The sequence below is a fragment of the Sinohyriopsis cumingii genome, chromosome 12, assembly GCF_028554795.1.
Source record: "Sinohyriopsis cumingii isolate HCF-2022 chromosome 12, ASM2855479v2, whole genome shotgun sequence".
Classification (NCBI taxonomy): domain Eukaryota; kingdom Metazoa; phylum Mollusca; class Bivalvia; order Unionida; family Unionidae; genus Sinohyriopsis; species Sinohyriopsis cumingii.
This window is the reverse complement of record NC_142972.1, coordinates 108,276,849-108,348,937: the sequence shown is the minus strand read 5'-3', so window position 1 is coordinate 108,348,937 and position 72,089 is coordinate 108,276,849. Positions and strand designations below refer to the sequence as shown.

Here is a 72,089-nt window from a genome sequence, read left to right as displayed (position 1 = left end):
TTGCTTCTTTCTGTCTAATAACCTAGATATTAGTGTCAGAACATCCGGGTCTTCTGAAGGATAATGTTAATCTTCAGATCTTTGATTCAGAAACAAATTTGACAAAAATGAAACGATTTCTATTTCTGGGTAAATATCTGATATAATTTATCTTGTAATACAAAAATTGACATTTTATGTCGTGGTTTTGCCACCTACTTCACGTTTTATTTTTTGTACTACATAATGAAATATATCTGGTATTAATGTAGAAAAAGAAAATGCCTTCTGAAATACTGTTAGTAATGTAATGAGCTTAAGAAAGTTGAAAATTAACTGACGAATGGTTGACAGTCCATGATATTTTAAAGACGCAATTATTACAAAATAAAATAGGCAAAAAAAGTTTCAAGAGAGAGAGAGAGAGAGAGAGAGAGAGAAAGAGAGAGAGAAAGAGAGGGAGTTTTATTTGACAATTAGAAGACAAACAAGACAAAGCAATATCCGTATTACCACAAAAAGATAATAATTGTCAAATATGTTATTCGTACAAATAAATTATAATAGGCTGCCAGAGATAATGGTAGGATAAATAGATTAATTTGGACTGCCTGATGATATACTAGTACAAATATATGATAACAAATGGCCAGAGATAATACTAGTGCAAGAAAAAGATTATAATAGATTGCTAGATATACTGCTAGTACAAGAATATGTTATATTAGATTGCCAGATATACTGCTAGTACAAGAATATATTATATTAGATTGCCAGATATACTGCTAGTACAAGAATATGTTATATTAGATTGCCAGATATACTGCTAGTACAAGAATATATTATATTCGATTGCTGGATACACTGCTAGTACAAGAATATATTATATTCGATTGCCAGATATACTGCTAGTACAAGAATATATTATATTCGATTACCAGATATAATACTAGTACAAGAATTGATTATACAAGATATAATACTGGTGCAAATAGATTATTTCTTATTGCTAGTGATGTTACTAATACAACTGTAGATTATATTAGATTGTTAGAAATAATATACGAGAATATTTGACAAAGGAAGGAAATCAATTCCTGATCTTACAATTTCTCGTTCCCCTGCAATGACGATACTAAGATATAAAGAGATAAACAGCAGAAACCAAAGAAAACACACCGCCGCCACATATATGAATGTAAACTAAAGAAAACACACCGCCGCCACATATATGAATGTAAACTAAAGAAAACACACCGCCGCCACATATATGAATGTAAGCTAAAGAAAACACGCCGCCGTCACATATATGAATGTAATCTGAAGAAAACACACAAGGTCATGTGATAATGCATGCCCAGAAAGCAACCGAATTACAAGAAGAAAAAAATAACCCCACATACAACAATGTATCACGGAAGCAAAGGAATCACAAGAAAAAAATAACCCCACATACAACAATGTATCCACGGAAGCAAAGGAAACACAATAAAAAAGTAACCCCACATACAACAATGTATCCACGGAAGCAAAGGAATCACAAGAAAAAAATAACCCCACATACGACAATGTATCACGGAAGCAAAGGAATCACAAGAAAAAAATAACCCCACATACAACAATGTATCCACGGAAGCAAAGGAAACACAAGAAACAAATAACCCCACATACAACAATGTATCCACGGAAGCAAAGGAATCACAAGAAAAAGATAACCCCACATACAACAATGTATCACGGAAGCAAAGGAAACACAAGAAGAAAACAACCCCACATGAAATAATGTATCGACGGAATCGACCGAACCACAATAAAAACAATAGCCCCACATGAAACAGTGTATCCAGGGAAGCAACCGAACCACAAGAAAAAATTAACCCCACATAAAACAATGTATCCATGGAAGCAACCGAACCACAAGAAAAAAATAACCCCACATAAAACAATGTATCCATGGAAGCAACCGAACCACAAGAAAAAAAATAACCCCACATGAAATAATGTATCCACGGAAGCAACCGAACCACAAGAAAAGAAATAACCCCATATGAAACAATGTATTAACGGAAGCAAAGGAGCCCAATATAAAAATAACCCTACATGAAACAATGTATCCACGGAAGCAACCGAACCACAAGAAAAATAATTAACCCCACATGAAACAATGTATCCACGGAAGCAACCGAACCACAAGAAAAAATAACCCCACATGAAACGATGTATCTACAGAAGCAACCGAACCACAAGAAAAAATAATCCCACATGAAACAATGTATCCACGGAAGCAACCGAACCACAAGAAAAGATAACCCAACATGAAATAATTTATCCACGGAAGCAACCGAACCACAAATCAAAAATAAACCCACATGAAACAATGTATCAACGGAAGCAAACGAACCACAAGAAAAAAATTACTCCACATGAAACAATGTATCAACGGATGCAAACAAACCACAAGAAAAAAATAACCCCACATGAAACAATGTATCAACGGAAGCAACCGAACCACAAGAAAAAAAATAACCACACGTAAAACAATTTCACCACGGAAGCAACCGAAGTACAAGAAAAGATAACCCTACATGAAATAATTTATCCACGGAAGCAACCGAACCACAAGAAAAAAATAAACCCACATGAAACAATGTATCCACGGAAGCAACCGAACCACAAGAAAAAAATAAACCGACATAAAACAATGTATCTACAGAAGCAACCGAACCACAAGAACAAATAATCCCACAGGAAACAATGTATCCACGGAAGCAACCGAACCACAAGTAAAGATAACCCCACATGAAATAATTTATCCATGGAAGCAACCGAACCACAAGAAAAAAATAACCACACGTAAAACAATTTATCCACGGTAGCAACCGAAGTACAAGAAAAAATAACCCCACATGAAACAATGTATCCACGGAAGCAATGAACCACAAGAAAAAATAACCCCACATGAAACAATGTATAAAAGGAAGCAAAGGAACCACAATAAAAAATAACCTAACATGAAACAATGTATCCACGAAAGCTACCGAACCATAAGAAAAAAATAACCCCACATGAAACAATGTATCCACGGAAGCAACCGAACCACAAGAAAAAAAAAAATAAACCAACATAAAACAATGTATCTACAGAAGCAACAGAACCACAAGTAAAAATAATCCCACATAAAACAATGTATCAAAGGAAGCAAAGGAACCACAATAAAAAATAACCCCACACGAAACAATGTATCCACGGAAGCAACCGAACCACAAGAAGAAAAAAATAACCCCACATAAAACAATGTATCAACGGAAGCAAAGGAACCACAAGAAAAAAATAACCCCACATGAAACAATGTATCCACGGAAGCAACCGAACCACAATAAAAACATAACCACACATAAAACAATTTATCCACGGAAGCAATCGAACTACAAGAAAAAGACAACCCCACATAAAACAATGTATCAACGGAAGGAAAGGAACCACAATAACGAGAAGAGTTAGAAGTAGAACATCATAACAGCTAGTATCTTGGAACTGATTTCCCAAGATCACACAAACTAACTCCAAAATGATATTGGCAAATTATATATTGATCCCAAAGATGTTAATAAATTAAAAGGTAGATGCTTAACGTGATAATGAACGAGTGTAGTCTCGTAATATAAATTAAGAGAGTATATAGAAGTTAATCTCTGGAAATCTTAAGTAAGGTTACCGTGTTAATGAGATATCCTCATAACGAAAGATAAACAAATACAAGAGAGTAAGTAGTTTTAATACAAAATTAGCACGGCGATTACATTTGTTATGTGTAAGCAAACAAAATGATAAATATATTGATAGTGAATGTAGATATACATATTAAATTGCATAATGATAAAATGGTTTATAAAACTCAATAAGAAACAATATTTGAAAAGGTACATATAGGCATCAATTGTCTAATGATATTTGAAACTAGTTTATTATCTCTGATAGTGTTAATGCGAAGGATGGCACATCACATAATTTTACCACACAGAGTTCCTGACCATCTGTTTAACAACCAATATCAATTATCTATCCGCAGCTCAGAAGAAAGCTTGACGTTATTAGCTTAATAGCACATGGGTGAATACTAATAAAGTCAGATATTATGATGGTTAGGAATGGGATATTTTTATGATGGTTAGGAATGGGGTATTTTTATGATGGTTAGGAATGGGGTATTTTTATGATGGTTAGGAATGGGATATTTTTATGATGGTTAGGAATGGGATATTTTTATGATGGCTATGAATGGGGTATTTTTATGATAGTTAGGAATGGGATATTTTTATGATGGTTAGGAATGGGGTATTTTTATGATGGTTAGGAATGGAATATTTTTATGATGGTTAGGAATGGAGTATTTTTATGATGCTTAGGAATGGAATATTTTTATGATGGTTAGGAATGGGGTATTTTTATGATGCTTAGGAATGGGATATTTTTATGATGGCTAGGAATAGGGTATTTTTATGATGGTTAGGAATGGGATATTTTTATGATGGTTAGGAATGGGATATTTTTATGATGGTTAGGAATGGGGTATTTTTATGATGGCTAGGAATGGGGTATTTTTATGATGGTTAGGAATGGGATATTTTTATGATGGTTAGGAATGGGATATTTTTATGATGGTTAGGAATGGGGTATTTTTATGATGCTTAGGAATGGGATATTTTTATGATGGCTAGGAATAGGGTATTTTTATGATGGTTAGGAATGGGATATTTTTATGATGGTTAGGAATGGGATATTTTTATGATGGTTAGGAATGGGGTATTTTTATGATGGCTAGGAATGGGGTATTTTTATGATGGTTAGGAATGGGATATTTTTATGATGGTTAGGAATGGGGTATTTTTTATGATGGTTAGGAATGGGGTATTTTTATGATGGTTAGGAATGGGGTATTTTTTATGATGGTTAGGAATGGGGTATTTTTATGATGGTTAGGAATGGGGTATATGAATTATACCTAGACCTTCATGTAATGTGGTACATAAATAATATAAATATAAATTCCTTTAACAAGGCAGATAGATTAAGATGTTATTCATTAACAACATCACATTAATAATGAATAATGAAAAAGTAAGATGTTATCTAATAATAAAAAGCCAATATTATATAATAAATAAAGGAAACAAAAAATAATGATAAAATATTAATAAACATGCAATAAAATAAAAAAACTATTTACGGTCGCTCCATGTCTGAAAAATGTGTATGATGCATGATTTTGTTTAAGCGGAACAAAGATATTAGCAACAAAATTACCAACAATAAGTGAAGACATGTTTAAACCATTGTCATAAAAGATTGTATGTATGAAAGTAAAAGGTGTACAAACTCAAGTAGAGACACTGAAAAATTAGTAGCGAATATATAATCAAAAGATGCTGAAAGCACTATCGTCTGTTATGAAGATGATTTCAAAGACCAAATAATATACAGAGTAGCTATTTAAAATGTCACGGAATCTACCGGCAAAACTGGGACAAGCTAAAATACCCCCTTGTGCATATATTTGTTAGAAATGTTTTTTTTTAAAAAAATAATATTTAAACTGTTTCGATATCGACCACAGAGATTCATTACAGTGGTTCTTAGACTGTTCACATATCTTCAATCTATTTATCCCTCAGTGTGATGTGGCCCCTCATAACACAGAAATTGTCTTTGATAATTAAACGGCTCTTAGGATGGTAAACAATCATCGTCTACTCAATTAACTATCATGTCATCTAACGAATTAGAAAGTAAATACCTTTTAATTAAGATAGATGATGTGGACGATGTTTGTTTGCCTGTGGCACGCGTCGGCTCCAATAATCGCCCAGTCCTGCATAAAAGACGGAATCTTCATATACACAGGCCATTCATATGTGGCACGTATCGAATTAGTGGTATTGTTCTGTGTGTCGATAAAATGGTGTTGAATTCATTCGTGCGCGAAATGAAATAGTTAATTATATATATATATATATATATATATATATATATATATATATATATATATATATATATATATATATATATATATATTTCTTGACGTTCCTATTAATACCCATTTAGCTAACTACGCTGATGTCAATTGTGATTCTAAGGTAAGTAAACGGTAGCGCTCTAAAGATTTTTATATCTGTACTAGTCATTTGCCTTCAAATTATAACATATAACGGAGCATTAGATATAGGCGATGGCTGCCATAGTTATGTCGATGTATTTTCAACTCTTGATTGATATGTTGTTGTTGTTGTTGTGCTGTGGGGTTTAACGCCATTTTTCAGCACACGATAGGCTATACATGGCGGCCAGTATTAATGGTGGAGGAAGAACCCGGTAAATCCCCGGAAAGAACTACCGAAACTCGAGAAGCTACTGGCAAGCTTTCTCACACACCCACATTGGCTGAATCTTAGACTCGAACGCCGCAGACAGAGGTGAGATGGCAGTGATCCGTAACGAAGAGCGCTTTAGACCACTCGGCTACTCGGGGCCCCCTTGATTGATATAAAATGAACCAGAGGTTGCAAGTGCTTCTTTCCTTCTGCATGAACGAATGTTTTTATCGTGTAACCTTGTATCATGCAATTGGCTACTGCTATCTGCTGTTTACCGTAATGACCAATGGTACATCATTTATTAAAAGTTTGTGTATTCTATTAATACTCGATGTCTCATAAATTATCCCAACTGTCGATTTCATTCTCTTTTGTAGAGAATGTAAATTCAAAGTTTTATCTTAGTCAATGTTTTACAACAGAAAACAATCTGCTTTACGACAGATAACAATCTGCTTTACGACAGATCGCAATTTCTAAATTATGATTAAGATTTGGTAACACACATTGTGTAATTGAACGCCACGCAAGTTCACATAAAATAATGCCTCATTATAACGACTGATGGCGCTGTGACACGGAAAATTCCTACTAAACCCAGGAACGAGAGGTTAATCAACACCTGGACTAGATGACAAATAGGTAGGTCATTCCTGTCGGGTTACGATCAATCAACCATGCCAACCAAGCAAGCCACATGAAGCAAAGGTGCAAAGAGCGCACGATAGGTATATGCACTTGGTCTACACTTTTCATTGTGTATTTCATTTCGTATTTTGCATTGAGTAATTTAAAATGTTGTCTATATCTTTCCAATTCATACTATTTGCTTGCATTTTGTATATTTTTTTGTAGCAAGTAGTTAAATTTAGATTAGATGCGAAATATGTTTGCACCTGACCTCTTGATTTTTGTTTTTGCAAAGTTTCGTTTGGACCTAGTAGAGTGCGATCTAGTGAGTGAAGCTCACTGTAATATATAAATGAGCTCTACTCGCACCAGTCCAAGACTTAAACTGACAATACCTATACATAGGAAAAGTAACACAACTACAATGTACAAGGGGGGGGGGCAAAATTAGATAATTATTTCGCAGTTAGGGTATAGAAAGAGATAGGAAAAGAGTACATAATAGCGGAACACCATTTAGGGTGTCAATTGTTAGACTTCGGGGCAGTGAATGATTGCCCTCGACAGTCGGACATTCTAACCACCATAAATTTAAAGGGAATATAGATTGAGAAACTAGACTGCATACAGAACGCTGGTAAGAACAAATATGTGATCTATCCAAAAGAATACGACACTCCAGTACTAGGATTTGATGAGATAAAGGTCAAAGGCCTAATGGCTACTATAGCAAATGCCCCATCAATTGTAAGGGAGGTAGAGCCCAAAGTGAGAGAAATTTTCATCCGGGCTTCCTCTAGAAATTGACAATGAGATTCTGATTAAGAAGATACAGCATAAATTCAAAACACCAGTCAAATCTGAAAAAGTAGCAACGGTTTGGGGATTCCAAACGGTGAAAACAGGAGTAAGGATTCTCATGATACCCGAAGAAGCTACAGTGAATATATCAACCTTCTTTTACGTATTAGGCTTCCTTCTCAAAACATGGTATCGAGGGTGTAAACTAGAAATGGCATGCCTTCGATGCACAATAAACAGGACTTGCACCAAGAGATTGCAAGGCACCATTTGTCCCAGGTACGGACATTGCAAGGCACCATTTGTCACAGGTACGTACGCTGCAGCACAATTAGGACCCACTCAAACAGAAATTGGTTCGGCTTTAATCAAGCAAGGTAGCCCAATAGAGGCTACAAATGTCAAACAAGCCCAAATGTGGAAAAAAACAAATGAGATACCTGAAGCTCAAAACGAGGTAGGAATTGGACATTCACACAATATTGATATCACTTATCAAATAACAATTCCGTCAAACCTCGGGTAAGCTAATGCGAATAGCATAGAGACTCAAGGTGATACAACGGGAGCACTGGGAACAAAAGACATTGAATGGGAGGACTATGGTACCTCCAGAAAAACATGTAAGTCGGTATCACTGAAAAGGAACAATATAGTCCAGCAACAAATCCCTACTGCCTCTTAAATGTTGAAGAAAATGACGAAACCCAAGATACAGAACTAAAACATATATCAAAAGGGCTGGTTGATTTGATAGGGCTAAAACCCCTCACATCCACACCAGCCTCAAAAAAGAGAAAACTGACCATTTTGTCCCAGAGCCCCACCCTTAATGTGGAAGAGTACGGGAACGAATTGGTCATAAACAAAACACAGCAGACTATTATCCCACCAGTTAAGACAAAAATCTTAATTGGAAACGCAAGAAAAAAACTAAACAATTAAGTGAAACGGACAATGACAAGGACATGGAAGACGAAGATGACTTGGAAATAGAAACGGACAACGAAACGGATTTGGAAACTGACGAAACAAATACAGAAAATAATTGCAGTTCAGAAATCAAAGAAATCACAAAAGAGGAAGTACATAAATCAAAAGAGGCACTGAAACAATTCCAGAGCCCCTCAAAATAATAAATTATTATAACTTTTACAGAATCTGCATAAACCTAAAATACATAATTCTTAAATAAAATACAATCGCAGTGATGCGGCACCTGGTATAGTGTAGCAAAAATGGAGGGAATAAACTTCCGAATTGCATCTGTCAACAGTAATGGGAGAAACAAAGAAAAAGCAGAAAAACTGGCCAAAGAAACGAACTTTGATGCGATTTTATTACAGGAAACACATAACGGAATTACGCCGGAAATAAATAACTTCTTAGCAGATAAACTAAATTCAGTGGTTATATGTAATGATTGTACAAATAATGACAACAAAATAAAAAACAAACAGCGTCTACGCTGGGAGCAAATGGAGGTAGGAGAAATTTTTAGAAACGATTGATATAAAGATACACAACTGGCACATAAAAAATGTATAATTCGCAGCGAATAGGGGGCAATAAACAAGTTATTATAGAAAATTTATCTACTTAGTAAACCATTCAATGGACAATTTGATTGGGGGGGGGGAACTTTAACTGGATATGCCATGAAGTAGATAGGAAAGCTGACCTAACATCAAACGATAAGCTTTTTAGAAATAAAATGTTAAATTTAATCAACAAACATAAATTAAAGATACAAATATCGGAAACTAACTCTGGTTAGACGTGAATATATATACATGAATACAAACAAGGACAGGCAAACAGACTAGACCGGTTTTATGGAACTAATTTCAATCTTGTGACTTGTATAAATGCAAAAATAACTGACTCAAATTATCAGATCACAATTTGGTTCATACTGAATTAAAAATTATAATCGGTGCAAGTGGGGCCCCAGGTCGGTGGAAAATAAATAATAAAATTTTAAATAACTTATAATTTGTTGATATAATAAAAAATGAAATTGAAAACTTTAAAAATGAGAGAACCATCGACACAATAAAAGATTGGGACGTTTTAAGAGACAAAGTGAAAAGAAAAGCAATTCAGTACTATAATACAAGGGCGGAAAAAATAAAAAAGAAGAGGAACAATTAAAGATAACCCTAGGGATAAGAATAAATGAAGAAAGAAAACATATTTTTAAACAAAATTGAAGAAGAAGAAGAATCTAAAGGATATATAATTAAAGCAGGGAAATTTAAGGAGATATCCAAGAAAGCAAAAAATTATATAAAAGAGAAAAATTAAGAAAGGAGGGCGACAAAATACCACAAAAAATTAAAAGTAAAAGATTGAATGTACACAGAAAAAAAACGACATTTTAAACAACATTTATATATACTAAAAGGATCTTTATATGACATAATATATAGATCCTGAGATAATTAATAAATACCTGGAAGAGGTAAAAATGTAAGATGATATCAGAACGCAAAGACATGCCTGATGATTTCATCTCCGATGAGGAAATAACGAAAACCATAGCTGCACTTACAAAACGTAAATCACTAGAGAAATACGGACTCACCGTGGAATTCTACCAAAAATTCCAGGGTTGAGTTAACGCCGATCCTAAATGCATTGTATAACAATATTTTTTTTTAAGTAAAAGGAAACAAATGTCAAAATGGATTCGGGAGGGAATCATAACTATTATTTACAAAGGGAAGGTAGATATGGAGGATATTAAAAACTTGAGACTAATTTCACTGCTGAACACTCGACTGTAAAATTTTAAGTTGTTGTTGTGGGGGTTTAACGCCATTTCTCAGCACACGATAGGCTAAGCATGACGGCCAGTATTAATGGTGGACGAAGAACCCGGGAAAACCCCGGAAAGTTTAGACCACTCCGCCACTCGGGGCCCCAAAATTTTAAGTAGAATACTGAGTAAAAACCGGGATAGGAAAATTAGTAAACGTAAATAAAAAAGGCGGGGGGGGGGGAGATGAAGAGACGTACAAAATAACATCCTAAATATTAAAACAATTATTGATTACATAAATTAAACATGATCGAAGGGTGCCTTGGTACTTTACGATGAAGAAAAAGCTTTTGATTGGTTGGGACATAAGAATATACAAAAATACTGATAAAATTCGGTTTCGGAACAAATTTCCATAAATAGACTGAAATCCTATACAATGGAATAACCTCAAGTGTACAGGTAAATGGAAAATGCACGAGAGAATCTGACATACAAAGACTGGCGAGGCAAGGATGTCCACTGTCGATGCTATTATACGTAATAGCAATTGAAATTCTGTCACAAAATTCGAAACAACTCACATATACAAGGTATTCAAATTCCAAATCTCAAAGAGGAATGTAAAACGCTCCAACATGCCGATGATTGAACCAACTTCATAAGAGATGCTAAATTTTATAAATATTTACTTGAAGAATTAAAAAAAATTGGTAAAGCATACGGATAAAAATTAAATCGTGACAAAACCGAAATATTAAAAATAGGAAGCTGGCGCGTTAACCATCCTGGGCTGCCTCCGCACCTCCTGAGAGACAAAGTGAAAACTCTTGGAGTGCTTTTTTTTTTTTTTTTGTAAAAATAATGAACAAGAAAATTATAAGCATCTAATCAGGAAAATTACAGAAAATGAAAAGTGGGCACTAAAGCCGCTATGCATCATGGAGCGTGCACACTTTGCAAAAACGTAAAAACATACCTATATTCGAATATAAACTATACCGTTAAATCCATTGATGTGTGAAAGAAAAATCTGAATAAAATTGATAAGGATATAATAAACCACATATGAAACTATATAAATAGAGGGGGTCTGGGGATTTCCATCCCTCTACTTCTGAAAACTTCAAACATAAGCAATAGATTTTTTTAAAAAACAGAACCTGAACCCAAAACAGACTGGGATGCTTTATATATTTACTGGTTTGGTTTCTCTTTAAGACACAGACCGGAAATATACCGAAATAATAATCTCAAAAGAAAACTAACAGTCCCAAAATATTTTAGTTATTTAAAAGACATTTTAATAAAAGAGACATAAAAGAACTATGACTAATGGAGACAAAACTCACTTACGACTGGATTAGGGAAGATACAACAAAACAACAAAAAAATGAAATGCAGGGTAGAAAGGGCAAACTGGGGAATCAACTGGACTCAAACTTGGTCAAATTGGACAAAAATAAGGTCACCAAAAATTGAAGTTAAATCTTCAAATACTTACACGACGCCTGGCTTACTGGTGAAGCTATTAAACGTCGCATGATAACTTTTATACCAAAATTTCCGCTATGCAGAATAGCAAATTTCACCAAACTCCATGCGATGACTGAATGTGATAAAACAAAAATTAATAGGCAAACACTAATTATGGAAATAAGCAAAATATGTAAATACCACATAAATACTATTTTATATTTGGATGTAAAGTTTGACAATAAAACAATTGCACAAATAATAAACTACATAATTACGACATTGTCATTCTCTGGCCAAGTGATACAAATAAAAAAGGGCTAAGTCACAAGGCGCCACGCGAAGTGGAAAGGCATGCGGAAGAGCGACGGAAACAAAACAACAGGGCGGAAGTGGACAAGCAAAACAAGTACACGGGGACTAACACATATAATGAATAACAATGATCGCTAATAACCAAAAGGGACTAATCTCAATTTCAAATATTCTTTCGAAATTTCTGAACTTCCCAATAAGAAAGGAGAAGACGTAGGTCCACAGATAAAGGAAGCGTATACAAATAAATAAAATAAGGCTCCTTACTCGGACTATGTCAACTCCAATAGTAAAGATTAGCGAGAAAATGACACACCATGATCACCCATATGAGACATTAGCTTTAGTGTTTTTAATTAATATAAAAAAATTTAATGCACCGTTTTCTGGGCAAAATTTATTTTAAAAAAATAAGGAGAGGAGGGGGATGAGAGAGGAATTCGGTAAGACACCCAATAAAAGTATGTCACCGCTAATACAGGCTGCAACCCTCCTCTCATCCCCCAACTCTGACCAAATTTTTTGTCTCCAAAATACAGATCTTAAAAACTTAAAGTAAAAATACTGGAAAAAAAACTACATGGGAAATCTGATACACGTCCACCCTAACACAAACGCTATAGCAAAACTTGCAATATAGCAAAACACATGTAGTATACACAGGATATAGGCGACCTCTGGCAAATGTCACTGAGAAAAAGAAGAGAAAAAGGGGGGAATGGAGATTCCGACTAGGAACAAAACCTATGTCGGAGGAACCACCCCTTAGATAACATTAGAGAAAAAAAATACCCCACTCAAAATTTCTATATAAACAAATTTTGAACTAAATTATTTTTATAATAGATAACAAACTTACATACCGCTCCGGTGGCCTAGTGGTTAGAGCGTCCGCCTCGGATGCGGGAGGTCGTGGGTTCGATCCCCGGCCGAGTCATACCAGAGACTTAAAAAATAGTACTAACAGCTGCCTCGCTTGGCGTTCAGCATTAAGAGGTTAATGTTAGGACTGGTCGGCCTGGTGTCAGGATAATGTGACTGGGTGGGACATCATGCTACATGTCTGCGGCATGATGCCCCAGTGCTAGACATCACTATAAACTGCCACATTGCAGACATCGTAGCGATATGACTGAAAAATTGTTAAAGCTACGTTAAAAATCAAAATCACATCACATCACAAACTTACATACCTGCGGGGGATACAAATACATATAAATAAAAATGGTTACTATCAATAAATAAATGTGATTCAAATGTCCACTCTCACTTTGTCTTCTCACCCTTAATAAAGGAGTGTAATTAGAGAGGATTAGTGCCAACTGTTTATGTAGTACCTGTATTGTTCTGTGCACCCAGTGTCAACCTATTGAGTAGATAATTGGATTTCCTGCTCAAACCACCTCTAATAAAAAGCCACGACACTTCATTATAGATACTCATTCTTGATTTTGCAAAGTTAACGGCGTACAGCACTTTCTTCAGACATTACCGATATTACATATTAATTTGAACCTGCAAAATGGCGTACCAGCTGGAGGATCAAACAAGGTAAACGTTTTATTTTATTTTGGGATCTTTTAGTCTTAAATAGTAATGCCTATTTTAGTTTTCGTCTTGCCCGATTCCATTTGTTTGTGGATTCATATATTTCTTAATTGTCCTTTTTATTGTTTTCGTGTTTCTATCGTTCGTTTTATTTGTTTATTTAGTTAGTCAATATCCCCTATTACTTCGTTTATTTGTTTGTATATTCCTTTTAAAATCCATATTAAGCTAAAGAATTACGTGAAACACGTTAATCGTAAACAAAATAAATATTTTTGTCGCAAAGAATAAATCGCTTGATGAAATAAGTAATCGAGAACGTTAAGAGTAACACGGAGCGTTTTGAGAGCTTATTTAAGGAGACTCATTTAGCTTTAACTATTCTCTGTGATAATTCATGGTCATTTTCTAGTGAACTGTGCCTTCAAAACTATCCAGTCGATTGAAAAATATTGTTATCCATTGCGTGATTTACGATAAGATTTATGACGTGATCTCCCACTTTGGTATACAGTCGACCTGTCGTAACGACCATCCCTTATACAATGGACTTCTTGTTGTTAATGGAAACCATTACAAAACACTATTCCAAAATTTTCCTGGCTATTTGACCTGTATGAAAATAGGAAACCAGGCCAGACATTTCTTTTTTAGCATATTCAGTGACCTTGTTAGAAGAGAGATCATTAGTAACAAGCGTTTTGATCATAAATGTGTAAATGGTATTTGATTTTGGTCACCTTATTGAATAAAATCTGTTTTCTAGTGATGAAATCAATTATGAAGCAAAACAGACGAGCTATACAGACGCAATTACTTGTGAAATGTCACCGCTCTTCTCCCTTGTCACGTTCTCAGTAAGCTGACGCTGTGATTTCTTGATAGCATCTTCTTACCATTATAATATTCCGTCTTTATATGTTTTCTCTTTATAGCAATACTCCTACATTTGATCTTGGAATAGCTAGTGGACTAGATGGACTGGCTAATCTAGACGAACTCATTGCTCAAGGCAACTGGTACCAGAGTTATGAATATGAAGATAAGGATTATTTCTGTGAGGAGTTCAGCATAATTCATGAAGATGATCTTTGGAGGGACATCGGAGAAGAAGTGATGAACGGTATTTGCCTTTTACTTCATTCATCTTTCACTACTTTTAATTTTATTAATTGCCATGTAGGACTTTATTTATTGATTTTGTTAGTTTGTTAGATACACTTCTCTCATGCTGGGCCCTGAGTGGCCGAGCGGTCTAAATGCTCACCGTTACGGATCACTGCCATCTCGCCACTGTCTGCATGGGTTTGAGGCACGTGCTCGTTAAATGTAGGTACGTGAGAAAGCTTGCCAGTAGCTTCTCGTGGGTCGGTGATTCTTTCTGGGGATTTCCATAGTTCTTCCTCCACCATTTATACTGGCCATGTATAGCCTATATTGCGCTGATAAAAAGCGTTAAACCTATAGCGACTTCTTTTGTAATCTCTTTCCGGAAAAAGCGGAAAAGAGGTTGAGGCGGCGGTAGCACGGGATGTATATGTAAAGTATTATTCAGTGCCCTATTTTTTTTTGTGCCACGTTGTACATATTATTTGTATTATACAAAAGTCACCATTATTTTGCAATTACTTACTAAATCTACACAATATATTGTCAAGAAAAATACCTACTGATGCTAACACCACTTTTCTAAACACGTTCGGATAGCAGTCCGAGTTTCCAATGAAATGTATGCTGTCTTATATGGATTTTCAAACAACTGATTTTTGGTTCGTGTATTCTGTTGTATGTTGAGTTCTTGATAAAAGCGCCGTTACTATGAATGATTTCTATTTTGTATTTATACACACACTATATAAATTCTATTAGTGCAATGTCTTTGATTCATTTATAGGCCGTACATATTGAAATTTTGTTCTTTCAACCAATGAAAATTTTGTTTTTTCCTGCATAAATCTCCGGATTTTCTGCCAAAAATACTAAGGTTTATGTTTGTGTTTGTAATCATATCATTATATGTTTTGTATCTTATAGGTGTTGTCTAATGTTGTAAAGCGCTTAGAGCTTCCAAAGATTAGGCGCTATACAATGTCCTCATTATTATTATCATTTTTATTATTATTATTATTATTATTATTATTATTATTATGTGTAAAACGTCTCAGGTTTCAGCCAGCCAGACGTCATGCTGTCACTTATGACGTCATTAGATGTTATTATGCGTGTTACACGGGGAACGAATCCAAAGATCGTTTATTATTATATGCTCATTTTTTTCCTGTTAACTTTACATTGCCAGAATCGTTCAATATTCCCCGATACTGAACGCGCGCGACTATACACATATAGCATTCACGTGAACAAAGGAACTACTTTCTATTGTAAACAAACAATGACGCAGACACCAGCACTTTTGATTTGTAAACGAATCATATACACTCGCGTAAGAGGCTCTTTACGTTGTGGTTATTTAAATTTGTTTCTGAATGAACTAAAACATGTTTCGTGGACTGCAAAAAAAAAAAACAACCTAGCTGTTTAGGCACATTCCACGTTGACACAATGTTACGGATTTAGGCTAGCTACATTATATAAGAGACGGACGATTATGTCCTTACAACTAACATACAAGTGACAAGGCATATACTGTCTTCTTTATCTGGTGATAAGAATGGCGAAATAAAATATATTTACAGTTGTACATCCTGAATACCTCAAAATGTTCTTTCTTAATTCTGTAAATCCGAATTACATGAGCCATGTCATAGGTTTTCAATCTGGATTACACATTTCGAAATTGTGCTGTAATTTCGATAAGTGCAATTGCATCCTCCTTACTGCACTCAAAATGAAATACACATTAAATTTCATAGCGTCTTTTAACAATTGCAATTGAAAGACTTCATATTTTTCCCACGTTATTATTTCAAACATTCAATGACAGAAACAGAAATACATTTGCAAACGTAAACACGCTTCTCCCGCTCCACTTCAGTCCGATGTATTTCAGGTATAATTTGCACAGGTGAATCCAGTCCAAAATCACAAACTTTCATCGAATCGAAACAAAATACCAAAATATATCCATTCCAGATCTAATGGAAAAGTTGTTGCAATGCTCATTCATTCACAATATGACTGCAAATTTCAATTTTAACTAGACACGCCATTTTCTTTCGAAAGTTATGTCCAGCGCGTGACTAAGTTCAAATTTATATGGGCGAAGTTATGTGCGCATTAATAATGATGTTATTGTGTCATGACAAATCTGCGCTTGTATATTTAGTTTGGAATACGGTATTCAGTCATTTACGTTGTTTCTTGTAGTGTATTTTGTTTATATAATTAAACCTTAGGCAGAATTAAAAAAATGAGCATATAATAAAAAAGTTACTGCATTTGTATGGGAAAATATGAAATCGTTTTGTCTGAAGTATATACTGCACTCACATGTTCGTGCAGTATTTCATCCAAAACTCGTTCATATTTTTCCCATACAAATGCAGTAATGTTTAACATATTATGGGTGCATAGAATTTAAACGGCTTTTGTGCTGATTAAGGTTGACCGTACTTTAATAGCATTCCCTGAACTTACAAGCATATTTGATGTATATTTCAACAATTGCAAGGGATTTGATATATTTTTTTAATTCCTCTGATTGCTTTATCGGTAATTTCATAAACAAATAATTTGTTTCCATTTAGACCTAAAATACTACGCATTAGCGAGCAGGAAGGATGGGTCTTTCCACGAAAAAGAATGGGAAGAAGGCAAGGGCAAGAATGGAAAGCTTGTGAGCTTGTCAGATGATGTCAGTTCGAAACAACCGTCGACGAAGCAGGTAGCAGGTGATGCTACAGACGATTCGACCACTAATTCAAAACTTTCAAAAAACCTACATACAACCAAACAATGCATGAGAGTTCAAGTACTTAGAGGTTTGATTGTAAAGAAGGCCAAGAAATGCTGGATAAAGAAGGGAAAGATATATTCAAGAAAGGGAAGAGGTTTATGTTGTACCAAAAATTGTTGGATGGGATGGGAACATGTGGACCTAAGAAGAATTCTGCTCGATTGGTCACCATGGTAGACCGACTGGCATTTTCTTTTGATCTTGTTAATTTTGTTTTGATATGAAATTTCAAAACAAAGAAGTAGTATGCATCTTTTTTTATAATTAGTTAACTTACTGGATTGTTTCTAAAAAAGAAAATTGTCATTTTCGTTATCCACAAAAATTATCTTACAACTATATCTCAGCATTATCGATTGTAAGTGTATCGATACCTAAGTCCAAGTGTATCGATAGTAAATGTGTGGTAGTAAGTATATAGATAGTAAATGTGTGGTCATAAGTGTCTCGATATCGTATCAAGAAGAAAAAATTGAAAAGACTAAATATACCAATATATCCTTTTAAATTTACTCTAAGTTACTGTAGAGGTAATATAATGGAAATCTAAACCATGATATTTATTGTAACACCAATTAAGTTACTTTTTATTACGTTTGAGCAATTCATTGTGCAATGTACACAGGAACTGCGACCATCACTAATGACGTGACACGAAAAATGTTAATTATTTGTCTTTATAAAATATAGTGATTATAGGTCTTTTCACATTATAATGATCATTTGTTTTTATAAAATATGGTGATTGTGTGTCTGTAATATATAGTGATTATTTGTCTTAAATGAAAAGTAGTTGACTAGATATGTGTACTGCATATTAGATTCGGTATAAAAAAGGAAAATCAAAATATATGTACATTTTTAAAATTCATTTTCATATAAATAGCCGTATGAATGAAACTATTTTACATTAATTTATCATTATTTATATATTTATATACTTCAGACTGAAATATATAAATATATTGCTGAAATAATTCTTATATGGGTACAAGTGAAAAAGTTTCTTGCCGTACAACGCTTAATTGAGTGTGCCTATGTACGTTATATTTACACTAATAAAAGAAGCATTTTGGTGGTTCTTAGACTGTTCAAATATCTTCTGTCTGTTCTATTGTATTATCTGAATGTAATACGTGTAATATGTTAAAAAGATTTGATAATCTATTGGTCTTTCGGTGTGATGTATTCCCGCATAATGCACCAGTTGTCATTGATCATTGCACGGCTCTTTGGCAGGTAAACAATCATCGTCTACTCAATTAACAATCATATCATCAACATAATTAGAAATTAAATACACTTTAATTAACATGGATGACGTGGACGATGCTTGTTTATAACTGGCACGCGTCGGCTCCAATAATCACACAGTCTTGTATAAAATACAGAATCTTCTACAGCTCCAGGTTAATCAGAGCTGATTACGTTTTTATCTTAGCCAATGCATTTTAACTGATCACAATGTGCTTTATGACCAATCCCACTTTCTTTTAATGGGGCGCTCGTCAGTTTTTATGTACCTTTTAGAGAATGACTCGTATACGGTTAAGTTGTTTACATTTAAAACATACACATTGGAGATAATGTAGGCATACCTCTATGATACTTTGATGTAATCTGGCTGACATTTCCTTGGATATTGTACATATGGAAATTGTACATGATCTAAACATACTGCTAACTAAAATGACTGTTCCCTTGGGCTAAAACATCACCCTGAACTAGTCTAATGTATACTATCTGTAGCACCTATTAAAGTAGGGAAAATGAATTTTGCCCAACTAAAGAATACCAGCTTCTGAAAGTGCAACGGATAAATTATCAAATATATCAAATGTAAATCAAGTTATCGGCTCTTTTTTCCAATTTAGCTCTCAAGTCCGGAAAGTGAAAATGACCAAGTAGAGCTCTATACTCTATAACCCATATTACACTCATCAATCATATACAAAAATAAAGGGGATTAAAGGTTCTTTGAACAATACCTAAGATTTACAATGTATTTTTTAAATAGCTAGTATAGCCAGAGTGGACATTCTTTAAAAACAAAATTCTAACCTTATGCAAAATACGACACTATAGAGCGACACTATACGAGATTGGATTCTGCTGCACGACAGATCTCAGTGTGCTTTACGACAGATCGTAATTTCTTTATTACGATTAGGATTTAGTATCATTTTGTAACTAAATACCACGGACATTAACATAAAATAATGCTTCATTAAGTCTTATTCTGTTTACATATATTCATTCACAATGGTGTACATCAATATTTTGTTTTTAATACGTTGCAATTCCTGCATTTGTATCAGTATAGGCCCAGTGTTGACAGCTATTCAGTCGATGCTCAAACTGTTTAAACTCCATATAATTGCTCTTCAAGGCTATACTTTCTCTTCTTTTTATACTCAGTGAAGACAGTGAGATTGTTTGGTATCACTACAGAACATTAAACAATAATTTCATTTGATATCAATAAAAAAACAACTTCAACGAATGATTTCATTTGATATCAATACAGGATATCGACCGAAGATTTGATTTGGTAACAATATAGAAGTTAAATCGATGATTTCATATGATATCAACGCAGCATATCAACCAATGATTTCATTTTATATCAATATAGACTTCAACCAATTATTTTGTTTGATTTAAATACAAACTTCACAGGTACGTATCTCAATGAATATATAGAACTGAAAAATAAAATTTGATTAATTACAGACAGTCCAAACACAAACACGAGTATTGCAATATCACAACAATATCGCATATACACATATGGCACACATCGGACATACCTAGATGCTAAGCAAGAATCACTGATGGGAAACATGGCAATGAAGCCAGCCAAAGGGGTAATTCCTTAAGGAAAGTAGTACAAGCCATTACTTTTAGACCAGGAGCCAAAAGGATTCGAAACTAAGAAGGAACCAGATCAAACGCGCTTCCATCAAAACGAAAAGAATGAACCCTAATCCGAATTATATAAAATGTTACCAAAATTCTATGATTAGTTAAGGAATATTTACATGGGTTTACATTGTTGCAAAGATCTGCACACCCATCATCATCTAATGCCTGGCTTAAATTGCACAGGGTAGGTTAGATTTGTTTTGTCTAAGCCGAAGTTGAGCAAATCTGATTAAATGTCCAAAGCGTCTTAGAAGATATTATTTATACCCAAGTTTATAGATGAGTGATCTCCTATGCAGTTTCGAGATAGATTATAATCTCAGCCAATTAGATGGGGTATTAACATAATGAAGTCATTATTTTCCTGCACATTGTCAAAATTAGTATGTCAAATAGAATAGATATTGATCAGTACCAACTGGTGTTGGTCAGTCGAAATACGTGTGCGTCAGTCACAAAACGTATTGGTCACCCAATATAACTTATTCGAATTATAATCGGAATTATTGTTGGTCAGTTATACTAGATTCTGGCCAGGTCCACTTCGTGATGGTCAGTCAAAATGGGTGATGGGACGTCAGACATGCATGAGTAAATAATCAGTAAATGCTGGACAGTATAAATGGTGTTAGTAAGCCACAAAAGGTGTTTGTCGCACTCAGTATGTATTGGTCAGTTACATTACATGTTTTTAAAAAATGTTATTGAACTTAAGTTGTCAACGTTTTACACGTTTCCCTGCATCATCTGACACGATGTATGGGACATTATCTTAAATTGTTTTGTGTCGTTTACTTAAACACCACACAAACATGCGTTGAGACACGTGTGTTCAGAAATATTGTACACAAAGACACTCGCATACGAATCCCAATGTGTTATTTAATTGCTTGCTTGATTTTCGTTTCTTTTCATATATAATGCCTTCTTTGCTACCAACACATAAACCCCCCCCCCGCCAAAAAAAATGGGACGAACATGTAAATCAGCTAAAATATAAAAAGTACGTGCCAAAAGACGACAGCAGGGTACACTTTCTCTTAATCTAACCAGTTCTATTATTGAACTTTTGTGCTGATGTTTCCAATGTTTTAGTTGATAAAAGACAATTATTTTTATTTCATCTGTGATCTGGGATTCCTTTTATGCACAACATGATCTGTACATTATGCTCATTATTATTATTATTATTATTATTATTAAAGACACAGATATCAAGATATATTGCTTGGGTCGGTGGTTCTTTCCGGGGTTTTCCCGGGTTCTTCCTCCACCAATAATACTGGCCGCCATGTATAGCCTATCGTGTGGTGAAAAATGGCGTTAAACCCTACAACAACAACAAGATATATTGCACAGAACCAATGATATATAGTCTCAAAATTTAACACATTTCAGATCATTTTCCAAAACGTTCCACTCAGTCCTTTTGAAATTTGTATGCAAGTCTATCAATAGCAGAAGACTAGAGTCATTTATTGGTATTGAGATATTGCATAGAGTCATACAGCATTGTTGTAATTTAACTGCCTTTAATAAAGCTCGTTTGCTTGTCATTGATCATAACGGGGGGGGGGGGCATTCTTGTCCACATTAGCGATATATAGAAGCAATGTTGTAACAGTTACTTAAAAATAAGTAGCATGTCTTTGAATTCCTTTGGAATACATGGGATGATTCACAAAGACTGAAATTCTGAAAAGATTTGCAAATCGTTTCAAGCGTTATATTTGTTGTTGTTGTTGTGGGGTTTAACGCCATTTTTCAGCACACGATAGGCTATGCATGGCGGCCAGTATTAATGGTGGAGGAAGAACCCTGGAAAACCCCGAGAAGAACAACTGACCCACGAGAAGCTACTGGCGAGCTTTCTCACATACCCACGTTAGCCGAATCCTAGACTCGAACCCACGAAGACAGAGGTGAGATGGCAGTGATCCATAACGGACAGCGCTTTAGACCACTCGGCCACTCGGGGCCCCAAGCGTTTAGATACCTAAAAAAGAGATCCCCAGAGATCTTTCCCAAAGAATTAGTAGAGTTAAACTGTAAATCTGTCAGGACAAGTACTAGGCTCATTTTTCAGTGCTTTTTTGTTAAATTACTAGTCCGCATTCCTCAAATGTTAATGTACCTTCACACGAGCTTCATTCAAGAGCTGATTGTAATGATGGTTGCAAAATTTGATATAGGTTTGCAAATTATTGTTTTTGCTATTGCATAATTTTTCAGAAAATCTTACTGTTGATTTAATATTTCCTTTTGACTTTTTAAATTTGTTCCAGCTTTCGTGATTAAATATATTGTTTTATTTGTGTAATTTCTCTTTCGAAAGTTAAGAAATATTTTGAATTTTTATTTTTACTAGACTTTACCACCCTGCTTTTGACTCTAGCAAATTCCACCTCTGTATTTCATTTCTTCTAAATATTAAATGTTTTGCTGAGTTCTTCCATAATAGCTAGGTTATCAATCTGATTCTTTAGAGTATGTGAAGTATGTATTTCAGCTTTAATTTTTAAGAAATTTTGTTTCATATTTTGGGCCACTCACTATAGGTATACGTCAATTTTATTAAGTGATGGTCGGTCATAATTGGCATTCGTCAGTCAGAATGTGGTTTTGACAGTCACAATGGGTATTGGTCAGTCAGGGTGAGTACTTGAATGTGTCATACATGATGTTAAATTCCAATATTGGGTATAAACTACTAATATTATTTTTCGATAAGTGAGCTATGAACCGATTTATTTTAAATCCCAATAGGAAGGCTGTTAAAGTGTAATTCTAAATACTTGCCGGGGGGGGGGGGGGGAATCTACAAACCGCTGATTGGATATTTCTGTTGGATACTATTATGACTCAGTGATGCTGATTGTCAAACATTCCCACATTGCCCCATTAAATTCCCACATTGCCCCATTAAATTCCCACATTGCCCCATTAAATTCCCACATTGCCCCATTAAATTCCCACACATCTATATAGTGTCCCACATTATTAAAATCCTTTAGCCATCATAGAAGACCAAATTTCAGTAATGTAAGTTAATTTCCATATATATCGTGAGCCGCGGTGGCATAGTGGTTTGCGTGTTGGACTCGCGACCGAAAGGCTGCGTGTTAGAATTTTATCATCGAACCATGACGAGGTGTATCGTTGCGCAAGACAGTTTACTCCAATTACCTCGACACTAAATAAACTAATTGTGTTACTGAGTCGTTAAGCACGAAGCCACATAACGTATGCAGTATTTAACACCTAAATAAACTAATTATGTTACTGAGTCGTAAAGCACGAAGCCACATAACGTATGCAGTATTTAACACCTAAATAAACTAATTGTGTTACTGAGCCGTAAAGCACGAAGCCACATAACGTATGCAGTATTTAACACCTAAATAAACTAATTATGTTACTGAGCCGTAAAGCACGAAGCCACATAACGTATGCAGTATTTAACACCTAAATAAACTACTAAGGTGTGTATTGGAATTTAAAATAATTATTTTATTTATAAATGAGAATGTTGTTCAACAATTACACAGCTTTTTTGGAGAAACTCGTGATTCATTTCACAGTTTTATATCTTGCAGACGGTTGAAGTTTTAAATAAACAGACGCGAATACCAACCTGCGAACAATAGGACCGTGTGTAATTTAAAGTGGAATCCATGAATACTTATCTTGGCTTCAATACCAGATCCTGCAAATACGTTTCGGAACCGTGTGCTCATATTGACTGAACAGTTTAAAAGCAAAACTGTAAAACAAATGTTTGAGATGAAATTTAACAAGTTTTGCCCGTCCGCGTTTCTTGAAATTTTGTGTAGAGAAAACGGATATTGAAATCTCCATATGAATGTAGTTGGCAAAGCATGACTGTACGTTGAGGAGAGCAGACGTACTTTGGGTGCGCTCTATATCAACTTGAAACTACATAATGGCATGCACCAAGCACACTGCAAGAAAATCAACCGGATGAGTTCGTAAGTGCACATCACACATTTGTACATTTGCACATTTTACTTTTGTTGCACCTTTTGCACCTTACATTTTGAGAAAACAAATTCTTAATGTAGGACATTTTGAAGAGTTTGCCTTCAATTTTCTAACATTGCCTTAGTCGTCTACAGTTACAAGAGACAGGGTTAAGGGTTTTTTTGTCATTTAGTTTTCCTTTATTTTGAATTTTAAATAAGGTTTTCCTTCTTCCCCTTTAAACTTGTTTTGTTGTAGCACATTTGCAATTCATTTTGTATTAGTTGAGTGAGATCTGCTCACTCAAATCCATTTTCAAGTGAGTACAACTCATCTAATCTTACACTATGGCCGCTGACCTTCAAGCGGGTGCACAACTGGAACCACGCCAGGGACGCACAAAGTTACGGAATTATTTCCAAACTAGGCTAAAGGGGCCTGAGGGAAAACACCAATTGATAGCTTATCACCATGAGGGATGCCAAACGCCAGATTTCAGCAAAATTGAAAATTGTCCAAGGCAAGCTGAAATCTTAACGGCACTTAGGTTGAAAGGATAGAGATTCATGAAATTAACGGGTTACAAAATGAGGGACCCAACAAGTTTACTCTCTACCCCAAAAACCCCCAGTCTCTACTGATAAAAGATAATTTCATATAGGTTAGAGGAAACATGGCAGAGGTTTCACGAAGTGGACCGATAGTACGCGAGATTGAGGCAAAACCAATAGACGTTCAAATATATGTCCTCCCCCTTGAAATTAGCACCAAGGAAATTGTAGAGAAAATAGAAAAAAGTTCCAAGTAATAGTGAGGAACAGTAAAATGGTTACCGTATATGGTTTCATTATTGTAAAAACAGGAGGCAGGATTATAAAAGTCATGAGACAAGACGCAAAGAGAATTCCTATATTCTTCTGCGTCTTAGGTTTCCGCCTCATGGTACAGGGGCAGTGAAAAAGAAAGACCATGTACTAGATGTAGACAGATTGGTCATGAAGCAAGAGACTGTAAGGGACTATACGCAAACGAAAGGTTACAACATGCGCAGGAGTTGTGATCAATCCAAATGGAAATGCGCAAGAGGCTGACATAGACCAAGAAGAGCAAGGATAAATGCAGGAGGATATTGTAGACTCCTAAAACAGATAAGAAACGGAGGTAATACAAACAAGGAAATTCCTCCTCATCTGCCTGATTTTAATGAGAAGGGAAGAACAACAATCAATTCACGAATGCGCAAACTTCTTAATACCATACAAAACAGGCAAATAAACTTCCATAACTAGCAACCCAATAAAACGCACTTATGGAAGAAGAAAGGAAAACAAATGAGGAGGGAGAGGGAGTGGAGTAGGGACCAATAGCCCGACTTGGTCTGAAGACCCTATCCTCCATCCCAATACCTGCCATAAGAATGAAAAGGAAATAAGGGAAATCTATGTCGGCGTTACTACAAAGTGGAAAAACGGCGCCGAATGAGGAGATTTCCCCGGGGGGGGGGGGCGGATACGAGTCAGTGCTCCCCCAAAAAAGAAAAATACCTAAGTGACACCAGCGACGACGACACTGACATGAGCGATGAAAATCAGGATAAAGATGACGAAGACGGAAACGAAGACAATGACGAAGACATTGACTCTCATATGAGATGTGTAAGATACAATTATCAGAAACGGAAATGGACACTGGACAAGAAACCGAAGGGACAGACAAAACTGAAAATACAATCAAAACAGTAGAAAACTCTGAATGCGAGGCCAGTCGGGGCCACATGCCATCCAGCAACGAAACCACACAAATATAATCAATTAATAAAACAAGAGATAATAAAAAAAAACGAAATATGAATTAACAGTAAGTCTCGAAGAATGCAGTCACCTGAAGGATTTAAAAAATGGAAGGAACAAACTTCCGTATTGCCTCAATAGATACAAATGGTTTAGATAAGGATAAAATAGACAAACTAATTAAGTTAACACAATTTGACGTCATTCTACTTCAGGAAACTCGTAAAAATTTTACTAACGAGTTAAAAAGTATAGTGGAAGATAAAATGAACGCAGTAGTTAATAATAATGACTCCAAAAACGATGACATAAGAGGAGGAGTTTCAATAATTATTAAAAATAATAAAGGGACTAACTGTGAGAGAGTAAATGAAATGGCAAGCTTAAAAGGAAGGATGTTCATATAATACTAAACAAATTACATATCGTAAACGTCTACTGTCCCGCTACCTGATACAAGAGACACGAATTTATCCAAAACCTGAGCAAATATTTAAATGATTATACTATGGATTCACTAATAATGGGAGGGGATTTCAACTGGATTGGGGAAAGTGTTGATAGAATAGGAGGTTTATCAATCAATGATTACAATTCAAGAGGAATAATGGAAAATTTACTGGGGGACCATAAGTTTATATATATATATATATATATATATATATATATATATATATATATATATATATATATATATATATATATATATGACTCAATCTAATTAAAACAGAATACACACATGAATACAAAAATGGAGCAAGCAGATTAGACACATTTTATGAGACACATTTTCAAAATAATTCATACAAAAAAGCAGAAATATGGGATTTCAAAATTTCGGACCACAAACTCATAAATCTGGAAATGAAGATAAATAATTTAAAGACATGGGGGAAAGGGGTTTAGAAATTAAATAATATAATATTAGAGACAGAAGACTTTGTTAAAGAAATTAAAGGGAATTAGAAAAAATCATAAACCAAGAGAAGGACAAAATAACGAATGTTGAGATAATCTGAAAATTAAAATTAAGGATATAGCAATTTATCTTTCAAACAGAAGGAAAACCATGCAAAGCATGGAGAAGGATGAAATTAAAGCAGAGTTAAAAAAAAAAAAAACATCTAACCGATGATATTAGGAAATATTATAATGAAAAACTAAAACCAATTTTAGAAGAGGAAGATAAAGAATAAAAATAGGAGCAGGGAAATATAATAACATTTACAAAAAGGCAGAAGGATTACATAAAAGGGAGGAACTGAGAAGATGGGGTGAAAATGACCTGAAAAACTAATAGACAATGGCCAGGAAATATGTGATAAGAAAGAAATATAATAACATTTACAAAAAGGCAGAAGGATTATATAAAAGGGAGGAACTGAGAAGATGGGGTGAAAATGACCTGAAAAACTAATAGACAATGGCCAGGAAATATGTGATAAGAAAGAAATATTGAGAGTAATAAGATACGACTAAACAGGAAATAGAACCAAATACGATTATAGAATATTTAAATGAGTTACAGTGTGATACGACATCATCAGAACACAAGGACTTGTGTGATGATCTCGTTTATAGCGAACAGATCAATAATACCATAAAACAATTAGAGAAAGGCAAATCATCAGGGAGAGATGGACTCACTGCGGAATTCTATCAAAATTCCAAAGTGAGTTGGCGCTGATTCTTGAAGGATTATACAATAATATAATTTTATACAACGAAATAATGTCTAATTCCATGCGGGAAGGGCTAATAACTATAATTTATAAAGGGAAAGGAAATAGAGAGGAACTTAAAAACTGGAGGCCCATATCCATCCTAAATATGGATTACGAAATTGTAAGCAAAACAGTAGCTAATGAAATGAAAAAATGTATGGATGATATTATAAACATAAACCAAACATGTGGAAGGAAAGGGAGAAACATTTCAAATAACATTTTAAACATAAGAACGATAATCGACTACATAAATGCAACAGGGCAAAAATGTATTATGGTACTTTTTGATCAAGAAAAAGCATTTGACAGATTGGAAAACAACTTCATATAGAAAGCATTTAAAAAAATTGGATTTGGATTAATTTTCCAAAAATGGACCAAAATCCTGTATATCAAAATAACTGCAAGAGTACAGGTTAACGGTGCTGTTACAGACACATTTGAAATACAGAGATTAGTGAGGCAAGGATGCCCACTGTCACCCCTGTTATTATATGTAATGACAATTGAAACCTTAATTATAAAGATACGAACTAATCAAAAGATTGAAGGAATAAAAACTCCCAATCTAAAAGAAGAATTCAAGATGCTCCAACATGCTGATGATTGCACGAACTTCGTTAAAGACCCCTTTTCCTTTAGACACTTAGTGAAGGAATATGAATCATTTGAAAAGCCTCAGGGTCCAAAATTAACCATGATAAAGCGGAAATTCTGAAAATACGAAACTGGAGGGGGATTCATCCGGTACCACCCCCACACCTAATTAGAGAAAAGCTAAAAGCGTTAGGAGTCTTCTTTGGAAAGAATGAAGAGAAAGAAAACTGCAAAAAGGTATCTACGATGATAAAAGAAAACATACAGATATGGGCACTGACGCCATTATACATAATGGAGCGTGTACATGCTGCTAAAACATATATGTTATCCAACCTGAATTACCTTTTAAATTCGATTGACATAGGAAATAACGTTTTAGATAAAACAGATAATGAAATCATTGATTATATTTGGAAGTTTAAAACCCACTGTGTGAAAAAATCAACCGTATATAGGGCCAAAACAAAAGGGGGTCTAGCACTACCGAGCCCCATTATAAGAAAAGATGCAAATATAATAAATGTTTAAACGTTTGAATGCTCAACCCAGCACACCGTGGGAGGCTCTATACATATACTGGTATGGTTTTTCAGTTAGAAATAGGCAAGATATGTACAACAACAACAATCTCAGTAAGAAACAAAAAATTCTGAGGAAGTTTCGATATATAAAAGAATTACTATGTAAATACAGGGATCAAGAAGAGTTATGGAAAACGGAATAGGAAGTAGAAGAGGAAAACATAAGTGTAAAGTGGAAGAGAGTATGGAAGCAGTGGGCCAACATTGGCTCGCCCAAAGTTCAGAGTTTAATTTTTAAGTATCTCCACAACGCATGGTTAACGGGAAAAGTAGCTATGAGAAGAAAAATGATCAGAATAACTGTCAAATGCCCATATGTAAGATTGCCAACTTTACTAAATGCCATGCAATCGCACAGTGCGAGAAAGTCAAATGCCCGTTATGTAAGATTGCCAACTTTACTAAATACCATGCAATCGCACAGTGCGAGAAAAGAAAAGAGGAAAGAATACGTTTAATCAAGGAAATATGCATTAAAAGAACGATATCAAAGAAATAACATTTTATTCCAAGATGGCAACTTTGGAAAAAAAAATTAGCAACCAAAATAACAGACTACATAGTTAAAATAATGATGGCCTGTGGCCAAGTTATAGCAATAATAATGACAATTGCAACATAAAATATATCTAATAACCTCTAATCCTTAAATTACTTAATTGGACTTTTTTTCTCCCCTAAAAGGAAGTATAAGCGATCAACCAGGGGACAGAGGTGGGAAAGGGGCCTCGGTAAAACGCTCATTAGGGGCGTTAACGCAAATGCGGACTGAAACCTCGGTCCCATCCCTTTTTCCCTGGGAGGTGGTAACTCTATAAATAAATAAATGTAATGTACTATTAAGATTTTAACCTATTTGGAAATTCACTTAAGTAGTCTCGAGCAGTCAGGTTTTCAAATTTTAAAATGAATAATTTACTAACATCTGTAGTAAAAAGCATTCATCTTCCTTCTCCAATTTCAAGAGGGGTGGGACAGGGTACCCGTACGGGGAAAGTAAGAGGTAATGACGTCATGGGGCTATGTCACATGGCGCCACGCCAAGTGGACAGGCCCATAAAAGAGCCTAATAAAAACACCCCATATGAAACACTAGCACACACGCAAACATAAACACAAACACATGGTTTAGATATCTGAATCTAGTACTCCTTCTATTTTTCTCTAACAACTATACAGCCCCCGTACTGCATAGCCAAATTTAAACCCTTTTGGAGATTTTGGCCAATAAAAAAAAAAAAAAGAAGAGGAGGCCAAACTCGAGTTGGCAGAAATAAAATAAATAAATAAAGTATGGACCCTCACTCGAGTACAGCCCACCCCAATTTAAGAAATAAATCATGCGAGGAGCGACACACATAACCACGCACACAAAACAATATGCTTTCGTTTTTGTTTATCATATACAGTACACCGCTCATTCGTCCAATTATAAATAAAGTAAATTATCTAAAAATAAAAAAGAAATATTACTAAGGAAACTGGAGAAATTTGTCTACTATTGCTGTCCCAACATGAAAACTATATATAGCACTCACACAATATAGCAAATACACACATAGCTAACACGGGACTTAAGGGACCTCTAGCAAAGGTCACAAAATGACCATGGGGTGGGAATTCGAGAAAGGTGAAGGAAACCTAGCTCGGATGAACAGCCTATTGAAAACACTAGGGAAATTATAAATACACCATCAAAAATTCAATCAAATAATATATTTTTTTATCAAAATCCTTTTATAAAAAATAAACAACATCTTTGGGGACACATACACATAAAACACCTTTTTCATTTTTTTGTCAGTGTGGGGGGTCTCTCTGCCCCCCCCCCCCCCAAAGAATGTAGTTGTAGGAAACTTATGTGGCAGAACAGGACACAACTACCGAATGTCTGCTGTTTTAGAAGCGTGTTTACTAACGTATGTGCTGGAGTAAAATGTGCGTCATTACACCCTCCCCAACTGGACAGCTTTCACTGCCAAGATAAACACCATGCACACGGCAAATTAATTTTTTTTGGTTTTATTTTGAAAACTGCGCAGTATAATCTCACTACGTGTACATCATTACCCAAGTATATTCTGATGTATCAATACGCGTTAGGCTTCATATGCCAGAGACCTCTATAACACGGAAATATCTGTTACTACTTTTGCATTGCAATGTTATTTTATATAATTTTAGATCACGTGTTAGTCTTTAGCTATTAATTGCCATTTTTCAATAAAATAAAATGCTAAATTAAATTAAGCACTATAATATTTAGAACTATATTAGCAGCGGAGTAACTAACCGAATGACAGTTAGTATATAAAGCAGCCAAAATGCTGTCTGTTCGTCCCTCTTCTCGCCTTCGCGCCTTGGATGACACGTGTTGTGAGTAGGCTCGCTCTACGCCACAACACTGTATTTGTTTACGTTAAAATTCATATATAAAATATAAAAAATTTACAAAAAAATCTGCAAAACGTTTTAAAAATACAAAAAAATCTCGCGAAACAGAGTCGAATCCAAGTGAGAGAAATTCCAGGACGAAGCTTCGAACGCCATTTTGAACAGTTTGTATAATACTTAACGTGGCAAGATGTCGATGAACCCAGCTGGACCCGGATCCTATCCTATGGCTTCCCTCTACGTGGGAGACCTTCATCCAGAAATCACCGAAGCCATGCTGTTTGAGAAGTTCTCCACAGCAGGGCCTGTACTCAGCATTCGCGTTTGTAGGGACATGATCACCAGACGTTCCTTAGGTTATGCCTACGTTAACTTCCAGCAGCCTGCTGATGGTATGTTCTCATGTGTAAACAATAAGTAATGTTCGCATCCTAATATGCCACATTTCAATATGTATTGTGATACACAACATACAATTCTAAAATGAAAAACATCTACTTTATTATTGAAAGGGGCGGCGTCTTTCTGATGACGCAAGCGGTAGTGTGTGGGAATTGCTGGGAGGTTATTCAACCTTGCTGGTGCAGGCCAGACTTTCAGGAATGTCAAACTTACTTTTCAGCCCATTCTGATGCTTGTGTACAGTTGAAAGGGACCTTGCTTTTTTTTGACCGAATCAAATCGTAGTTGCATCCTGTAGTACATGTTAAAGATTGGATCTCCACTGCCCTTAGTCCTACAGGTAAGACCTTGACGCTTATGTTTTGGGTGCCAGGGTCTTACTGCCTTACAAACAGGGCAGTGTAGTGTTTTGATGTTGACTAACATTGTTACGAAAGTCAAATTTTTCAGGAATATTTCACACGACTCGCAGCTAAAATGACAATGCTTTTCTACGAAGTAAAGTCATAATGTGTTAGACTTTACTTATCCTGACGTCTTTTCTTTAATAAATTCAAATTCTCAAAAGAAATTGGACCCGTTTTCAAGTTTCGTTGTTCAGCATTTCAGTTGGATGGAAAGCGGGGAATGCTGAAATAGGGTTACGCTGAAATATTATTCTTTAACGAAATAAATAAAAATATATTGTGCCTATTGGAACTATAAGCAACGGTTCAGTTTGTTCAAGAAACCTATCCCGAACATGTATCTACTTGAACGAACTTCGGCATACCTCGACTACTGTCGCAATGCAACAAATTGAAGTGTATGTCAACGGAACGTGAAAATGCATCCATTTGCTGGTATCATATTTTCATTCTGCCAGGATAAAGACTGCACAGTAAGTATATTAATTACACAAATTAGTGGAAGAATGTCGATATAGGCTGCCAAATTTGTGAGATGTTCCTGAAACTTCGATTACTCATTCCGATGTCAACGAAATCGGAACACGCTCTACAAGGCCGTTATTTGGATAGTGAGACATGGTACTTAAACTAAACCAATGTGTGCTGTCTTACATTGTAGGACTACACTGTCTTGAGCGAAGTTCTGACAGCAACTGCTTAGGGTTTATGTTCAAGAGACTCTTGAATTTGCCAATGGAAGTGCAGATTTCAGAAATTTCAAAGTGAATCGACTTGTTAGCACACATTGATGCTCTTCATTTTCTAAACATGGAGGTCCAAGATTTCATCCGATTGGCCGATAAAATTAGTTATGGTAGAATAATGTTAGACGCTTACCATCAGATCTTCACGTAGGGCAGTGGAGAGATTTAAATCTGATGATCATGTAGGCGCATTTATGCATCATATTATTCTAAAATTTAATACCAATACAGTTGAAGCCAAGTCTCTTCAGTGCTGATTATTGAATGTTCTGCACATTACCTGTCGTCAAGAAACTTAAAGATGAAAATTTTCGATCACGGTGGACTTGCGTCATCCAGGTACTGAACTAGGTCAAGAAAAAAGCATGTCGAGTCTAATCATTACATTATGGGGAGTACAATATATTTTTCCAACATCCATAGTTATTATGATGACATAACAGCACCTGCCATGAATTGCTGTTTATTTTGGATTGCACCTTTTGGACAATGCATTTAAAACAATGACCATGTTGTAGGATGGGTGGGAAATCTGGGGACTTTTTCACATGCAGGCATTTTCAGTGCATAGTTGACCACCACCAAGGTGAAAACAGCTGCCGTTATTCTAGGTGACCTACATGGTATGTGGGAGAAATTTACTTAAAAAGAAAATTGATTAGGATATGCCAAAAATTTGCAAAACTTTGTAACAAAATGCTATTTCAGTATTATCTTTTAATATATTGGCTATGTATTCTCTAAGAAAACTTAATGGTATGTGTACAAAAAAACAATTAGGACAAGCAGCAAAGTCACTTTATAATCTGAAGACTGAGGTCTCCCTAGGATTTTAAAACTAGAAGCAAAAGTTGCAGTCCCCGTAAGCATATTGAGCATACCTGGAGTGGCTAAATGCTCAGATGAGAAGAAATAGTGGGTGTCATTGAGTTCGATTTTCAAATTCTTTATAGCAGACATCTAGCTTGTTTGTCCATTAGAGTTGAGACTGAATTTTGTCAATTCAGGGAAAGGCCTTGTTGCAAACACTAAGACAGGTATCACACAGTTTCTTACACTTGGCTTCTGTTTCATATAAACTGTTTGCTACTATGTCGTAGCCTCAACTTGATTTGTTGTGGTTGAGGCTACGAACTGATCCCATATCATGTAATGGAGCAAAAAATCTCATCACTAAGTCAGAAAAACAAATAGTGCAGAAATCTACTACATAAGTATTATGTTGTGAAAGAAGTTTGGCTTATTTTAAATTTATTAAGCCCTTACATGAAAAAACAAATTGGCATGGTTACACTAAACTAGTCCTGTCTGCCATTTCAGACAACGCGAGACTCTTGCAGTGACCGTAATTGGATATTCTACGCTATATTATCAATCAAGTGGTGACTAATCGCTTCTTGGTGGAGTTTCAAAGTTGTCGATAAACCGTATTTTTAATGCGCAGGCTCAAACAGCCCCAAATTTTTTACTACGATTTGTTTACGTTTCCAAATAAGGCGTCAGTGTCCTTATATGGCACACAAACTATGCTGAGAACGGAAGTAAACCTTATTTGAACTAATATGGCAGACGATCTAAACAAAAATATTTGATAAAAAAGTAAATGAGGTTTTACAACTATTTCTACAATGATTTTCGATATTTCCGGTATTAATAAGAGGGCTACTCAATTTATTGGGTTATATGCAAGGAATATGTTCAGAGTGTTATTATTAGGCTAAAAGAGCGCCGGGTGTGAATCACACCTGGCTTGCTCCATTGACGAGTATATGCTCATGTTAGTACCCTGTCCACGAGGTAGGAGTAAGGGTACTAATGTTAGTACTAATAAACTCAGTTCTGTCAACTATAGCACTCTTCTGAATTTCATTACAATATTTGACATTTAACCCCAAAATGCTTGTCCAGAGTTGCAGATGGCATTTTGCCCAAGTCTTAAATTGATTTTGAGGTCAGATGCACTTGTTCGATTACAATAGAAAACAAAACAGTGAAAGCTCAAGTTATTTGATGTACTCCTATAATGACCACATGTACATTTCTGGGTCTTTCTGCTCCTGAATTTAGTGATGTTGGTACATACATATTCCTACCACTCTGCTTTGATCTTGCTGCCCAACTATTGCGTCACACTTTTGATATGCTCTTATAATGACATGTCCATCTGGGGACCATTCTGTCATTGTAAATATCAGCACGGCTAAAGTGATCAATTGATCAAAAACGTTTTCCCACTGTTTGGTTGAAGCAGGACTGGCAAATGCATGTGTATGGAGGACCCCTGTGTAAGTTATTTTCTGTGTTACAGATTTTAAAAATGCATCCAAATGCTAATGATTAAGCATTTCCAAGACGTTTGCTGAAGACGACTTAATTGGTTTTCTAAACTGGCTTTAAAAATATTTGATACTAAACTTGGCACCAATTTTGATTTATGGGTTGGAAGTTTTGGGTTTCTACAAAGCGGGTGAAGTTGTACTTGCATCATTTTGCAGATGGATTACTGGTATTACAGAATGTGCTTTTACTATAATTAAGACCAACGCAAGTAGTGAGATGTACAAGAATTCCTAATAATGATAGTCCAAGAACAAAGCAGTAACCTACAATTGACATAGGGCGAACACTTCGACTGATGGGTGAATAATGTTACGAATCTGTTTTCATACGGAATTGGCCAAGTTCATGTTGATCTGGGCAGGGTGCTGAGAGTCTTTTAACTATATTTTTCGTTATATTTAAACAATGTTGTAAAGATATTTTTCAACTTCAAGTATTTTGCTCAGCTAGCTCAATTAGATGCACAAATCAATTTCCAAATATCTTTATGGGAATTTCCTTTGTACGGGGTAGGGGGGTATGGAAAAGTGCAAGGATTGGCCAGAAAAACCTGGGATAGTTTGCCAACTGGAAACATATTTTTGGGGGCATAAAGCAGCATGTATGCTTCATACATTCAGTTTGTCCCTCAGTGTTACCCAAGCTTGATCTGATCACGCAAGCGCTTATATTTAGGGTAATGACATAGCTGCCAACTGTCCCGTTTTTTCCGTATTTGTCCCGTATTTTGGACCTGAATAGTAAAAAAGTTCCTTGCAATTTTCAGTTTAGAACGGGCACTTGGTTCCATTCTGAAAGAAATGTATCGCATGTATATAGGAATACAGTTCTACAATATGATTGGTTCATTCAGAATTGAGGCTACAATGCCTGTCTTTATCCGCCATATTGGATTTCACATAAATAGTTACCGCTGTCACTGTATCTCATTTTCATAATATGCAACTTCTAATCATGTTGAATAGGAAAGCAGAATATTCAGAATTTTCTGCAGGAAAGACAAAAAGAAAGAAACAAAAGAAGGACAATTGTGCCGTCTTGTTTAGATTTGTCAAACATCTAGTAAAGGAGAAAACGCTACGGTCTGCAAGTTGTGTAACGTGATTTCACTATTGGGCACCTATAAACTAAAGACTACGAAAAAGCTAATAAACATCCGCTTGCTGCTTCATCATACACAGCTCAGTCTGATCTTATGACGTATATAAATACCAGAGAGAACCTTGATGTAATTTGATCGAAATTCGGTTTATTAAATTTCTTTTGGAAATTAACCTCCTTCTTTCAATTAATAGTGTTGATGGTGGTTTATTTTGCACACGTTTTCCAGACATTAAAATCGCAAAGGATTACTTGTATGCTACAACGAAAACAGTTAAATAAGAAAATCACAAAGAATTGAGATCATCTATGAAAGTTGATACATTCAAATTGATAATGATTGGAAAAAAATAAGCTGTGGAAAAGGATATAAAAAGTATGTCTGAGTGTGTTGCACTCGTGCACCTTCTGAATGGGCACCCAAATGGAACATGGTACAACACGTGCATATTTGACATTAAATAATTATGTAAAGCACAGTCCTACTTTACTGATGGCTGTATACTGTATATACTTGCGTATAAGCCAAAAAATTTAGGAAAAAAATAAGGCCTGGAAGAAGGGGGGTCGGCTTATCTGCGGGCCAAGGTCCAAGTCTGAAATTTTTAATGCTTTTTTCCCTCGATTTCCAGTATTTATTGTTTCTGTTGCTCGCCGAAGATGAGATCACATGCCTAATGATGCCACATGGTTCATAAGATTTGTGCTGTCGTGAAGTGAAACAAATATTTCTTTTCTAACTTAAGTGGTCGGATAATGAATGAAAAACATGTTTTAACATACTTGACGTCTGTTTGACAGATGTCCATCCACCAGAAAATGCAGCCATATGTGCTATTTGAGCCACGGTGGTACGTGTATTTTCCAAAAGAACCGCCGTATTAGTAATCTCCAGTCAAGTATTTAACCCTCAGCTAATCAGTAATCATTAAACTCTTCGGTATCGTACAAATGCACGCTAGCTTATTTCAGTGTAAACAGGAAAAGAATTACGATACTGAAGGTATATACGACAAACATTTTGATCGAGAGTAGAAATACATGTACGATAGTCTTAAAGGAACAATAGCGAAAGGCTCCATAGGGGTTTGTTGCGCGCACGCTTAGGTAGGGTAAATAACAGGGCAATATACAAGTCAGTGTGAATAATTGTAAAACAATATAATTTGCGGGATTTCTTAGACAGGTGTTTCAGAAGTAATTGGCAGCCACAGTTTATATACTACTGTTGTTTAGTTTGTAAAGCAGTGGTTTGTTAGTGGTAGTGTGTTGTACAATAGCTACCATATGCTTAATCTGTGGTAAATGCCTCGGGGATAATAGGTTTATTTTCTTGCACAATGCCAATGACATTACTAATACATGCCGACTCTCAGATGTATTGTTTAATGAGATATAGTAGTGGACATGGTTTCTGCTCAAAGTTATAAACTGTCACAATACTTGAATAATGTCCATGCTGAAACCAATCATATTTTGATCAATTGAAGTAAGACCGATGAAGTAAAAAAGGCCACAGAAAATGAAAACACTGGCTGTGATACCAGGAGGTTTAACGTCAGTGTTACAACCTCTTGATGTCTGCCTTAACAAACCTTTTAAGGACAAGTTACGAAAGATGTGGGCAGAATGGGTTTGTTCAGGGGCTGTGAAAATGACAAAAGGCGGGAATTTAATGAGGCTGGACATCGATTTGGTCGCCAAGTGGGTAAAAGAAGCGTGGGACTCAATTCCATCGGAAATGATTGCAAAATCATTCAGGAAGTGCAGTATCAGCAATGCCATAGGAACAGAGGATGATGCTATATTTCAATCCGACAATGACGAGGAGAGCGAGAAGGAGAATGACACACTTTTGGATGACCATGATGACAATGACGACGTATATGATGAAAGCACGCCCATAACAGAAGCTGAGTTTCATGAACTGTTTGGCGAGTCTGATACAGAGCCAGATTTTGAAGGATTCTAAAAGTGATAGAACTTTTATAATTCATGATTTTAGAATGAGGATTAATTAAATTTCCATTAAGACTTAACACTTTAGAATTGTTTTTATTTCAACATGTAAATTAGCTTTCTTACTTTCATTTTATTTAATAATGTGATCTGCCTAAGTAAACCTATTCAGAACTCACTGTGCATCTTATGATGTACCAGTAGTCGAGAAATTATGGGTCGGCTTATACGTGGATCATGCACTTTATAAGTTTTACCAATTCAGTTTGGGGGGGTCGGCTTATACGAGAGTATATACGGTATGTTATAAATAGATACATATGCATTAAAATTTAAAAAAATCAGTATTTGTTCCTGAAAATCAGTATTTTTGTCACAAGAAGTATTTTTTTATTCGGGGGGTTGGCAGCAATGTAATGGATGTGTTGTCTGGTTCTGGTTGTCATTTATTCAGTAAACTTTTTGTTTGAGGAAAATGCAGTTTGTGTTCCAACTTCAATTTTTCCATCAGCCTTATAAATGTGTAATATTTAAGTTTTTGAAAGCTTGAAAATATGGTGTGTGGAGTTAAGACATTAATAATTTGTGAACTATGGATTATAGTACAGGCAATTGTTGTCACATTTTTGAAAGATGGCTCACTTTTAGTTAAATGCAGCTTATCCTTTCGTGTGCCATAAATGGCAAGTCGTGTCTATTTCCACATTTATTTGAGTATTAGATCGAGTTTTTGACAACACAATCTCAATATACATTAACAAATTTTGGTAGGACATTATTCTGGAGTAGCTGAGCCCTCCAAAATAAAATTGATGAAATGCCATTTTCATTTTTAGCTGAAAGAGCATTAGACACCATGAACTTTGACACCATCAAAGGCCGACCTATCCGAATTATGTGGTCCCAGCGTGATCCCTCGTTGCGCAAGTCTGGCGTTGGCAATGTTTTCATCAAGAATCTGGACAAGAGCATTGACAATAAGGCTTTGTACGACACATTCTCCGCCTTTGGAAATATCCTGTCTTGCAAGGTAAGTTGCTTTAATGAGTGATTCATCTACTTTACTGCATTTGTTGTGGATTGATAGTTGGCTCTAATGGTCATAAACCACAAGATCTTGTACGATGATATTCATTATGGCTGCCACATCTGCCATCTTAGAATTTGCAATAAGGGTTCCCATGCTATCGGGAAATGTAACTACAACATAAGAGTACGCTTGTCCGAAGATTTGCATGCACTTTCCTAACATTATGTTCCATTTATAGCAGTTGCCCTATTTCCAAGAAATGTGCTGGTTTCTACTTTCAGCTTTATACCTGTTTCTGTTTATAGCAGCTGTATTGCTTAAGAGAGAACAGTCTGGTTTTCTAACTTTTAATCTTTGCTCGCAGTTTCTTTGTTCTACTTCATATTTGGTACAGAACCAGTTTGTAGGTACTTAGCGCTAAAAGTAGAGTCAGATTTATTCTAGTCGATGCATTTAAGCAAAAATATTTTTACAGTAATTTCACAATTGCATTATGAAAGGCAAAAAACCGATTCAGAGATCAATACATGAATTACACAATTCAGCGTTTCATTCTAGAGCAACTTCACGTCCCATGCAGGCAGTGTGGAAGGGATCTTAATATAGGTCATGGTGATCTAACAAAGAAATCTTGAATTAGCACGTTTTACTAACTCCAGTACTATGGTAATTTCTTATTTACAGCAGAACTAAATTGTGGACACCAGTTTTATAAATGCAGAGGCGTTGTCTACTGAGTTCTTAATAGAACATGGACTACCTCTAGCAGTAGAAGACTTTGTTGGTCCTTTGTTCAAATGGACATTTCCTGTTTCCAAAACTGCAGAAAATATGCATGTGCAAGAACAAAATCAGCTAATATTGTTAGGTGTTTAGCAGAAGATACTTCACTTAAAATTGCAGAAGCCATGAAAATTGGGCCATTTATTATTGCAGCAGACAGGAGTAGTGATTATGACAAAAAGTCGTACCTAATCTGTGTGACTGACAATGATAAGGCCGAGGTCATCTTTCATTACCAGAGTTAAGAGTATATTCCACTGCAGAAAACATTTTTTACTTATTTGCATGATAATACTTTGAATAAACAGAAGTTGGCCAAACTGTATGGGGGTTTTCAGCTGATACTGCATCAGTGATGGCAGGAATTCATAAAGGAGTTGTATCATTCTATATCTTGAAAAATGTCTGTCATTGTACATATCAGGCTGTCTGTCATATTATGCACCATGCTGCAGGAAAGGCTGCCGATAAATTAGAAGAACCCTACAAGTATCAAATTGGCACTCTATCTGACAATGTACCTCATGTGAACAGAGTTGATTTTTTTCATCTTATTTCCCATCTAAAATACCCAATAACTGTAACTTTGTCAGGTTATGAAAAAAACAATTGGGGGGAGTCCAAGTGGTCTAAAGCGCTCTCCGTTAACGGATTACTGACATCTCACCTCTGTCTGCGTGGGTTCGAGTCTCGGATTCGGCCAATGTGGGTATGTGAGAAAGCTTGCCAGTAGCTTCTCGGGGGGTCGGTGGTTCTTTCCGGGGATTTCCCAGGTTCTTCCTCCACCGTTAATACTGGCCGCCATGTATAGCCTATCATGTGCTGAAAAATGGCGTTAAACCCCACAACAACAACAAAAAGAAGAATATTGGTTCTTTACCATTCTAATGCTGACTGTAAGAGATTGTTCAGTATTAACAGAAAAATAAAACTGAATTCAGATCCAGGCTCTGTAACCCAGCACTTAGTGCTCTGCTGGTGTGCAAATCATTCATTCTCTCAGATGGTAAAAAGTGTTTTGAAATACAGTACGAGAGTCTGTTGCTTTTTAAATCTCAAAGGGTTATATATGAAAACATGAAGCAGTAATTGATGTTAAAAGTCCAGAGGGATAAATAAATCAATTTGTACATATGCTGATTGAATTTTATCATGTTATATGTGGATTACTCTTTTTGTCCACTTGGATTACACTTTTTCCTTGCCATTGATTGGCATGTATGCGACCGTAAAAGTCAATGAATTTCGCAAATATTTGTGAATTTTGGTGGAAAACCTGTGAATTTTCCGCCAACTCATAATACCAGAAACAATTGCATAATCGAGTCATAACTAAACTGATCGAGAGTTAATTTAGCGAGTTCTGAACAGAATATTCAGATGTTGCAGTATGGATCATTTAGGTGCTTTCCATAAATAGTCCAAAAACTCGATGGATTAGATTGGACTAGTAGACTGGTTGATTCAGACAGCTCAGCATCCTTTCTTATTCGTACGTTTGAAAAAAGTCTTACATTGTTATGTCTTTATTCTGCTGAAAGACTTGATGAAATTTGACCTGGTACTCAAAATTTGCATTGCTATTCACACGAGTACACAAATCTCGCAACCAACATATCCATGACATCATAGGTCCAGAAGTCATGTGATACCAATAATGAGAAGTTTCAAATGTTGTGGCAGAAAAAAATAATTAAAATGAAAGATACTGTTTGTAATAATAAAAAAACAAAAATGAAAGAATACAAAATTCTTTATATATTTATTCCAAGAACAACAGCATGGGTTTTGTTTCATCATGCGACTAACACGTTGGCGTGCGATCTGTGTGTGATGAATCCGACTCTATATTCCTGCTACAGCAACTGGTTTCTGGTGGTTATCAAAATATTTGGAGAATTTTATGCTCTTTCTGGTTTTTACAAAAGATATCTGACTTTCATTTAATATATTTGAAGTTTTGAGTTTTTGTACAACAACATCAGGAGTTTGTTATTAATTTCACATGGCGTTGGACTTCAGTGTCATCAGCGATTTGTGTTGTCAAGTGGCAATTAATGCAGATGGCGAGTTGCGGGTCAGGTTTAATCTATGCTGTAGTTTTGTCCAGTCTGTCAATGCATTAACCCTTTACCTCATAGAGCTTAGTGACAAAGTGCAGCACGCTATAAATAGAACACCTGTTACCTAGCAGACCGCATCCGCATAGGCATGCCTGTGAATTGTTAAGCAACGTAGTGGTGTTACGTTTAGCAGCAGTTTTAACCATTTTACGTTTTAGGCAGACATTTATTATATGTGGAAAAATTGAAGAGTAAAGTCCGATTGTTATAGCTGTGTAATTATTTTTCACAGAAGAATATTTTATGTGCTATAAAATCGAGAGAGAACTCGTTCACCGTCATGTCAGTGAGGCCGCGTGACCGACCGTAGCTGCCATTTCCCATACTCGAAATTTACACGTTTTTCGTCTGCGTCTACATCACTAAGTCATCTGAATTTGATAATCAATAAAAAAAACTAATTGCTGCTTGCATAAATATCATAGCCTTTACCAAGGTTATTGAATCTTTTGTGTTTGTGATTCTACTCGTGAAACCTTCGTAAGTACTGAATGAAATCCTGCCTGTGAACTGTTAAGCAATTTAGTGTATGTTACATTTAACAACAGTTTTAACCATTTTACATTTTTGGTACACATATATTATATGTGGAAAAATTTAAGAGTAATGTCCGATTGTTATAGCTGTGTAATTATTTTCCACAGAAGAATTTTTTTATGTGCTTCAAAGTCTTGAGAGAACTCGTTCACCGTCATGTCCGTGAGACCGCGTGACCAACCGTAGCTGCTATTTCCGATACTCGAAATTTACAAAGTTTTCGTGTGCGTCTATATCACTAAGTCATCTGAATTTGATAATTTATAAAAAAAAACTAATTGCTGCCTACATCAATATCAGAGACTTTACCTAATTTATTGAATCTTTCGTGGTTGTTATTCTAATCGTGAAAACTTCGTACGTACTGAATGAAATCCGTAGCTGCCATTTTGGAGAGTGGAGATTACAACCCAGTTACTTTAAATAGCAGATATCGACCAGTGCATGAATAGCGACCACATGATCTGACGTAATTGTCATTCGCAGAAATGAATGTAGTATGTAATAGGGGGGTTTTCCCCGAAGGTGGCGCTACGAAAACTAGCTCAAAATGGCTGATGCTTACCGCAGGCGTCAAAAGGCGCTTCTATGCGAATCTTGTAGAGGCGTCAAAAGGCGCTTCCATGCGAATGGAGTAGAGGCGTCCAAAGACGCTTGTATGAGGTAAAGGGTTAAAAGATATAATTATTGTAATCCTTCCCATTTCTGAGATAATCATTTTTCATATAGATTTAATGTATGTATGACTCGAACGTAACATTAAGTTTGCTAAGCCTGCCGGTAAGCGACTACCACATGACGCTACTGCACTATGGTGGCAGATTCCAATTCTTCGGTAGGCAGTTGCTCAGAACCCACATCTGAACTTAAATGTCCAGATAGGAAAAATATGGTTTGAGTATTCGGAGGAAACCTTCAAAAGCTGACTGCCTATCGTTTTAGGTCAAATTTGAGGTCCAAAATCTTGTGTCTGACAGATGAATTTTCGTGTTAATTACACTGTGGCATGTAGCTTCAAGCAGTGGTTTCAAATCTTAGCTCGCAGGAGAAATTGGAGATTGTTGTCCTTTGTATTGAATATCGCAAAATGATGCGTACTCCTTTTAGTATCAGTACAGGTTTTGGGACTAGTTTAATGCATTACAGAGACATGATTTTACAGAAAATTCCATCCCAGTTTTTACGTTAGTCCATACTTTTGAGGGTCTTTTTTCAAAATTTAAGCAACCAATTTGTGAACGATTTTTAAAATCTTGTTTTGGGTTTTATTGGCTTATATTAATTCAGGGTTTAAACATTTTTCTTTGCAAGATTCTAATACTTTCTGTTTATTGTTTTATGTTCATACTGAGATAGGAAATGTTCTCATTATTTAACATGGAAGTAGTTATCTTGATTCCCAGCTGATTGTTCTCATTTCTTTAGAATTAAATATTTCAAAGGAATCAAAACAGATTTTTGTTCATTATGTTTCTTTGTACCAACATTATGCAGGTCAGCCAAGTAAAGTTAGAATTTTTATTATGTTGATTGAAATGAATTTACAGGAATATACAGTAGTCTAGCTTGTTTCGTGTGATCCTATTTGTGGTTGATTGCATGATCATCTTTTCTGACATGTTTTGGCAGCTAGAATGTTCATTCAGTAATGGTCAGGTGTGAACCTTGAAAAAATTAATTTCATCCTGGAAGTGACCTGGAAATTTATCTTTTAAAAAAAGTGGGAACCATGCTGATAGCTATCCTACGGAATGTATGGTTATATCCTTTTTTTTTTAAAACCAGATTTCTGTCAGCGCCCCACATAAGCTGCGTATTTGAGTAAATATGAAACTAAAATAATGGAAAACCCAGTTAAAGTAAAAATTAGGTATACCAAACTGCAAAAAGAATCCCATTTAAGCAGTTATTGAAATGTACCAACTTTTTCCTATTCTGGCATTTTCGTCATCCATTTTATGTAAACAACAGATTGATTCTAATTTCTGCTCTTTACACCACACATTGCTATATAGAACTAATATTATTTCATAAACTTGTCAAACTTGACCTGTCACTATTTACGTGGCTTTGTAGTTTTAAGCTTTTAAGTGCCATCAACAATTTGACCTGCAACGTGACGTCAAGAGGATGAAGAAAAGTAAGAATTGTAAGACAGAAAGAAAAGATTACAGGTTATTTTTGACATTCTAAACCAGTGGTTCCCAAGCTTTTCAAGTAGAGGGCCATATCTACTATTTTCGGTAACTAAGCGGGCCACAACGTTATAACATTATTAATGTTTATACAATTATAAAAGTCGCGTAATATCATTCTTAAATATATTAACTTTCAGCAACCAAATTCTAAAACTTTAAAAGCAGTCAGTGTCAGTCCTGCACTACAGTCATTTTCGGTTTAAAATCAAATCCGCAGATTAAGCAAACCGGTTTACCACTACGACTAGGCACAAACATACATTTCTCCGCCCAATCTGTGTTGAATTCACGACAAGCAACGTCCTCACGTTTTCGCTTATTAGCAGTGTTTGATTCTACGTTATCCACGTTCATGCTTATTGGCTTTAAGGGTAAATTTTTATTTGCAAAAACCTAATTTCAACACGAAACTGCAGACTACTAAACAGTTGTAACAGGTGTCGTTATGGCGTCTTGTGCACTCTGATTGGTCGACAAGGCTGGGAAAAGGGTATTTCCAAATGTTTCATTCGCTAACTCAACGGGTGCAGTCGATAATTATATCCGAAAACAACAACCACGTGCAGAGTGAATTATCGAACGTCGACGGAGCTCCCGAGTGCTCGACCAAAATGACAGACTTCTTAGAAATAACATTCTAGATTTTAGAATACTGTAGATCGCGCATTATTGCAACTTTCGTCTAGTTATTATTTATTTATTTGAACGCCAATAAATTTTTGAAATTATTAAAATACATTATAGTAAATATAGAGGCCCCGCGGGCCACTTTCTGAGAGCTGATGGGCCACAAGTTGCCCCCGGGCCATGGTTTGGGAACCTATGTTCTAAACGATCAGATTCCAAAATTACTATATCAGGTGTATTAGACAATTTAATTAAGGAATGTGTAAACCTGGCACATGCAAGTACTGGTTTTGTGCTTTTACCCAAGTAAACACTCTTTTGAGGTGCAGATTTATTTTCTTTACTCTTTGAATTTTAAAATACCCAAGTCGACAAAAATAAAGGTGAGTAACAAAGCAAACAAAATGCTCCTCTGGGGCTCTTTGTCTTAAATGAAAATGGTGTCAAACTGACATTCAGTATATCCATCACAGCAGCTAATTTGAAAATCATATTCCTCATGTATATCAGACATGGTTTCAAGATTGGGAAGATAAAACTAAAGCATTACGCTCATCTAGAATTCCTTGACAGTTTTTTGTTCAGTTGAGCATCAGCCCTGTAGATGGACGTTTGCTGTTTTTATTTTTCCTATATCGGTACTGTACCTATACATGAGGTGAAGAATCATTACAAGATGTTACTTTCACTTTGCAAGTTACTGTAATCTTCATCAGTCTTGAATAGATTTAATTTGCCTTTTTGTTCTTTAAATTGAAAATTCATGCTGTAGCTGGCACTTGCATTTGTCTGTAACGGAGGACAAGTATTTACAACCTCTCCTTACACAAATCAACAAACGCAATGTGACTTTTCGTAGGATTTGAACCCCACCCCCTCCATGTCCATGTTAATTATTTGATCATGTCAGTATGCCTAGACACTGAGAACTTAATCGATGTAAAGAGGGCATTAGAGTTGTTCCTCATATACGATTTTGGTACTTATCATTTAGTCGCTTTTATGTGAAGACTTGCTCTTGCTTTTCATCTTGTCTGCTTGTTTTTAATATGAGGGCTACACTGTGACATGTGTAACATTCAGTTCTGAGTGGTAATTGTTCAAGTCCAGAGTCAGACAATATACACCATTCAAAACTGCAGATCATTTACTGCATGAAGGCAGAAGTATTGGTTTCCAAGTTCAGTAGAAAGACTTGAACAACATCTATTGGCTACATCTGCCTCAGTTTCTGATAGCTGTGTAATTGTTTTCATTGTTTTTTTTTCTTCATATTTGTTTCGCTGGACATGCGCATTTGTCATACATGTCCAAAAACAGATAAAACATTTTTTGGTTTTAAAATCCATTTGGTTTGATTAGACATCTCGGTAGTGTTGACTAAAGTCGACAGTTTACCTAAGTGCTTTACCCATATTTCATAATGAAGAATACGTTGCTGCACATGTATTTCACAAGTCTTTTTGACCCGTCTGTCCAAGCTAAATTTAGACAACAATGAAAGCAGTATCTGCATCAATTTCGAGTAGAATTTTGTTAAAGCCAACCTTTTTGCATTGTCTTTAATAAATATTAAAAGTTCATTTATTTGCTTCCTGCCCCCACAAGTTTGTCATTACTATCATGTTTGCATATTTTTGGAACATAATTTGCTAATGCCAGCCATCCCAGATTTGCAAATTATTAACATTTGTACATCACTTCGTCATTACACCATTTCTTTTATTTGGTTTTAAATAAGCAAAACTTGTGTTAAAGTTTTAATCCATTATTATTTACCATTTGCATTGCTTTAGTAACCAACTGCAAAATTTCTTGGGTCCAGTTCTACTGTCTCATAATGTGCAAGCCAATTTGGGTCTGTTCAGATTGGTTGGTGTAATCATTTAAACAATACTCATTATATGATAGCAGATGAGTGTTTTTGTTTGCAGTTTGACCCAATTTGTCAGTGTGCAAAAATCAGTCGTCATAAACAATATAATTTACTGCGTCAATTTTGAGGTAATTTTTAATGAAACTTTAGTCTGGGCTGATCCAAGCATGGGATTTGAACTTGTGAACCATTCTGCCACAATTCTAGCATTATTACCGCAAAGACAGCATTGTCCACCATTAGCTCATGAAAGATGTAGGAGAAAGCATGTCTATAATAGACTATTGTTTGTTCTTAAGCCCTCTGAGGGTTCCTCGTCAAAAAGACATTTGAACCGTGCTCGATATTGAGAAACAAATAAGGTAGATAAAGAATCACCAGGAAAACAGACAATGCTGGTTAATGTCTGAACTTTGATGGAGCTTACAAAAAAATAAAAAAGGGCATGCATGTTATTATTTTTAATATTCGTGAATCACATAGACATAGAAGTGGCAGATTGGATGTGTGGAATAATTAAATAACCATTTTCTCAATTGTAGATTGTTTGCGATGAGCATGGATCCCGAGGATATGGATTTGTCCACTTCGAGACTGAAGAAGCAGCAAGGAATGCCATAGAGAAAGTTAATGGCATGTTGCTGAATGGTAAAAAAGTGTAGGTATTCAGTTTGCCAAGATACTATATTTACACATCCACAACACTTGTCCAAATGAATAAGAAAAAATCTGATATGGCATTGCATAATGTATCAATTGATTAAGGTCTCGGGGTGAGTTGTGGGTGGAGCTTGTGAAATAAAATTTAGAGTGTTTAGAATGCAGTTTGTATAACCAGTTTTGATTGATATATATATATATATATATATATATATATATATATATATACCACAACAACTTGCGCACAACAGGATTAAAAAACAGATCGTACTAAAAGCGAGGGTACAAGTTGTTGATGGACCTCCATAACTATGAAATTGTACCATCCTCATTGTACATCGAGAAAACCGCATGGAAGGAGCTGAACTAATCTGTTTAATGGCCGAATACTCGTTTTATTGTTGTGTTGTGAATATTTGTCAATAAAGCCCTTTCTCTAATAAAGGTATTCATTTTTATGTAAAATAAATATGTGCGACTGCCGAGAGAACATCATTATTGTTGTTCCAGCTGGTTTTAACAACCTTCACATGTATGCATTTCATTACTTCACTGCTTTGTTATTGAGTAGTCTGGTTCCCTGCCTTGCTTTCTTGTGGAATGCAACTTAAGGATCATTCCAGCATGAAGCAGACTAGATGTTTCAGATTCACAAACAAGATTCCTTTTATGGAAACAAAAGTCTATTTTTTTATTATTCTAAGATAGACTATTGATGCCTTTAGTGATTTCATTGCAAGTAATAGTGAAATTTCTTCTCATCTGAGAGGATATATTTGAGTACCATTTCAGCAATTGCAAATTAACTACAGACCGCTTCGGTGGCCTATCAGTTAGAGCGGATGTAGGAGGTAGTGGGTTCTATCCCAAGCCAAGTCATGCCAGACTTACAAAAATGGTACTAATAGCTCACTCGCTTGGCGCTCGGCATTAATAAGAGGTTAGTGTTAGGACTGGTCGGCCTTGTGTCAGGATAATGTGACGGGGTGGGACATGAATGCTACATGTCTGCGGCATGATGCCCCAGTGCTGGACATCAGTATAAACTGCCACACTGCAGACATCATACATTGTGCATAGATGTCAGGTGCCCCATTTTATCTGTATTTGTCTTGTATTTTGGACCTGAATACAGGTGTACGTTTTTTGGGCAAAAAAATAAGATTTATTTAAAAAATATTATTTACAAAATTTCCTTGCAATTTTCAGTTTGGAACGGTCACTCTGTTCCATTCTGATAGCAATATATTGCATGTATGTATATAGGAATACAGTTGTACAATATAATTGTTCATTGTGCATTCACTCTGTATCCTTTTCATTAGTAAAACACATTTGTCAAATGGAATTTTATGTCATGTATTTGTTTTTGTCTTGTTATCATTGATCACATTTGTGAATGAGTATGATATTTAAGTTAGTTTAATTAGATTACATTCTTTTCCAAACATTGTAACCATTCGATTGATCGCTTGCAATGAGGTGACCTGAACTAGACGGGGCCGATAGCTCTTAGCAGCACCCCAGATGCTTTAAACTGCACCTATTTGTTCATGCGAAGCGTCTGCATGGTCAAACTTGATTATAAAATTTTATTAAAAGGAGTCCCAAAAGTGATAAACGTTTAAGACGAAATGGAAAATAAGCCTCTAGAAAGTGTTAATAATCAACACCGAAGAATAAAAACGAATATTCAGATTCTTGTAAATAAAAGGAAAGGACAGTTATATTTATTGGACATCACATGCCAATTTGAGTACGTCTAGTTGTGGGAGATATGATTGCCGTCATACGAAATGGAATAAAGAATTTCCAAGAGTTAATCAAGTTGAGTGATGGCAACAAGCCATTGAGTTGCATACGGTTTGGAACTAAAGTTCGTGCAACTGTATTAGTAGTAAATAAGGTCTACACGTCCTTTAGAAACTTTCAGTTTAACATAATGTTATTGCTGTGTCAAATGTTTAATTACGTTTTCCAGTTTTAAAATAGCAGTTACTAATTTTTTTACACCTTACTGAACACTGGTAAATCTTGGGGGAGAAAATCGGCTGCCTTACCGAGACGGACTTGTCAGGGTTGGCAGGCCTGCTAACAGTCAGGTGTGAACGACAGTTGTCTTAATGATGTCGATTGTTTCTTAATTTTTATACTGTACAAATATTGTAAAAAGCAGTTGGTGATGATCCATACCACAGTATACTAATATTTTCTTAATACCACACACCATTACTCTTATTTGAAGAAATGAGAGTTGGTGTGATTGTGGATCAGTAATGCTAGATGTGTAAATGTCATTGGATCTCCTCGCCCTTGCGCCAGTTCTCCATGCCAGTGTGTATTGCTTTGGCAAATGTGCAGATTGTGTTTACAAGCAAACATCTTGTTTAGTCTTGTCAGTATAAATGGTTAAAATTTCTGTCTTGTGTTGCAGTTTTGTGGGCAGATTCATGAACCGACGTGAGCGGTTGGAGATGATGGGAGATAAAGTGAAGAAATTCAACAATGTTTATGTCAAGAACCTTTCAGAAGATGTTGATGATGATGGCTTGCGGGAAATGTTTGAGCCTTATGGAAAAATCATCAGTGCAAAGGTATCAAACAAACTAGTGCAGTCTGCATTTGCACATGAACCTGTGATGGAATATTAGATACCTGATTTGATTTAAAGTGTGATTGTTACAAAACAGTAATCTATGACTAGTTGGAAAATCTAATAATAAAGCTTTAAATTACTTTTTTTGAAGGATTGTAAATGTTTTTTATATTTTCTGTTATTATAGTTTTTCCTTTTAAACATTTTAATTGTATCACTATCCAGCATGTGTTTAAAATCGGAGATGCACCATTTAAGACGTATTCAACTAAGATGACAAACGTTTGACTAAAGTCAACTGGGTACCCATCGGTCCTAATGATCAGTTACCTGGGTACCTGATGATAAGGATATTGTACTTAATGTGAACCTGAACTGCCTTATATAAGTACACGTCAACCCTCCTGAGAAGTAAAAGCATAATGATTAGGATTATAAGTGGCAGAAAGGCACAGCCTAAGCATATATCGTATGCCATAATTATACAAAAGAAAAATGTAAAATTATTTTTGCAACTTAGCTGGTTCTGCTAAAGTTATTTAAAATTGTTCTAACAAATCAGCTAAATTGATATGGGTTACTACGAAAATACAGACACAAAACAAAATTAAGATTATTTATGCACATTCAGTAACTTGTCAACGTCGCGTTTAACTTGCGCTGAAAGATCTTGTATTATACCACTATCATAGTCCTGTTTCAAAATGTGTAAAGTGCTGTTGATTTGTCCTTTTCCTGATGCCTCGTATTCTTCTGTTTAACGAAATCCTTCTAATGTTTTTTTAAAATTTAGTAACATCTAGAAGTTACACCAATTAAGCCTCTTGCAGTTAGTATTTGGCGCCATGCATTTTCAGTATAGACTGGTCTTCTACTTGATTCTGCTTCAGACTATAATGAATCTGACTTGTGGTCTCAAATTCAAGAAACCCAGCTGTTTTCTTGGCAACTTTTTATACAGTTACTATAAATAGAAATTAAGGAAACTGTTTGACGTACATAGCCAAATGGTCACATTCATAGATAATGTAAGAATGTAAGATCAGTAGACAGATGTCTACAATCTACTATGGATTATTAATCTTTGATCTGAACTTGGAAATGTGTTGTTGTTTTTACATCATGAACTAAATGGGTACCCTATAACTATTTATATTACCCAGGGAATTATGAATGGGCAGGTATAGTATTCATGTTGGCCCTTGATATCCAATACCAGACGTTTGGCAAAATGTTTTGAATATTGACCGACATTTTTACATGGGGAAAAGTAATATTAGACCAGCTGCAGTTATGGTTGATTTAGATTAATTGATTATCGATATTTTAATTTAAACTGATTTCCCTCACTTCATGCAAGATGCTTGAAGAATTGCTAGCGTTGGGAATCAGTTGAAATTTATTGATTGTCAAACTTGCTCAGTGGTTAATTTTTTGTCTATGTTCATGGAGATTTTGGTTTGGTGTATATATATATATGGTTTTCTTCTGAACAGGTGATGACAACATTTGATGGGAAGAAACGTGGATTCGGATTTGTCAGCTTTGAGGAGCCAGAGTCGGCGGAAAGGGTAAATCTTTGTCTTTCAGAGCATGGATGTGATTGTGTGGTTGTCTGCTTTGGGTTGAATAGCTAACTGATTTTGTAAAATCCATGCTGGTTTGGAAATTGCTCATGTGGGGCTACTTTTATGGGCAGACAAAATACAAATTGATTTTGTCTCTAAAGTTTGATTTTACATTTTTTTCCATATAATAGCAACGAAAGCATAGTATGAGGAGGTTTCTGTTTTAGCAGTGACAACCCTTCAAAATACAGAATAGTAGCAAAGAATATGAATGGTGTGGTAAAATCCTCATGGAGGCTTGTCCGTGTTTGTTACAGATAAGGGTTTCATATTAAATTTCCTGAAGTTTGATGGGGAACCAGACCAACTTTTCAGGAATACCTTGGACATTTTAAACGTAATTTTCATGTACAACATCTAAATGATTATTCTTGAAGACATGTTTAAAATGATAATAAACCTACTAAGAAAGTTACAAGGTTTGCAAAAGAGAATGGAAAGGAATATTAAGATTCTCTGGTTAAAAAGGTGTAGCAGTGTTGTTTATTGGACATGATGATGCAAGTATGTATCAGTGGTAGAGATAACTGTTATTGCCATGCAAGGAAAGAACATCGAAATGATTGTATCAGATTGAGAACTGCAATTTGTGCAATCTTGCTGGAGGTATTTAAGGTCTTTGTGTACTTCAGACTCTTTAGTTGAACATAATGCAGGGTTCTTGCAGTCTTTGACAGTTTGGGAAAAACGAGGTAGCATTTTCAGAGCCTTGAAAGTTTGAGAAAATAGAACAGATGACCATTACTTGGATGTTTTTAAAAGACTTTGAAAATTTAAATCTATCATTTTAAATTTTTTCCATAATCACAAATAAAATTTTACCGTTGCTACAGCAGTGTTGAATCACACTTGAACTTTTTACTTAAATGCATGTTTTCCAACTTGACAATAGCAGTATATAATATTTTGGTACACCTTACTGTCTAATGTATGGAATAAAAAGTTGACTGTGTGATGAGATGGTCCTATTAGGAATCACAGGTCTGTTGTTGCAGTCTGTTTTATTCTCCCAAAGTTTCAAATGATTAAACATCATTTTATAGATTTTTATTTTTATTTTCAAAGGCTGTGGAAGAAATGAATGGCAAGGAACTCAGAGGCAAAGTGCTGTTTGCTGGTCGTGCCCAAAAGAAGGCTGAGAGACAGGCTGAGCTGAAGGAGAAATTCGAACGCATCAAAATGGAGCGTATCAATCGTTACCAGGGTGTCAATTTGTATGTAAAGAATCTGGATGATGTCATTGATGATGAGCGTCTGCGCAAGGAGTTTTCCCAGTTTGGGACAATCACCAGTGCCAGGGTTTGTGAAGATTTATAGTTGAATTATTTATTGATTGGTTTCTTGAACACAAGTAGGTTCCGTTGGTCATTTAGGATGTGTCTCCTGTCTTGAAGTATATTTAATCTTGTGTTGTTGCTAATTTAAATCACAACTCCAGTTGAGATGAAATTCAACAGTGTATCCTGTCATTAAAGGGTTTTTAAATTTTACAGATGATGCTGATCAATCATCAAATATGGTGGCTGCTGCTGCTGGGTATTGAAAAAAGTATATGAATGACTTTGCAAAAATAATGGACAGAATTTGATAGCATCCAAGTATGAAGGGCTTTCAGATTTATGTAAATGATAACATTTACAAAACAGCTTCAAACGATCTGACCAAATTTGACAAAAAGCACTGTAACATAAACTGCTTTAAGATTTTGTACAGGTATGCAGATCTCTCTCGGGTATGGCTGCCAATGCTTGTTGAAGAAAAATATCCTACTTGAGATATTGTGGGACTTGAGCTGTGCACTAAATTTGATGTGATAGTAGAAAATTTAAAGATCAAAACTGGTCTTACAAAAAATAAGACTGTGATACTTAGAACTATACCACAGATAAGTGTTAAGACTGGGTTCATGCATAAAAGTATCTGCCCCAAACACCCTGGAACTAGCCACATACAGTTGACTTGTTCCTCCTTTAATTGGGGAACAGAAATACAGAGTTGTAGTGTATGGCTGATGTGAGCTTCATCTGCCATCTTGTTCATAGAGCACTCTGCAACATTTCTTGAAGCTTCTGGCAGGAAAATTGACCAAGTGGATATACTGAATTTTCAAGGTTAAGTGGATATGAAGAAATGAAATGGCTTTTAAAAAATTGCAATAATTGATTGGTATTTTATAGAATTGCAAGTTTGTAAGCTGGTCATATTGCCATACTTCTTCACTTTCTTGGACTGTATTCCTTCGGTCAAAATTTGTACAGCTTTAATGGTTATGGACAAACTAGAAGGCTTGTTAGTGAATGTCCTGCATATGACACCATGTTGAAATTCAAGTAATTCAAGTAGACTAGGAAAGGTGCTTCATAATACAATATTTATGTCTGCATTTGGTAGAATAAATGCACACTAATATCGGCCTAGTGGTTAGGGCGTCTGCCTCAGATGTGGGAGGTTGTGGGTTCAATCCCTGGCTGAGTCATTCCAAGGACTTATAAAAATGGTACTAACAGCTGCCTTGCTTGATGTTAAGCATTGAGAGGTTAGTGTTGGGACTGGTCAGCCTGGTGTCAGGATAATGTGACTGGTAGGGACATCATGCTACATGTCTGTGGCATGATGCCCCAGTGCTATAGACATCACTATAAACTGTCCCACTGCAGACATCATAGTGATATGACTAGAAATTGTTAAAGCTTCATTAAAAATCCAAATCACACACACACTAATACATTGTTGTAACCCTGTGAAAATAGGTTTTAGAATATAAATGCGTGGCATCAAATGTGAAACATATTGAATGCTTTTCACATGCTACAAAATGTTTATCCTGGTACATCTGCCTGAAGATAAGTCTTTGCCCACAAATTTGTTAAAGAGCTAAAAGAAAATTATTTCACATTTCTTACAAATGCACTATTAAAGATAATGGTGTATAAAAATCCAGTCTACTGACTTGGATTTCATATGTTTGGGCATTTGATTTGGTTTCAATCTAATGGTTTTGCATTTAATATTTCCAATGTTAAACAGTTTCATTTCTTGGATGTTGTGATCCTCAAGTGTTGTGAAATGGCCCTGGAAAAGTAGTGGCTGTAATAAAAATGCACTGAAAGAACCCAAAATTTTCATAGATATTCTGAGAACGACTTATGGAGTTTTGTTGTATCACGGCACTACCACTTTGACATTAGTCTGAGTTTCCTCTGACCCTTGTCACCCCATTTTTAATATTTGGACATTTATGTTGGAGTGTAGAGTCAAGAATCCATTCGCTATCGAAAAGTTGGCCCAGCAAACTTGAACAACCTTTCTTCGAGATACACCTGCATGAAATTGATAGCAATTATCAGTTTTCCCAAAAATTATGAGCATAGCATTCGTCATGTCATGCACACTTAACTTTCAACATATTTATTATGAGAAAAACTACTAGAAGCCTGTCTATATCACAGCAGGGTGGAGAAAACCATTTTCAAGAAGTATAGAGCACATGTCAGCGACGTTTTTGTTGGTTCACGTGACTACTACAATGACGTGCTCTGTGCATAGTGAATCTGGTTTTCTTCAAATTGCTGCAACAATTACAGATCTTCAGTCGTTCTTTTCACAATAAATATTTTGAAGTATTTTCTTCTTTCATTTTTCTACCAAACGTGTGACCTTCATTTATATGCTCGATTTGTTTTCCTACATCAACACAGAAACGGTTTGACTGCATGACTTCTGATGTCATTGACATGTAGGTTGCAAGAGTTGACTAGGAATGCAAATGACCAGATCCAGGTCAAATTTGTTCAACAATATAATTTCATCTCGTCTGTCGGTGGATTAAATACATAACGAATGCTATGATTGCAATATCTGTGAAAAGGCATCATATTCCTATCATACAGGTATATCTCGATGAAAGGTTGTTTAAGTTTGCTGAGCTGGCTAGTAAGCGGCTAGACCATGCCAACATCAAACGGCATTGGGAATTCCAACTTTTCGATAAGGAATGGACTCCGACACTACACCCCAACATAAATGTCCAAATATAAAAAAAAAACGTGGTGTCACAGGGGTATGAGGAAACTAGGAATACGTTGACATGTGCTTTCTGCTTAATAAATCAGACTGACCAGACAATGACTATATGCAATTAATACCTTCCAGTATGTGATTCTGTCAAACAATAGGTATCTGACTTCATTTAATATAAGTGAATTTCTCACACCTACATTAAAATAGTTTGTTGTTGATATCACTTGACTAATGGACTTATGATGTCGTTCGAGATTTCTGAAGTTACTAGTATGCAGATGGTGTGTACCGGGTCAGGTTTCATCAATGCCGTTGTTTCCTCTAGTCTATCGGCAGAAGAAAGACATAACGATTATAATACTTGCTATTTCTGAGAAAATATTTAATTTTTCTATTTCATGCAGGTGTAAGTCAATATAACAAAGGTTAAATTTTCTATACCCACTTTTATTGGCACAGATAAATTCGGGGTTAAACTGTTACTTGACTAGATTCTGATTATTAGCATTTGTTTTTTTTAATACTGTGTAATAGGAAATGTTTGCTTTCTATAAGATGTATATATAGATTACTTAGAATTCTTTAGAATTAAAAGTTTGAAAGGAAACAAAACTAATTTATGTTCATTATTTTGTTCCCCACAGCAGCATAATGCAGGGCAGCAAAATATAGTTAAAATTTTAATTTTGTAGATTGAAATGACTTTACATGACAGTTTACTTCCTACATTTTAGGTCATGACTGAGAATGGAAGAACCAAGGGCTTTGGCTTTGTGTGCTTCAGTTCACCTGAAGAGGCAACTAAGGCTGTGACTGAGATGAACGGTCGCATTGTGGTAGCAAAGCCATTGTATGTGGCTTTAGCTCAGCGCAAAGAAGACCGCAAGGCCCACCTTGCCTCCCAGTACATGCAGCGGATAGCCAGCATGAGGATACAGGTAGTGCAAGAAGGACGCCTTTGGCAAATATTCAGTTTTTTACTTTTGCATACCTTTGCAGTGTTTACTTGAACAATTCTGGGGACTGGCTTTTCCTCCTGGCAACATTTTGAAGTTCCCTGTAAGAGTGGGTGTTATTGTATAGAGGTCTATACTGTGAGTATATCACACCAGACATGGCTCAGAGTATAGTTCATTTTATGCCAGCTTCACTGTACAGTTCACCAGTAATGTTGCTAGGGAACATAAAAATATAAAAATGCACAGTACAAAATTTAATATAATTGGTAAGATCAGCTGAATTGAAACAAATCCAAACAAACTTTCTTAAAGGATGTTTTTTTATCAGATTCTGCATGTGTAGGTTACTACAAAAAAGCTGCATGAAATTCACATCAAGTAGTTGTAGCTGACAAGTGTGTACTCGAGAAATTCTTAAGTTCATGCCATTTCCTTATATTTCTTGTGTGTGAACTTGGTATTATTTTTAGAGGTGGGACAAAGAGTAGCTCAGCTTCAGAATATTACCAATTCTTTTCAACTTCAAGACTGTAAATTTGCAAAGTAAAAGGGACAGTGAAGGCTGAAGTGGATATGTTTGCCAAATGGTGATCGATGATTCTAAAAGTGTCAGATGCTGGGTTAGTTGATCTGACAAAGAAGAAACAAAATTGTTGCAAAGATTCAGAAACCTTGACTTGCGGTTACAACACTGCACCAGGATAAGTTATGAAATATTTGCAATAATCGTTAAAAAAAAAACCTTTTATGTAGGAATTTTATGACGTTCTGTCATACAAACCACCAGATCACTTGCAATTTTGAGACTAGATATTCATGACTTTGTATATGTGCATTACAGGAAATTCTGAAAAACAACCATGAAGGACAGTTTTTCCCCGTTTGTTAAAGCTAGCTATAAAATAAATAAATAAATATATATATATATATATATATATATATATATATATATATATATATATATATATATAGCTGATTATCTCCCATGTTATATAAAATATATGCATATTTGGTGAATCCTGTCTCTGTGGAACCCGACATGGGGCAGAGGACACTAAGAGGTTGTCATTGGATACAGGTTAATCTGTACTTTAGGTCATGTTTTCACAGACCAGGCATATACTGTACTGTGTTACTTTGTGCTACAGTCTTGAAAATCCAAGCACTCCATTCTCTTAACTCATTTTAGTGGTATAATACTCCTGTGCATGTTTGTCCATATATTGTGAACCAGAATATCATTAATGCAACTAGTCTTGGTAATCATCTGAAGATACACTTTGCTCCCCTGTTATATTATTTTTTCAAGTTTTGTTTTAATTTAATTGTATGCACGTTACCAAAAGAGCAAGTCACTCAGTTTTTAGTGGATCATCTTGAAGCTTAGTAATTATTATGGTCCTCACCTGACGATGAGCATATCGGTAAATAGCCTCCCACAATTTTTTTAAAAATGTCACCCTTTTCTGCCTTGTAGTTTGATGCAGTGTATAATAATATTACCGCAACTAGCCCTGCAGTTTGTCTTTCAGATGTTTTTGTGTTACTCAGTACACATAGTTCTCATTGACAAATTAACAGGCTGAGAAATTTTTGTGCTCCCATAATTTTTGTAATGGTTATTGCCAATTTTTATTGTGTCTGGATGCAATTCATATCAGAATGAAGTTGATTGCTTTGAAATTTAGAATATTGTGATGCCAGAAGACATTCCTGGGGAAAAATCGTTCTACTAAATATTGTCAAAAGAGTTGAGTGCTTTATTTGACCATGGATTCATAGCTGCCAACCCTCAAGATTTTGGCATGAATTTCACATCTTTTTCAGTGATTGACAGATTCACGCTGCATGCAAAAAAATCCCCCGTTCTCAATTATTTTAAATCTTTAATAAAGTGACCGATATCCTGTTAAGTGCTAGTCGTGATATTGGCCCGGTACTGCTGGTCGTGATATTAGTGAAAATGTAGCTGATTGGTACAGCTTGTCCGGTAGCAAGCATTTTAGCGTATTTTGATCTATCTGTAAAAGGGTAATTTTATAAATGCTTTTGAGAGGAGCTGGGGCCTAACTGGAATTTTGCTCAGTGCATGTGCCGCAAACACTGATTTGAATTACCATTCGGCATCACATCTTGAAATGTCTTCACCAACAAGGAAAAAGATGCAATGCACAAAAAGGGAAGTGAAGTTTAGTTTGGAAGATACCAAAAATCGACCGTGCATTTAGCCATTAAGCACCAATATACATCATGCATTTTGCACACAGTGTTTCACAAATTTTAGCATTGGGCATGGTGGCAAAGACAATGTGAGGAAGCACATTGGTAGCAAAAAGCACATAGAATTTGGGAAAACTAAGAACTCGCAGCAGATTTCAGCTCTTGAATATTTTAAGCCATCGACAGAAGCACTGCAAGCTACCATTGCTGAAGCATTGTCAAGTTTTCTTGTTGAACACAATCTACATTTATCAGCTGGAGACCATGCTAAACATTTGTTCCTATAAATATTCCCGGACTAGAAGATAACTTTACGAATTCATGTCACAATTCACTAATCCCTATTTTCACTAATTGTGAGCCTGGAGGGCTGGCAGCTGTATGGATTGATCTCATTGGTGAGGTATGGCTTGGATTTGGGAGAGAGGTGGGTGTATAATTCTGTGACCCAACTTGTTCACCAATAGAGTTTTACATAGGTGGGGTGGGGAATGGAACTTGAGCCCTGACCTGTAATTTGTTGGTGTATATGAACATGGAATTAATTGACAAGTGTATGCTTAAATGCTGATGAACAGAATTTGACCAGGAAAGATTTCCAACTTGAAAGACTTCCAGATTTATATAAAGGATGTGCTCTTCCATAGATAATACTGTTTTTACTAGCAATGATAATTCATTTAAAACCACTTTCTTAGTTGCTATACAGAATTTAATCAACTTGGACAGAAACTTTTGGTGTAAAGGCCTTTCACTATTAGACAGATGATGCCGGCGTTCAGATATGCATGAAGCAATATACCAGACTTGTTGAAATAGTTTTCATAACTTTGCAATCAACAGCATTAGAAGCAGTTGCAGCTTAAGGCTTGGATAATTTAGCTGACTGTTCTTGAATTTTGGCTTCTGCCTGGAAAAGCCCTTGATCAATTGAATGAAATTTTGTACCTTAGTGGAATATTTATTTGGTATCTTGAACATCACATATATCTGGCTTAAATATGCATATTCTTAAGATAAAAGCTATTTTCATATGTCTGTTTGAAGTTTGTGTTTAATACATTAGTGAATTGTTTAAAATTTGCCAGAACTGTTTTTATTTAGACTCAACAGATGGGCCAGATGTTCCAAGCTGGTGGAGCAGGATACTTCGTACCAACAATGCCACAGGCTGCCCAACGAGGTTTCTTTACGCCACAGACAATGCCGCAGATGAGAGCTGGACCTCGCTGGCCGACAGTTAGACCCAACCAGCCTGCAGCCCAGAGTAAGAATTTGGGCTAGTTATTTTTATCTTGTTTGTTTTTCAGCCTATTGGGTTGGGTGTGTGTCGCCTGTGAATTGTGAAACAAAAAGTGTCAAATATCTGGTGCTTATGTCAGTAATAATTAGAATGTTTTCTTCTCGGTTTTTTGAAAATAACAGGGCTGTTACACTTTTCTGTAATATCACCTGCATAAGTATTGTGGATTTGGTATTTACTTTTCTGGTACAGGTGTCAGTGTTTGAAAGTTACATCTTGTAGATCACTTGTTATCATTACTTGGGTCACAATATAATACATGTCAAATGTTGACTCCCAAGCTGTGAAATAGCATGAAAAGTAAGCTTTTTTGGTTAAGTTTTTATCTTTATTTTTCCTTAGAAAGATAAGAATTTGACATATTGTTGCCCTTTGTCTCTGAAGCAGGTGGATTCCAGAACATGCCAGCTGGGCCACAAGTAAGACCAGCTCGCCCAACAGGAACAGCACAGACCAACATGCGTCCCAGTATGAATGTGCGGGCAATTACTGGCCAGAACACTACCCAACCTCGAGCCACTATGCCAGTTACACAGAGTAATGTGCCAGGACGTACTGCTCCCACCAGTGTGCCTCCCCAACAACAACCACAACGCCCATACAAGCTACCAACGCAGCCTCCAATGCGCAATGTACCACAGGTAGGGCTAATCTGAATATGTTCTGCACTTTTTTGTTTTCTGCTAGGCATGCGGTAAGAGCTGATGGAGAAATGCTAAATATTTATGGCAGGGCATTTGTGTATTGCAATAGAGATGGTAATGTGAAAACATTTCTGATTTAGTTTTTTTTTTAATTTTCATTAAAAAGCTATAAATAAAAAAAATGCTTCATTTCGAGGTGTATCCATTTTTTCATACGGCTGATTTGTTTCATCTTTATAAATTGAAAGTTATTTGAAATTGGGGGTGAAATTTGATGAACTCTTACAGTTACAATTGATGGTGGCCCTATCTTGTTGGTCTCTTTATTTTCAAGTTCAAGGTTACAGCTCAGTATTTTAAGTTTTCCCTCAGTTTTTGTCCGCTCATAACATGGAAGACATTTGTGATTAAAGTGGCACTTAAGTCAAGAAAGAACATTCTAAATGAAAGAACAGTGAAAGTTTTGTCAAAATCTGTTGACGGACACCTTAAGATAAATAATCTTGGAAAATATTAAAGGGCAGTAACTTATGCCAAAACCATTAATATTCTTGCATTCTGATGTTATGCAAGATATTGAATGTTGTATAGAAGATTACAATCGTAACACCAAATTAAGAAAGCTATAAGGCAAATTTCAAGATCATGTATAGTAAAGTGTGTGTACATGTCATTAAGTATCTGAATAGTTTTAGCAATTTATATTTCCTAAATATTTCACTTCAGTTCCAGCAAATGGTTTTTGTGTCACTAGGATATGAAGTGTTTTGCAAAGAGGAAAATTTATCTATCTTAAAACTTAATTTAAAATCCTTTAAACTTTAAATTTTCTTAATCTTTATATCACCTGATCATCCATCATGTATTTTCCATCCATTGTTCATCAACAATTGCTACTTTTAAAAAAAAATGGCTTCACTGATTAATAATAAAATTGGGACAGAGCATAATGGCCTTTCAAGTTAGATCAATCTGCCTAAAGTATAGCTACCGTTGCTAAAAGCAAAGAATAATTAAAATGTCTTTTCGAAAACAGCTGAACTGAATTAGACAAGCTGGACAGAAAACATCCTGTCATGATCCTGATTTGCAATTAAATTTGGGTATAATTACTAAATTAAATGTGTATACAAAATTACTATAAGTGGAAAGGCTTTAGTCAGCTCATCATAAAATGTCTTAACACAATTTGACCAAATTTACCAGACCAATTCTTTGCCGAGAACTTTAAAAGCTATATAAATTGTGTTAATTGGCCATCAAATGTGGTCATCATTGCTGCAAAGTGTAAATCCTTTAAACAACTTGTTTTCATAAATAGAATTGTAGAAAGCACTCTAGCATGAAGGACTTGATAGAAAGGATGCCATTCTACCTTTCAGTATAGCTGCGGTTACTAAATATGTTAAAACAGGTGTCATCCAGAATAAAGATATTGGGTCCACTAAGGCCTCTTGTACTTTTTTTATTATCTTGCCATATTTTTGTTGTTGTCCAAACAAACAATGTTCTTTATCTTGTTAATTCTTTATTAGACCCAGCAACAACAAACCCCACCTCAGGCAGTGGTTGTCCAGGGTCAGGAGCCTTTGACCTCCCATATGCTGGCCTCTGCTCCTCCCCAGGAGCAGAAACAGATGCTGGGTGAGCGTCTCTTCCCACTGATCCAGCGCATGTACCCCGACCTAGCTGGAAAGATAACTGGAATGTTGTTGGAAATAGACAACTCTGAGCTGCTGCACATGCTCGAGTCTACGGAGTCATTGAAAGCAAAGGTAAAGTCGTGCACATTTCATTTCTGTGGCTGATATTGCTTGTTTTAAAGTAAATACTTTTTGAGGTTTCCTGTTTTTTTTTTTTTTTTTCTTTTTTTTAAGTAAGAACTATTTCTGGCCTTATTAAGTTATAATAATATAGCAAGAAAATAACCCATTTGTAAGGACCGGTACAAACCATACCAAGGACCTAGGATATTTTATACTCTATAATTTTTTTATGAAAAACGTGTGCCAGGTCATGCTGATTTTTTTTAATATAAAATTTTTAAATGGTGTCCATCAAAGCAATGCATTTTCAGGTGAAAATTGACATTAAACCCATTAAAATTTGAGTATATCGCATTATGGGAAAGATGATTTTATTTTAAAGGATTATGTCAAGTTGAGAGACGGCAATCAACCATTGAGCTCTGTAGGGTTTGGAATTAGTTTGTGAAAATATAAGCTACATTGCCACACAGACAGTTTTGCTACATTAATGGTTATGCTTCCACAATGTGAGCTCAAGAAAATATTCTTCATGTGATGTAATCAGATGCATGCATGTCAACAGTTATAACGACCTTATGAAAACTGCGGTGAGAGCAGTTTGGTACAAACTGAATTTAAAGATGAAAACTAAATACACTTAAATAGAAACAATAAATTCCCATTCTGCAACTTGAGAATCATTTAAATTGTACAGTAAAACCATATATGAATATAAACACAAATGAAATTCATGAACCATTGTCTAGTATTCCCTGTACCTTTCTTGTTTTCTTGGAATCATTGTCTCATTTCTTGTATAACATTTTACCTTTACAGGTTGATGAAGCTGTTGCTGTACTACAGGCTCACCAAGCCAAGGAGGCTGCCACCCAACAAGCAGCTGGAAAGGGCCGTCCAGACGCAATATAGAAATGGCACTGTGGCGCACTTCCCAATAGGGCTTAATATTTCTGTTTCATTGATCATTTAATAAAACTGTTGGACAGCTATCTTGAACCATGGAAAATATTTATATCAACCTATACTCTTGCGAGATTGTCTTTTTAAGAGCAACTGATATGCTTCCATGTAATATTGTCAGATCAATTTTTCATAATTTGTTACGGCTAAAGATCAGTTGCATTCATTTCTGTAGGCACCAGTTGATATTGTGTATTTGTTGCCTTCAAATTCTTTAAATGGAAAAATTGACTTGAAAATGTCGTTGAAAAATTCTGTTCTTGGATCCAAATTTTAGAATAGTTGCCTGTTGGGAAGTCGTGGAAACTCTCACACCAATTACAAAAAAGGATGAAAATACCCCCCGTCATAAAATATCTTGTGTAATTTAGAGATGTATTAAAAGTACCATAAGCAGGTACTGTGTACGTTTGTGTAAATGCACAATGACAAAAAAATCAAGCAGTATTCTGTGGTCAGAAAATTTCTTAATTTAAACATTACCCCTGATATTGAAAGTATGAGGAAAGAATTAAAAATCACAAAAAAATAGCAAAACATTAAAAAATTGTAACATTTTTTTTTACTTTTCATTTAGCACTTGTTGTGTATGTATGTTCAGAAGTGTCTGAAGGCTGTTTGAAGAAAGAAAATTGAGAAGAGGGATAATTTACTTGTATTAATTGAGCTCAAAATTGCCATTGTACATGACGGGGTTTTGTTTAATGTAAGATAATTTTCAGCCTTCCCCTTTAACCTTCATTTTATTTGAAATAAAAGTTTAAATAAAATTGTGCCTTTTCTTTCTTTTTCCCCACTGGTGTCTTGTTGATTATATAAAGGTAAAGTTTTTCGTGTCCTTCGGATCAGTGTTAAAAAGTTCTGTCTTGGCATAACCACAGGTAAGCAACATAGTTTCATAAATGCATGGAAAAGGTAAAATAACTATTCAGGAAATAGTTGCATACAAAAACACGTACCATTTTAAAATTGCATTTATATTGTTTAAAAGCCATCAAATTGGAGAAATAATACAAGATGTGAACCGTGTCTTGATGCAGCTGTTTTAGCCTTGTGTAACCATAAAGATTGGTCTTACTCTGTTCAAGATGTCAAGAACATTACCAGTTTTGGTCTGAATCTTTTGTTTTTAGCTGTGAAGTGTCTTATATGAGATGAGCACTAGTATTTCTTTGAGTCTCTCTGGTCATGCTAGTTCGCTTAGTAAAAAAAAAAAAGTTACCTTAAGCATTCTGTTTCTTTGCTCTAGATTAGAGTGGTTGCAACTTGCACTTTGATACTTAGTGAATCCAGTTTATAATGTAAGGACGGGTGTGGAGACCATTTTTTGTGTACTAGAAAATGACCCCTATTTGTGGAACTTCAAGCTAAAATACCTGCAAATCCTGCCTAAGACGTAGTGATCAAGGTCATGTCAAGTCGTATCATTTCAGATCAGATACTATTATAAATATTTTGCATTTAATATAATTAAACTACCTTAAATATCTTACTCTGTCACAAATGTGATCAAATAGAGGAAGGCAACCATCAAAATGAGGACTTTGTGAACTAAAATTCGTTTACAGATATGGTTCATTGTGGAGATGCAAGTTTGTTTTCAGTTAACTTGGAATTCTTGAACTTGTACTTGGGTTCTTCAAGGATTAGAACAAATTTCATTATTACTTGTAATCAAATCGTGGCATCAATATTTTACTAATAAAAGTTTTGACATTCATCCTTGTTTCATGAAATGTCCATAGGTATTGAAACAATGGAATTTTGCTTCGATGTGAATACAAAATGAGAAAAAAGCAGTGATATAATAGGCGATATTTCCATCTTAGCACAACAGTTGAAACTGTGGAATAAAGATTTCTCGGAGGATGTTATCTTGGAATGAAAGGTAACTTGTACAGAAAAACAAACAACTTTGTTAGAAAAGGTGCTTTGTTAACAAATATTCCCAACCCGATAAAATGTTATGCCCACCTCGCCCTAACTAGTTTTCTGTCTTGTGTATAGCTGCTAACCCTCGTGAGTTTAGTGTGAAGTTCACGACGTTTTCAGGGATTCACGCCGCATGCAAAGAAAGATTTCCCCAGTTCTCAGTTATTTTAAATCTTTAATAAAATGGGGGTTTTAATGCCATCTTTCAGCACACGATAGGCTAAACATGGCGGCCAGCATTAATGGTGGATGAAGAATCCGGGAAAACCTTGGAAAGAACCACCGACCCACAAGAAGCTACTGGCAAGCTTTCTCACATACCCACATTGGCCTTTAATGAAATAACTGATTTCCCGTTAAACACTAGTGCCTAGATCATGTACAGTTCCCATAATAACGATCTAATTTCAGCCACAGTACATCAAAATTTTACTGTGTTTAAATTTTGTGTCAAACATTGGAAATTGGTTAATTGTTGATATCACGTGACTTTAAACTTCTGAAGTCATGGACTTCGGTTGCTAGAGTTGTGTGGTCATGTGACAAGTGATGCAAGTGAGGTTCATGTCACATTTAATTAACTGTAGTTTTGTTTCATTTGTCAGTGGATTATAGAATGACTAATCTTACACATGACATTTTTGGAGGAAAATCGTATTGCTATTGATGTCACACGGGTATGGCTCGATAAAGGTAATTTAAGTTTGCAAGACCCGCTAGTAAGCCATTACTCCGTTATGGCAATGCACTGTGGAGGAGAATGTCTACATTTTGATTTGCAATTGGCTTTGACCACACACGCCAACATAAATGTCGAAATGTCAAAAATGGAACTGGAAGGGTCAGAGGAAAGTGGGTACTAGTTAAAAGTAGTGAAGAATATTGGGTATGTGTATTAAATAACGTTAGAATTAACTTTGTCATCCATTGTTTTCATGCTGTCTTATGTTTAACATAAGCTATGGAAAATCCTTATCACACAATTATTAAAGATTATATCTGTATAAATTTAAAAATAAACTGCAGTATGTAAAATCGTGTATAAATCATGAGATGTGTGAAAATACGGTATATTATTTAATGATATTCGCGCATTGATAGAAGTGAAGTAACTCGCAAATAGATTTTGTCATGTAAAACGAAGGTAGTTTTCAATTGCCAAAGAACGCAAAAGTTGCAAAAAATAAATTGTTATAGGAAATCATTGTTTTACTGCTGGTTTGTATGCACCGATTTGACAGGATTTTAAATACCAGATAGGTTGGGGGGTGGGTGGTGGGGTCACCGTTCTATACTTGGTTAGCGAAAGATAAAGTCAACATAGGAAGAAATCTTAGCTGTACTACAGATCATTATGTTTAGACTAATGAATCAATTAAATACGTCAAACATCTTTTGTTCATGCTAGGATAATCATTATAGACGTTAAATCAGATAATTAGATTCAGTGTCCATACTTACATTATATCAGGATAATTAATTATTTACTTCCCATACTTAAATGATACCAAATAATTAAATACACCGTCCATACCTGATAATATAGATTCATTATCCATAATTTCAGATACATATATAGGAACATTTCACTTTGCTCTCATTAGTAATAGGCAACGGAAAACTCGTCGTTTGTATCATACGTACTATTATCCTGTTCTAGAAAGTTCCTAGAACTATGAAACCCATAGTTTTTTTTTATCAAGCCAGAGCTATGGCATTTGATAGTGAGATTTTAACGTATTAGTAATTAATCGTGAGGTAAAACTAATTTGAATAATGTAATACTTATCTGTCCTTCATTAGTCAAGGTAATATAAAACAACAATAAAGAGATGCTGTTGAGCATGGGCATATGACCTGGAGTCAAACGGGGTCGATGTACATGATAATATAATTTTCTAGCAGGAGGATGCAACCTCTGACATGGACAACGGCTTTTCGTTGCAAACATATTAAGCTATACAATAGTAACAAGGACTTAGTATTTAAGAAAAAAGCATTTTCGGTGCTACGTAAAGTAGCAATAAAGAATAGTTCCAGTAACATTTCATGCGGTCTGTTTACATTATTATTGTTGTTACTGTTGTTATTATTGATGATGCTGTGGGTTGAAAACCAAATTTCAGCACACGATAGCCATACATGGCGGCCAGTATAACTGATGCACGACAAACCTGGGAAACTCCCGGTAAGAACCATCGACCCACCGGAACCAACTAACGAGCTTTCTCACTTAGCCTCATTGGTCAAGCCGCAGACTCGAAACGACACGTACTGAGGTGAGATTAAAGTGATCGGTAAATAGTGGCTATAGTCGTAAAATCGAGGTCTACTTATAATAAGTGGATTTGAACAATGCCTATCAATCTTCAAGTTCTGCCCATTTTTGGAATTCAGTCTATGTGTATTTTAAGCATTGCGTTTCGTGTTAGGGACAGACATTGTTGCAAACGATGTGTTCCGAAGTTTTCACTTTCATAAACGTGCAAGCTGTAAAACGAATAGAAAGTTCAACAGAACATGACTTCGTACTGGTGTCCGTCAGCTCACGGTTATGTTGATCGGTTTGTAGTTTATTTCGATTATCAAATTTCGGACCAATTTTGTAAACTCAGTATTAATGAAAGGAATCTCACTTGCTCTACTGTTGTTATTTCTTAGTATAATAGTAGAAAATGCTGTTGAAAGAACATCACTAAAATAATTCCTCAAAAACTGTTTGAAATGTTTTATTAATTCTCTTCTGACATATAAATATAACATTATTTATAATAGCAATACACATATTATTTAGAACAGCAATATAGCAATAGTAATATTTTCCAGTCTGATTAAAAATCGATCTCCACAATCTTATATTAAGCTCAGAGGGACACCAATCAAAGTTAAGGTCTTGGTGCCCTTTGTAATATCAGTTATCTTACTTTTGATTGGCTATCAATGAAAGCTGGAGTTGTTGTTAAGAACACTATCTTCCGAATAACTTGAGTAACTTTCAGAAATTTTGAAAGCTGTGATATGAATTGTGAACTACAGAGTCCAACAGAAAATGACCTTTCAGTGGTCACCAGATTTCCATGTTAGACTGGCGATCTGGTTTTACTCAGATTGATAAAGCTGCATATATATATATATATATATATATATATATATATATATATATATATATATATATATATATATATATGGAGTTCTTATTCTGTCTTATCCTTGGTAAATTGATGCCACAATCCTCCAATAATTTTTTTAATACTTTTTGTTTGAGATATTTATCATAAAACATTTAATCTTGTGGTATATCAAAATGACTAGTCCTTCGGACTAGGTTTGTGTCGTCCATATGTACAAGTGTATGTTTTCAAGCTGACAATAAGGTAAATGATTTTATCCCTAAATAACGAAATCAACAAAATCGCGAAGAAGAATTTGCTGGTTAACACTGCTTGCCATCATGCAAACTCATGTCCACATTATTGAATCGCTGCAGACTGAATGTGCCAACCTGAATGTCGTAAAAGCTAAGAATGTCTTGGATGTTTCAAAAGGAACGGTTTCTATAAAAGAAAAAATACTTTGTAATTTGAAGACGCTAACCATTTTGCCTTTCTACACATAAACATAGCAATGCAGATCAAGGATTGTGATTATATGCTCTTAACACACACACACACACACACACACACACACACACACACACACACAGAGGACAGTTTTACAAGTTTTGATTATAATCTGTATAGGTCTGATTTTAGTCGGATTGGACCATTCATGATAACACTCAGTGTAACTTTAATATCAGCAACACCGGTCACTGCCGGTCAGTTAGAGAGATAGCAGATATAAGTTTAAGTAAAGTCACTGTGTTTGAAATGAAGGGGCAGATCTGACCTCTTGATGTCGAGTTGTCAAATCACTGATTTATGGGGTCGAAGATACATAAGGGATTGTGTTAAATATGGTAAGAAAACGAGACATTGTTCGTTATACCAAGTTATATGTTAAGGATAGCCAAAAAGAGACTGGCATCACTTTGCTGCTGTGTGATATTGGCCCATCACTAACTAGAACGTGACAAATGGGATGATAGTAAATTTGGGTATGATCCACCCCTTCTCCACATATAAATTAAAAGAAGGAAGCATTAAAGAAAATAGAAGATACTGACTTATATGAAGGGAACCTTCTTACTACGGTTCTCAAATACTGGACTTTAGAATATTTTTCAATATGACGAAATTCTTAGGGAAGGTAAAATGTTTTGTCACTGAATTTAATTTAAGTGACTTCCCGCATTTAAATGGCCGAATGCTGAACGTTTATGGCCAGGCACAGCATGTCATGCTACGCTGCTTCTTTGGAGGTTGCAAGCTTGTAAGCGACGAATTAGCTCAAGTCATTGACCTAAACGGTGTTTTAAAAAAAATTGCAAAATTAAACAAAACAACCACCACCACCACAATAGACATAAACGTTTTAAGAATAGATGAGATGAGATGAAACGTTTCGTTAAAATGCTACCTGACTGATCCCTATCAACTAGAGAGAATCACATTTGTGTTTTGTGTTATTGCTGAAGAATCTTAGAGAATGAAACAGTTTGTTATTGTAAAATCGGCCAATCGGAGATGCTTTTAAAACAATAGTCACACAAGTATGTGGACTACTACAATAACAACCAGTAAACTAAGTGATCTCATCGCTATATCATAATCACTGTAGGGCAGGGGTCTCGAACTCAAACCACCCTAATGGCCGCATGAGGGCATTTCGATGGCCCAAGGGAACACCACATTTGTTATCTCAGTAGTGAAAGGGGCCACCCTACGTACAATGGGAATTAGCATTACAGGGACCCCTGGGCCACTCTACGTACAATGGAAATTTAACATGGCGAAAAATCGTGGGCCACTCTACGTACAAGGGGAATTTAACATGGCAATAAATCGTGGGCCACTCTACGTACAAGGGGAATTTAACATGGGGAATAGAGTTTGGGGTTGTTTAGGGACAAAGGGAATGGAACATGGGATTTTTTTTTAAATTTAAAAATTTAAAAAAAGGGGTAGGCAATGGAAAGGCTATCTCTTTTCGAGAAATATGGCTGGCCCTGAAAAGGGCCTTTGGGTTTTCTTCTAATTTCTTCTTTTCCTCCACCAACTTCTTATTTTATCTCCAACACTCTTTCTCTTCTTTTTTTTCTCCTTCTCTTCTTTCTTCTCTTCCTCCTCTTCTTCTTTCTTCCTCTTCTCATTTTCTTCTTCTTTTTCAATTTTTTCGTTCCATGTTCTTATTCTTATCTTTTCTTCTTCATCCTCCTTCTCCTCCTTTATTTCCTTCATCACACCACTAATCTTGTCCTTTGCTTTTCTTAAATTGTTAATTTCCATCTTTACACGATGGGGACTATAGGAATAATGGTCTTCAACCAGTCTTATTAGCATCTGTTCCATTATTCCTAAGTTGTCTAAAAC

The 72,089-nt window shown here is 35.5% G+C and overlaps 2 protein-coding genes across 2 annotated transcripts; both read left to right on the top strand.

Moving 5' to 3' along the window:
* The first annotated feature begins 13,858 nt into the window (after window positions 1-13,858).
* On the top strand, window positions 13,859-18,838 carry LOC149787223 (uncharacterized). Its single transcript, XM_089976072.1, has 3 exons — window positions 13,859-13,887; window positions 14,820-15,007; window positions 17,592-18,838. Exons 1-3 carry the CDS (start codon window positions 13,859-13,861, stop codon window positions 17,975-17,977), a joined length of 603 nt encoding a protein of 200 aa, XP_089832198.1. The 3' UTR covers window positions 17,978-18,838.
* Window positions 18,839-31,740: 12,902 nt separating this feature from the next.
* LOC149787222 (polyadenylate-binding protein 4-like) lies at window positions 31,741-65,456 on the top strand. Its single transcript, XM_089977718.1, has 11 exons — window positions 31,741-32,190; window positions 39,590-39,783; window positions 48,470-48,585; window positions 51,022-51,181; window positions 52,680-52,754; window positions 53,877-54,110; window positions 57,566-57,769; window positions 61,115-61,277; window positions 61,698-61,954; window positions 63,493-63,732; window positions 64,543-65,456. Exons 1-11 carry the CDS (start codon window positions 31,989-31,991, stop codon window positions 64,633-64,635), a joined length of 1,938 nt encoding a protein of 645 aa, XP_089833844.1. The 5' UTR covers window positions 31,741-31,988; the 3' UTR covers window positions 64,636-65,456.
* The last annotated feature ends 6,633 nt before the right edge of the window (window positions 65,457-72,089 follow it).

Coding starts and splice junctions, on each gene's coding strand:
- LOC149787222 (XM_089977718.1), top strand. CDS start 31,989: ATGTCGATGAACCCAGCTGGACCCGGATCCTATCCTATGGCTTCCCTC. Junction 32,191..39,589: donor CTTCCAGCAGCCTGCTGATG/GTATGTTCTCAT, acceptor TTTCATTTTTAG/CTGAAAGAGCATTAGACACC. Junction 63,733..64,542: donor CGGAGTCATTGAAAGCAAAG/GTAAAGTCGTGC, acceptor TTACCTTTACAG/GTTGATGAAGCTGTTGCTGT.
- LOC149787223 (XM_089976072.1), top strand. CDS start 13,859: ATGGCGTACCAGCTGGAGGATCAAACAAG. Junction 13,888..14,819: donor CAGCTGGAGGATCAAACAAG/GTAAACGTTTTA, acceptor TTCTCTTTATAG/CAATACTCCTACATTTGATC. Junction 15,008..17,591: donor CGGAGAAGAAGTGATGAACG/GTATTTGCCTTT, acceptor GTTTCCATTTAG/ACCTAAAATACTACGCATTA.